The sequence below is a fragment of the Artibeus jamaicensis genome, unplaced genomic scaffold (genome assembly GCF_021234435.1).
Source record: "Artibeus jamaicensis isolate MK-2021 breed Jamaican fruit bat unplaced genomic scaffold, CSHL_Jam_final scaffold_916, whole genome shotgun sequence".
Lineage (NCBI taxonomy): Eukaryota > Metazoa > Chordata > Mammalia > Chiroptera > Phyllostomidae > Artibeus > Artibeus jamaicensis.
Window position 1 is genome coordinate 35,721,602 of NW_026522059.1, and position 72,089 is coordinate 35,793,690.

General features: G+C 40.9%; 1 protein-coding gene and 1 pseudogene across 1 annotated transcript; both read left to right on the forward strand.

The window, feature by feature from the left end:
* Nucleotides 1-357: 357 nt before the first annotated feature.
* TRAM1 (translocation associated membrane protein 1) lies at nucleotides 358-32,051 on the forward strand. Its single transcript, XM_037148921.2, has 11 exons — nucleotides 358-655; nucleotides 8,619-8,682; nucleotides 10,505-10,626; nucleotides 10,741-10,857; nucleotides 12,139-12,197; nucleotides 13,810-13,894; nucleotides 23,119-23,189; nucleotides 23,296-23,400; nucleotides 24,631-24,774; nucleotides 25,095-25,255; nucleotides 30,479-32,051. The coding sequence occupies exons 1-11, from the start codon at nucleotides 533-535 to the stop codon at nucleotides 30,550-30,552; spliced, it is 1,125 nt and encodes a 374-aa protein (XP_037004816.1). The 5' UTR covers nucleotides 358-532; the 3' UTR covers nucleotides 30,553-32,051.
* A 20,176-nt stretch (nucleotides 32,052-52,227) lies between these two features.
* On the forward strand, nucleotides 52,228-52,751 carry LOC119051981 (60S ribosomal protein L17-like; annotated as a pseudogene).
* The last annotated feature ends 19,338 nt before the right edge of the window (nucleotides 52,752-72,089 follow it).

Genomic DNA, 72,089 nt, shown 5'->3' on the forward strand with positions numbered 1-72,089 from the left:
ATGAAGAAGCAGGCACTAACACCTAAGCCCAGGATGGCCGGCAGGGCAGGTAAGCATGCTTGCGACCTCGGACACTGCAGCACGTGGCCGCCAACGGCCGGGACTCAGCTAGTTAGATTCGCACAGGAAGCTCGCGCCTCAGCCCTCTGCGGAGCGCGGAGCTGGACGAGCGTCACTCCGACTCCTTACTCTCTCTAGACCTGGGCCCACGGCCTCCGGTCCCCAGGCGGCGCTGTGGGCTCCTAGGGTTGGCCGCAGCCCAACTAAGCGCAGTCTCCCTGCTGCGCATGCTCGTGCCCGGTGTGGGCTCGCTGCTTTTTTTTTTTTTTTTCTTCTTCTTCTTTTTTTTTTTTTTTTCCGGGCGGCCCCGGCGACTGCGTACTGGCTGTGGGATGGGAAGTGAAGCCACAGCGAGCGGCAGCGGCCGGGCTGTAAGGAGCAGCCTGGGGGTGGCGGCAGCGGCTGGCCGGTGAGCTGCCGAGAAGAGACCAGCTAGGGCAGAGCACCTGCAGGCGCGGGCGGCGGCTTCACCATGGCGATTCGCAGGAAGAGCACCAAGAGCCCCCCGATCCTGAGCCATGAATTCATCGTGCAGAATCACGCGGACATCGTCTCCTGTGTGGCGATGGTCTTCCTGCTGGGGCTCATGTTCGAGGTGAGCCCGCTCCGCGCCCCAGTCGCCCGGGCGCCCCCTTCCCGGGCCACCGTCGGCCAGGGACCGCGCTGGCTTGGGCCAGAGGGAGGTGCCGGTCCCCTGAGGTTCGGGCCTGGGGACCTGGAGCCCAGCGGGCCTGGCCCAGGGTGGCCGTGTCGCCCCCTCTTCGGACGCACTCCCCTCTGGCCCTCGCCCCCTCCGGCCCGCCGCGCAGTTCCTGGTTTCCCGCGAAGGGTTACGTGGCAGCCGGCGAGGGGCCGGAGACGCGGGGGCGGCTCCTGCACTGCCGAGCTGGCTGCCGGCGGGTGGGCGGGTTTGGGGGAGGGAGGTGGCCGGCCTAGTCCCCGGGTGCATCTCCTGGGCGAGGTCTGGGACCCAGTGGAGGCCAGGCCTGGGGGGCTGTAGAACGAGCGGGCTTGGGGTACGGTTTGGGGGTCCCGATAAGCACCCATTTTGGGGTGAACGAGAAACAAACGGAGGCCGGCGTGTGCTGCCCACTGTAAGGGCGGTGTCCCTGGGGCAGCAAGGGATCGCGTGGGTTGGGCACGCGGAGGCACACCGATTGTTTAAATTCTTGTCTCCAAACTGGTAATATCGCCAGCCAGTTATCGAACTTTTTGCCCTGACGCTTGCTTTTTCCGTAAAGAAACAAGATCTGGTACAAAATCGAGGTTCTGAACCGCAGTGCCAAGGAGTCTAGTGATTGATTTTCTTTTTGTTTCTTGAAGTAGGAAAGGCTGAAAATGTCTGGCGTGCGTAAATTCTCTTCCCACCTATCTAGTATTTTGATGACTTAACAGCTGTTGAATGTGGGTATAAACTTTGCGAGGTGAACGCGTAGCATCCTATGGTCTCCCTTCTCACTCCCCAGTCAATGCACAGGCCTATTCCTTACCTTCTTTCCCTTTTTCATTTTTCTCAATAGCCTCCACGCCTCCTGGAATGTAACGGCAGACGTTTTGGGGTTCTACTAGTCTATATCCAGTGCCTGGGTGTAGGAGCTGCTTAAAAAATAACCTGTTGAATGCGTGACATTACGAATTCTTGAAAAAAAACTAGTGGAATGAGATTGCCAGTACCCGAGGAGTGGAATTTTTAAAATGTGGTTCATGTAGGTTTCTAAATGTTATTGTGTAACTATTTTTGCTTTTCTTCAGATTGGCTATTCTGAATCTAAATATAGATTTAAAAAATTACCGATAGGGTCATTTATGTCCACTTAGCCCATTGTGAAGGAGGGAGTGGTTGCAGTGAAAGGAAAGGTAGAAGGAAACTAACGTATGTTGCTTGCTTCACTTTAGGCTGAGCCTTGCTACTTAACTACTGCTCGGCCCAAGGCTAAGACTCAGTTTGGCTCTGTGTAAGGAAATAACATCACCTGTGCTATTCTCCTAGTGGGTGATACAAGGCTCAGACAGTATAGTGAGAAGGCACCATATGATTGCTGTATCAATGTATGATATTGTTAAAAATGCAATGCTCAACATTTGTACTCTCTGAATTTTCTATTTGTACTGGCTGCTTTGTTATTAGAAGTAATACTTTTGTATACATTTGCCATAACCCATCTCCATATGGTAAGAATTCCTGACTTTAAAAAATATAATTTAGGCCCTGGCTGGATGGCTAAGTTGATTGGAACACCAGAAGGGTTGAGGGTCCATTCCCTGGTCTGGTGGGTACAGGAGGCAACGGCTCCATGATTCTCTCCCACTGGTGATGTCAGTCTCTCCAATTCCCTCCCTGAAAAATCCAGTAAGCATATCCTTGAGTGAGGGTTTAAAATATAGAATATATATATATGTATATATATATATATCAAATTAACTGTAAGATATACAATGTTTGAATGTAGTGGAATATAAATCAGATATACTGGCACTTAGAAATGGTACAGCTTGCCCCGGCTGCGTGGCTTAGTTGGTGGAGCATCGCCTAGGACACCGAAAGGTTGCAGGTCTGATCCCTGGTTGGGACACATACAGGAGGCAACTGATTCATGCATGTCTCTCTGTCTGTCTGTCTGTCTGTCTGTGTGTGTCTCTCTCTCTCTCTGTCTCTCAAAATCTATAAAAATATCCTCATGTGTGGATTTTTTCAATTTATAAATTTTTTAAAAATAATAAAATAAAATAAATAGTATAACTTTGACCCCGCTGGGTGGCTCCGTTGGTTGGATCATCATCCTGACACCAAAAGGTTACTGGTTCCATCCCAGGCGGGGCAGGTGCAGGGGGCAACTGACCAATATTTCCTTCCCTCCCCTCCCCCCCTTCTCTTTTCTCTCTGCCCCTTTCTGTCTAAAAATCAGTAAACATATGCTTGGGTGAGGCTTTAAAAAAGAAGTAGTATAACTTTGCTTTTATATTAAGTATTTCACATTGTCTTATCATAGTTCTAGGGAAGTTCACCACCTGTGCCACATGGTAATGATTTTTTTTAGCAGTGAATGGATTTTTGCCCTTATGTAAATCTGTAAAAGTTGTAAAGCTAAATAGACAAATTGATCTAAAAAGTTTTTAGAGCCCGTTCAAAAGGGAATGTTAAAGTAGTTTACAGGAGAGGGAAGTTTGGACAAGTTGTATGATTTAGGATTTGAAAGCATGTTACTACATATAGGAAAAAATGAACTAGAATAGTCTTGCTATTTCACTTTTAAAATAGTTGCTGATAAATCTCAAAAGATAACATAATTACAGAATAACAGGAATTGTACTAGAATAATGGAGAAGATGTTTTGTTTTTACAGTAGAGCTGTGAAGCCTTTTGTTGTGAATATATTGAGGAAATGTCAGGTTTTATGGTGAAACTGACAAAGCAGTGACTTAAGGCATGTCATTTAACTTCTCAGAACTTGTTTCCTTTCCTGTAAAATGGGCTCATTGGCTTACTCTGAGAACAAAATTAGCCAATACATAATGCCTACCTAGTCGATCGGCGTAAAGGAAACATGCCATAAGCGGTATCTCTTATTATTCCTTCAGTATTTACCAAAGAAGGGAAATGCAAGACAGCAGTATTATGTGAGAGAAGGTTCCATCTATTAGCATCTTAAGAGATTTTAGAGGGTTGGCCAAAGTAGTTTTACATTAGTTTATATGGAAAATAACATAATTAATAAATAATGATACAAGAAGAAACTGTTTTGTGTACTCATAGGTGTAAACCTACTTTTGCCCCACCCTACATATATAGAAAAGATGGATAAAATAGTAGTCTGGGGGAAATGTATGAGTTTAATTTCCAGGAAACTTCGTGTTATCAAGAATTGCTTATGTGTTTTGAAATCATGTTTTTAATATAGTCAGCATCCTCCACATAGTGCATAATTCAAAATTAATGCCTTGGTATTTGAGTTAAGGAAGTTGAAAAATATAAGGATGCTTGGGAAGCTTTCCAAAACTGAGGCTGGAGAAGAGGAATTACAGGTTTCCAAGAGGAATGACTGTTTTCTTCTGGAAGCGGGAGTTACTTTCCAGGTATTCAGGAATCTCAGCTGTGTGGGCCATGCAGGTTGGGGAAACATTTACAGTTACAACCACCTCGTAATAGTTTTAGAGGTTTGTTTATTTTTAAACATGACTTATCTTAATGCCAACATTTTCTTTCTTTAAAAAATAGAGAAAGAAAAACAACTTAATTTTATATAAACCAGTGGGGGAGTAGAATTTGATATTCAGAAATTGTGCTTTTTATCTTTTAGGCACTCTGTCAATGTAGTAATCACACGCCAACCTTTAACAAGTGCAAAATAGTTAACATCTCTGTATAACAAATAAACAAACAAACAAAAAACTGGCCTCACTGGTGACTTAATTAAAAAATAAGATATACCAGATGTTGCATACAACATAAAATTAAACAGTTCATTAGAGTTCATGGTAACCTATTCAAGATGTATCAGGGGGTGGAGATGGGTGGGAGGTGGGGAGCACAGGGGGGCGTGGACTGGGATGGGAGTAAAACACAGAAAACTGTACTTGAACAACAATTAAATAAATTAATTTTTAAAGAAGATGTATCAGAATTAAGTCATTTTTTCTTGTAAATGGAGAAAAGTGCAATGAATGTCCAGAACTGTCATTATCACAGTAATTTCTACTTTTTAGTGTATTACATATAGCTGTAGTATAAAAAATTACAGGAAAAATTTTATTCCAAACTGGTTTGTCTTACTATTAATTGTAAAATTAATTTAACTAAGCCATTGCTGACAGTGGTGTATGGTTTAGGGGGCTTAGAAATGGCTAGGAATGTGATAACTGGTTTAATTTTTCTATAAACAACTTGGGGATATGTAATTTAGATATTTTTTCTCTTTTTATTTTACTTAATGTCATGTGCTAAACTGGCTGGAGGCCAGACTTTAAATTTAATTGGGAAGTGTAGCATAAAAGTATAATCTGTTTTTTGGGGGGGGAGGGAGTTTGGTTTTTTTGGTTTTACTTTTGGAATTTGATACTAAATTGTTCTTTAAAGAATTGCACTTGTTATTTGTAAGGGACTTTTAAAAAAGATTTTGCTTATTTATTTTTAGAGAGGGGGGAAGGGAGGAAGAGAGAGAAAAATACTGCTGTGAGAGAAACATAAATCCAGATGCACCCTGACCAGGGATGGAGCCCACACCCAGGCATGTGCCCTGACCAGAAATTGAACCAGCGACTTTCTGCTTTGCGGGATGATGTCCAGCCCACTGAGCCTCACCAATCAGGGCTGTAAGGGATTCTTAAAAAATTGCCATAACTATGTAGTGGGGACCTCATATTGTAAACTAGAAACAGGGATGTGTATATGTGTGTGTGTTTATGTGTTGATTATATATATGAAGTCTAAATAAAGAATAAAAAATAAAATTTGTTCAATTATCTTGATTAAAAATAATTTCACGAAAGCAGTGTTACCCAGGAAATTCATTCTATCGTTCTACTCCAATGCATCCGTAATTCAAATTGTAACAAGAAGCATTACTGGCCATTCACGTGACCTTTGTTTATCTACCGCAGTATAAGCAACTCAGTATAGTGTCACAGCCTGGGCTTTATCACACAGATCCGACTTGTTTCCAGATCCTGAAATCTAGTCTAGCAGAGGCTCAGCCATTAGTTACCTGCTGTTCACCTCTCATTCTGCTGCTCATATGCCTGCTCTCCAGCCATTTCAAGCTTCTATGGTCCCTTGCCCCCTCTCCTTTTCTCTAGTATATTAGCCCCTCATTGCTTTGCTTTTCCTGCCAACTTTACTTATCCATACTCCACGCCGTCAGTCAGCTTCCTGTCCCACTTGGTCCTTCTCCCCATTCACCCTGCAAATATCCATCCATCTTTTCAACCTGCCACCTACCTCTCTTGTGTCTCCCCATTCATGAATTACTAAAAGTTGCCCAAGAAAAGCATATGCTCATGTTGCCCCCACACAGCATCCTAAATCTTGACCTGGCATCTGTCACTAGGTACCACTTTTTTCCTCTTCTTCGGTTTGCTATGATGTGGCTTTCACTCTCCCTACTTTGTTGGAATTACTCAAGCCATGACCACTGATGACATCTTAAATTATCCAGTCCATTGCAGTCTTCTCTTGCCACATGTCTTTACTAACCACACCTTTTAAAAATGTTTCCCCCTTGGCTTTTGGGGCATCAAGCTCTCTTCATTCTCATTCTGCGTCTCTGGTTACTTCTACTTTGCCAGCAGCTTTTTCTCTGCCCGCTCCACAGTTTTACATCCTACTTGTCTGTGAATACTGTACCCTGTCCATAGGTGATTTATGTACTTCCACAGCTTCAAGTAAATACAACCTGTAAATAGAGATGCCCAAATCTTTAAGCCAGGGTCTCCCTGCCCAGTTCCAGGCTTAGGCTTTAGCTACCTACAGAAATTTAAGTTTATCTAGAACTTGGTTTCTTCTCTTTTCCCTCAAACCTGCTGTTCCTTCTGCATTCCGCATTTTTATTAATTACTCTTCATTTTATATAAGCATCAATACATAATTGTTGAATCTTGCTTACAAGCCTTATTCTGCCTCAAAAGTACCACCCCTGTCCCACTACTACTGCCTTAGTTTGGACTTTACTATCTTTCAAATGCTTTCTTGTAAAAATGTTATACTTGCATACTTAATCCAGTTTATATTTTATCTAATATTTATTCAGTAATGTTGATCCTTCACCCAAACTTGTGCCGGTCCGTATACTGCTGTCTAAGCATACACGGCGATGAGCAGAAACAGGAATAGTCCCAGCTCTCGGGGCTTACTTTCTAATGGGGGGGGACAGAAATTATTGAAGTAATCACACCGAGAGTGTGTGTTTTGAAAGGCAGGCAGTACTCTTAGATAATCTAACAAAGTGCATGGCCTGCTCTAAGAGACAGGGCAGGCTTCCTTGAAAAGGTATGGTTGAACTGGGACCTGAAGGGGAAGGTTCCCCAACACTTCAGGTAACGGTGCACAGCAGACCGTGTGGCAGGAGGAATGCGAGGAGCAAAGGAGCAGGAAGAAATGGCCAGAGATGAGGTGAGAGGCCCAGGTGAGGGGTCAGACCAGGTATTGTTTGTTGTACCGGCCACATTGGCGATTGTGTTTATCCTAGAAAGAACTGGATGTCAGTGAAGGATGTTTGGGTGGAGGGAGACCAGAGGAGAGGTGTTAACACAATCAAAAGATGATTCTGGTTGCAGTGTATAGATCTGAGGGGACCTGAGAGACCACTTACTAAGCCACAGTCAGCCAGCTTCCCAAAGAGCACGTATGAACTTCCCTCGCCTCAGAATTTTCCAGTCGTACTAAAATAAATAAAATCCAAACTACTTAGCTCACAAACAAGGCCCTTTCTAGCACTTGATAGCTTTTTCTAGGCTTCTACCACTTCTGATGTGTGCCCTTGGCAGGCCTTGGTTTATTGCTACTTGGCTTTTGCGCTTTCTATCTTTGCCACCTATGCTGCCCTCTTCATCCCCCTAGTCAACCTAACTTTTCCAGCGAGGCAGCTCCCTGACCCTCACCACATCCTCCGAGAAGCCTTTCCAGAACATGCCTCATTCCCCACCCAGGAAAACACCAAAAACCAAAAATGTGTTTATCTTGAATACCCACTGGCACTGATTCTACAGTATTATCATAATTTTGTCTTCCTGGCCCAAGTAAGCTCCTAGTCATCAGGGTTTATATCCTTCATCTTTATTATATTTTCTTGTCTAGCACAGTGCTGGTACCAATAAATATTAAGCAAGCATTCCATTTTTCTGTTCTGACCACTTTAGTTTTACCAGTAGTCAGCTCAGTTAAATATTTATTGACCACTTAGCTATGCCAGGTGTGTGGGAGAGTAACACACACACAGCACAGAGCCTACTTTTGTTTTGTTTTTTTAAGTATATTAACTTTATTAAATACAATGCAACCAGTACTGTGTACTGTCATGTTTTGAAGCAATATTTAGTTACATTGAAAAGTATGATATAATGTTAGGTGGAAAAAAACAAGGTATAAAACTGAATATGTGAACTTAATCCAAGTTTTATAAAATATTCATACATTCATTTTTAAAAGCCTGAAAGGATATGGAGTTGACTTTTTTCCCCAGACCCTGCCTTTGATCCATTTTTTGTCATGGCAACTGTGCTTTCATTTCTTTTATTAATTTACATTAATTTTTTTCTTGATAGGAACTGTGTGTTCATTGTACAAGTCTAGAGTAGAGAAACCACCTGTCAAATTACTGTTTAATGGAACTGCAGAGAATGTTTCTTTTGAAGTCTTAAAGTTAGGAGTGAATTATACAATCTCATCTAAATTGAAGATGCTCAGGTGAATTCTGCGAATTCCCACCCTCATTTCCTTGATGATCGCGAATTCTACTCGTGCATGTCAGCGTGCCCTTGGTTCTCAGATTTGGGGACAGAAGATGTAATATTTCCCCCGATCTACTGTTTGGGAGGTCCTAATTGATCTTTTTTCTTCTTTCTAGGTAACAGCAAAAGCTGCTATCATTTTTGTTACTCTCCAGTACAATGTTACCCTCCCTGCAACGGGTAGGTAGTTTCCTTGTAGAATTTTCTGCTTAAGTGGAGTTCACTTGGACAAACGGAAATGTCCGTGGTACACAAGGTTCTTCATTAACTTTCACAAATCTCATTCATGAGTAGACTGAACATTATTTTGGTGATTTTGTAAAGTAAGAGCTAATATATTTGGTTGGCTTCACCCTATATATTATATGGAAATCAGTTTTTTATGTGTTTAATGTTTGTTTTATATTTTTGTAAATAGGCCTAAAATTTCATCAAAGAACTTTTTTTGCCTTCTCTTTCCTCTGATATTTTCATAAGAAAATTCTAAGCATAGATACTTTATATTTGTTAAGTTTCAAAGTTCAATCAAGGATTCTGAAGGCACAATGTTTAGGTTCAGTTTTTTTGAACTAATGAGTTATGTTTTGGACCTATAATAACAATCCTTTAAAGCCTATTTTTTATTTTCAGTTTTCTGTTGTGCTCTACCTATAACATTATTTTAATTACAGAGGATGTCAGTAGGTTCTAGATGTTATTTGCACCAAAACTATACTTTTAGGTTGTATTTCAAAAGGCATTCTAAATTATGCTATGTGAAAAACAAGTTGTTACTAGAAGTTGATTGTAGTTGAATACAGTAATATAATAAACTGGCATGGGTATGGAATGGGGTATTCAGTTCACTCAGGTGGTAAACTTATGTAATATTGAGTTGGATTTTTGTCCCATTATATATTGTTGTAAATATTTGATTGAGTTAAGTATCAGATAACTGAAAGCCACAAAGTTGTTTTGAAATTTGAATGTGCCAGAGAAGAATGAAGCACTTCCACCAGTTCCCAGGCACAGTAGCAGTTGACTCTATCTCTATTATAATGGGTCGGCCAAAGTCTGTAGTTTTTTCTGTAAAATAAAAGACACGTTTTTCATTTTCATCAATAACTTTTTGATTTATGTATTTTGAGTATCTTGGTTATCTCCCACTGTTGACTTCTAGTGGGTAGAGGCCAGGGGTGCTGCTAAACACCACAGCAAAGGATTATTTGGCCAAAATGTCAATAGTACCAAGAAACTTCATGAACCACTTCTGACACATTCAGTCAATCACAGGACCTTCTCCATACATTGCACATTTTTTTTTGCATTTCCGTTGCATTTTTACCTTTCTTAATAAAGCATAATATGCCAAAAATGTTTTATATCGTCCATCTTCAGTATTAAAATGGCTGCACAAAAATTCACCAGTTTTGGTAAATTTTTTCAGTGCATGCCGATATGACAGCTGTCACAATACAATCCAACAAAATTGTTTCAGATGAAGTTAAAGACAACTAAGCACTACTAGAGCCATTGTATGGGAAAAAATTAAATGAACTTTTTAGACAGTCCAGTAGATCAAAGCAATCAAATACAGGTTAAATCACTTTTCCTTTGGAATCATAATGTAGTGTATAGTTGGAAAGTAGAGTTAGAAAGTAGAAAGTTTCAAAGTTCTTTAAAAATACAGGCAAATGGGCTGATCTCTATGCCTGGGATGTCAGTTTTCCAGTCTTCCCAAGTTGCTGAGTGTGGCCACCCCTCCCATGTTTTTTGGTTTTTAATGGCTGTGACTAACATGTGTCAAATCTTTGTAAGTAATTTCAGAAGCTTTTGATTTGTACATAGTCTCCTCAATTTTCATTGTTGCCATGACTCAAGATGTCCAAAAGTGAATTACCATAGTGTTTCTGTAGTACTTAGTAGATTAGTCATCTTTCGTTTGTTTCCATAACTATGTTGTACTTAGTGCTGTTTTTATAATCTCATGTATATTTTTGTGTATGTCCTTTTTGGCCTTCAGAAGAACAAGCTACTGAATCAGCGTCTTTTTATTACTATGGTATCAAAGATTTGGCTACAATTTTCTTCTACATGCTAGTGGCGATAATTATTCATGCCATAATTCAAGAGTATGTGTTGGATGTAAGTATACAATCTTAGAAATCTATACTTTGTAAAATACTAGCTCTCCATACTATGGTTGTCATATATTAAATGTATTTTATAATCTTAATCATTGATTGTTTTTATTTTTAGAAAATTAACAGGCGAATGCACTTCTCCAAAACAAAACACAGCAAGTTTAATGAATCTGGTCAGCTTAGTGCATTCTACCTATTTTCTTGTATTTGGGGCACATTCATTCTAGTATCTGTAAGTATGTTTAAACTTTTGTCTCTTAAATTATTTACATTATATACCCAGAACAGAAAATGATGTCCTATTTTTTAGTGTAAGCTAACTCTGAACCTTAGAAAATCTTTCTTGTTTTGTGATCTAAGATTAGAAATTCTACTAATGAGCTAATATAAAGCAAGTTTCATTGATAAATCTCTTTTAAGTTAGTTTTTGTACAGCAGAAATTCTAAACTGTGCTTCATGTTTCAGAAAGCCTTACTTATTTTTAGTTAATTGAATATTATTTTTATATCTTATAGTGATTTGCAGATATCTCTGTAGTAGCAAAAGGGTAAGATGTCAGTGATTCTTCTGCGAGGTTACTTGAATTGTAACATTTCCCCCTTTAAAAAAAGTTCAAATATTTTTCAAGCAACTTTAAATGTTTATTAACTTTGCAGGTAAGGCTTTCTAAATTTTAAGTGTATGGTTCTAACTAATGATGGGGGAAGGCTCTATCAACCTTAGTATTAGTATTAGTACTCCAGAGTTCATGTATTTTTAAGTTTGTTGGGGCACATAATTTTTTCAATCACCGTGTTAGAGATGAAAAATAGGCAAAGTAAATTTTCCAGGCTGCAACACTTAATGTTGGAGACAGGCTAAAATGCAGCCTGTCAATCCAGTGCTCATTCCACTTTGCTCAGCTGTTTTAATGATACTTACAGATATGTGTGTATTTCAGCTTAAAATCTATCTTATAAATTATTTTTAAAAAACGAAAGTGTTACATTTCATTGGGAAAATATTCTTATTAAAGATAGATCACTTGAAATTTTTTTTCTTACACAATAATTCTCACTGACTAGTTCTGGTTATCTAAGAAAAAGATTTGGTGAGTATGTGGACATAATCCTATAAAACTTGGCAGCACTTAGATCTTCTGTCTCCCGGCCCGGTGTTGCCTCTTTCCTGAAATCCTCTCTGATGACCCGAGATAAAATCTCTCGAAGCTGGTGTAGCTCTGTTATGTCCCATGTCTGTTTGGGTTGTTTCATGCTTGCTTGCATACATGTACTTTTTACCCCACTGGATTGAAAAAAGTTTGAAGGCCAAGAATTATGTCATATTTGACTTTGTACCTCTCATTGATTTTTCACTTTACTAAAGTAAACCATTCAGCTGAGTTGACAATAACTAAAAAGTTTGACCTCGGGGGCTCTTTGGAATTTGATGTGCAAGAAGTGAAAATACTGACTTATTTTCCAAGAAGTTTGCATTATACTAACAGACTGATTTTTATATGTTCTTTCTTAGGAAAACTACATCTCAGACCCAACTATCTTGTGGAGGGCTTATCCCCCTAACCTGATGACGTAAGTCATTTCTAGCAGGGTTTCTTAGTTAAGGACCACAATCATGTCATTTTCAAGCAGAATTTATTCTTACTCTTTTAGTACCTTAGGCAGATTCATACAATTGTATCTTTCGCAGACCTGCTGCCATTAAAAAGAAAAATTCCTGTATGCTTTTTTCAGAAATAGGATCTTTTCAACATGTTTGTTAGCTTGAGGAGACTGATTATAACAACAATCTCTAGTTTAGTACTCTGTGCTTTCTTTTCCCTCCTTTCTCCTCTTCACTGCTCCATTTTCTCCATAGGTTTGTTCTTTTTCTTTGCCTTCATCTCTTCACTCCTTCCATTTTTCATTCTCTTATACTCTAAGCTTGAGGGTGGGGACTATTTCGTTTTCATCTTCTAGCCCCTAAGGTTTTTGTACAGTGCCATAAGAAGCTTAGTGGTTATAAAGGCATTCAGATAAAGTACTCATTCTCCAAGGCCAGCTCTGGTACAGCTATTCCACATTGTTTCTGTACTTAGCCTGCATTATCTTTTCCTTGCCTGAGTTTGCCATTGTGGTGCCTGTTTTATATGGTATCCGTACATCCTTTTAGGTGGTCCATAATTGTGTCATTTATGTCTTAATTTTGTGCCCATGTCCACCGACACTGCCTTGACTGCAGTAGAAACTCTTTATTTTATGTCCTTCGTTGTGCCAGGCTGGAGGTGCTTATCACCACACATGATTCAGTAAATGCACTATGATGTGAGCATCAGAGGAAAGACGTAAAGGGAATACTATGACCACGTGTATGTTCATATCTTCAAGTCCAGCAGTTTTACAAGATGGGTTACAAACATCATATTTATGTGGGATTGTATTTCCCCCTAACTCTCCTGGAAAGTATTTTAAATTGGCTTCATATTTTCTGTTTTAAACTTCCAAAGGAGAAGGAGAAGGGAGAATAAAGAGAAGGCAGAAGGACTGGAGGGGTACAGTGTACGGGGGAGACTAGCGATTCCGGAGTGATTAGGATATGTCTGCCAGGGAATCCTTCACTGCCTTATTCCTCTCTTTAATCCTGGTTTGCCTCCATTTATTTGAACTCTCAGTGTTCTAACCAGGTAGAGTTATCATATCTCACTAAGGAAAAAGTCGGAGTATTAGAAATTGGGATTATCCTAGTTTCAGGTGACTTTTAATCCATGCGCCTTTGCTTTTGTGTCAGTCTTGTGCCTTTCCACTTCCCTTTTGATGAGACCTTACGGATCTGCGTTTAGATTCCCTCAGTCGTGTCCCTTGTGTGTTCGGAAGCTAACATGACACAAAAGTCATTATTAGTTAACTGATAGACAAGGGCCTCTGGTTCTTCCCAGCTAGCTTGCATGTTAACAGGTTTCTTCAGATGCTGTCTTTGCTTCTGCTGTTTAATCCAGACAGACTGACTAACGGTGGAACTCTCCCAGGGAGACAGGGGAGGTGGCCGAGGGAGAGGTGTTGAAAGGGAAACAGTATAAGGGCACCCAAAATGATAACACAAAGGTAACTGCTTAGTATACCCTCATGTTCAGTGTTTGTTTTTAACTTTATTTTTAAAAAATAATCAGGCTTTGAAATGTATTTTTTACTTTCTTGTGTTATACAGATTTCAGGTGAAGTTTTTCTACATATTACAGTTGGCTTACTGGTTTCATGCTTTTCCTGAGCTCTACTTCCAGAAAACTAAAAAAGTAAGCTGGGATTTTGTCATTTTAAATTTATCTTGTCATTTTTTCCTTTTCTCTCTCAAACCTCCCACTAACCTGAGCCCTTGCCCTCCTCTTCTCCCTGCTTCCATCTTTCCACAAAGACTAGGTATCCTTAGGTATTTGTTGGGTGGAAAAACCTTTAGTCACTATTTTAACTTGGGGGAGTCTTTTACATTTGACATGTCAGATGTTCATTTTAAAGTTATGGGCCGTCCTTGTTAGTATAGTGGTGACTATCCCTGCCTGTCACGCGGGAGACCGGGGTTCGATTTCCCAACAGGGAGGCAACATTAACCTTAGGAGACTTCCACCAAGATGGAGGTGTAGGTGGAAACACTGTCCCTTCTTGCACAACCAAGTTTAAAGACAACAAAATTTTTAGTAACAAAAAATGCAGCCGAAACACAGAAAATTGAACTATCCCAAAGTCTGACAACAACGGATCCTTCAGCCAGACCGGTAAGAGGGGCAGAGCCAGCGGCTGGCGGAGCAGGGTCTCGCAGGAAAGATCCACGGGACCGACCCAGGTGCCAGGTGGCGGTTGGCAGATCCCAGGTGTAGGATTGCCATGGGCAGACCCAGTGAGGGCACAAGGCGGCAGGCTGACCACAGTCACACATTCGAGCACAGATAAACCAGTGAAGGAGTGAGCGGTGAGACAGACTGTGCAGGCCCCAGTGGCGGGAAGCAACAGAGGGGACCGCCATTGTCCCTCTCTGACCCTGCTCCCACATACAGCATCACAAACTAGCGACCTGGGTGGCCCTGCCCTGGTGAACACCTAAGGCTCTGCTCCTCATACCTAACAGGCACAAACAGATCAAAACATGGCTCAAGAAGAACTCAGGACCCCAGAGCCCATAATTCTAAGCGACCAAGAAATAGCCAAACTCTCAGATGCACAGTTCAAAACACTGGTGATCAGGATCCTCACAGAACTGGTTGATTATAGTCACAAATTAGACAAACAAATGAAGGCTAAACTAATTGAAGGGAAATGCACAGGAAACCAATAGTGATGGAAAGGAAACTGGGACTCAAATCAAAGGAGTGGACCAGAAGGAGGAAAAAAATGACCAAACAGAAAAGTATGAAGAAACAAGAATTCAAAAAAAAATGAGGAGAGGCTTAGGAACCTCCAGGACATCTTTAAACGTTCCAACATCTGAATTATAGGGGTACCAGAAGGGGAAGAGGAACAGCCACGAGTGGAACATTTATTTGAACAAATAATAAAGGAGAACTTCCCCAATCTGGCAAAGGAAACAGACTTCCAGGAAATCCAGGAAGCTCAGAGAGTCCCAAAGAAGTTGGACCCAAGAAGGGACATACCAAGGCACATCATAATTACATTAGCCAAGGTTAAAATAAAGGAGAGAATCCTAGAAGCAGCAAGAGATAAGGGGACAGTCACTTACAAAGGCGTTCCCATCAAACTCAGCGGATTTCTCAAAAGAGACCTTACAGGCAAGAAGGGGTTGAAAAGAAGTATTCCCAGTCGTGAAATCCAAAGACCTACATCCAAGATTGCTCTATCCAGCAAAGTTTTCATTTAGAATGGAAGGACAGATAAAGTGCTTCTCAGATAAGATCAAATTCAAGGAGTTCATTCTCACCAAGCCCTTATTATATGAAATGTTAAAGGGACTTACCTAAGAAAAAGAAGATAAAAAATATGAACAGTGAATGGACAGCAAACTCACTTTAGGTGTAGTTATTAACAACCACACCTAAAACAAAAGCAAACTAAGAGGACAGTTAGATCAGGAGCAGAACCAGAGAAATGAAGATCACATGGAGGGTTAACAACAGGGGAATGGGAGGAGGAGAAGGGGGGAGAAGGTACAGAAAATAAGTAGCATAGACGGTAGCATACAGAAAATAATAGATAGGCGGGAGGGTAAGAATAGTAGGGGAAATAAAGAATCTAAAGAACTTGAGACACGTGGTCAGAAACTAAAGGGGGGAATGGTGGGGGAGGGGGTGCAGGGTAGAGGGGAATGAAGGGGGGAAATAGAACAACTATATTGGCATAATCAATACAATTAATTTAAAAAATAAAATAAGTTGTTATATTAGTAGTAATTTAAAATAAATTAAGTTTTGAAATGTAATGTTAATTTCATATTCTTGGTATAAGTATTAATCAGATTTGCTACAGCTAATGGTTCTGTGTGTAATTCCCAAAGAAAAACTTTGTATTGAAAAAAGTAAACCATAGTTAAATATTCACCGGTGAAGCTTTTCCTGAACTGGGTGGAGAGTGCCCTTTTTAGCATGTGGGAAAGGTGTTTGTCTTATTTGGACAAAGAAACTCCTGGAGCACTGCAGTGTTCTTTCTTCTAGCTTTACCCTCAGTACTTCTGAAGTCAGACTTCCGTGATCTCACAGCGCAACTTTATTTAACTCTTTCTCCTGTAAAATCTGTGCTAGCTCCCTGTTGCTTTAAACTAAACTAGAGTTGCCGGCCTGTGCTCGAGGGTCTCATCTGTGCCGCCTCCTCTGGCCCCTTTTCCTCTGCTCTCTCCTCTGTTTTATTCACATTAATATTCTCTAATTTTATAATGCTAACACATCAGTTTTTTCTCCTGGAATACCTTTTCCCTGTGATAAATTAGTGATGTACTTTTATTTAAGGGGGAAAGGTTATTTTAAAATTCCACTCTTTGAAATTATACATAAGTGGGAATGTGGATAAAGCAAGTTTGCTCATGAGTTAATGCCTCTCGAAGCTGGGTTGTGGGTGCATGGGGATTCATTTAACTCTGTTTGTGTATATTTTTCCACATTTAAAACATTTGTAATTACCTTATTTTAAGTTTTCCCAAGTAGAAGTGTTAACCACCCTTCCAATGACCAGTTTCTCTCTGCCTTCTCAAGTGCCACAATCACTTCTGTATGTGCTGCAAATAGTTAATTAATGAGTGTAGTTTCTTGACTTATTACTGTTTTGTATCATATATGTCTTTTCATTATTGATGTTGTCTGCTGCGATGGAAAAACAGCACCAGATTAAAGTTCATGTACTATGGCTTGAAAGTTCTTTTTATGTTGATGTCTTTTATAAAGTAGAATGTTTTTTTCTACTTTTAAGTTGATTGTAAGAATTAGGATAATGACACAAAACCTTTGATCTAGAACTGTCTTTTTTTTTTTTTTAGTTATTGCCCAAAGATATGTTTATTGATTTTAGAGAGAGGGGTGGGAAGAGAGAGAAACATTTATTGGTTGCCACCCATACCCACCCCAACTGGGGATCAAACCCACAATTGAGGTATGTGCCCTGACCAGAAATCGAATCTGCAACCTTTTGGTTTATGGGACGATGCTCCGGGTAACTAAGCCCCCCATCCAGGGCTGATGTAGAACTGTCTGAAGGTAAAATTCTTAGACTCAAAATGTCCAGTAGCCCTTCCATACTCCACTAAGCACCCAGTGGGAACCGTAGATGTCCTAGCGCTGCACTGTCTAAAACAGTAGCCACTAATCACATTTAAATAAATTAAAATTGAACAAAAACAAAACGGACTTTCTAGGTCACACTGGGCCTGTCTCAAGTTTCATTAGCAGCATGTGGCTATACTACCATTGTGGATAACAGAGAAGAAAATGTTCCCATCACTGCAAAAAATTCTTGGGACAGCACTGCTGAAAATATCAGTGTCTTGATGTCTTAGTACCATGGCTCAGATATTTAAAGCTTTCTCATCTACTTTTATACCCATGGACCAAAATACACCTTTGGGTTTCGCTATTAATTCATATGTCTATATTTTGTTCACTGACCATGTAAGTAGAGAGGAATCTTTCAGAGTAATTGTTCATTTAGTTCTCCAAGCTCTTTTCTTATCAGTTCCTGCCAGATGGCATTTCTCCAAAAATGCAATCTAATTTTTGTGGGATAATTTGCATAACTTAGAACTTAACTGAAACTATTTTTAACACCTACATATTACAGTCAAAAGTAACTGTTTCAAGTAATTAACATAGCTTGAAAGTAACAGCTGCATATGTGTTAAACAGTTTCTTAAAATTTACTTTGAAAATTATTTTCGGAAGAACTCTTTACTGAGAGAAACTAGTATAGTGATTGTTTTGAACCAGTCCTGCAGAGAAGTGAAGAAAGAAGGGGACACTGTTGGTACCAGTTCCACAGGTGTGTTAGTCACGAATAACTCAGTTGTTCTTAAGAATATTTTAATTACATATAGTATGTATGCTTCAATATAAACAATCCCCCATTTTGCCCATGAGAAGATTCAAAATGTAATTTCTTTAGCCACTTCCCCTCCACCCTGCATACCCCTCCCCCACCATTTCCCCCTTTAGTTCATGAACATGTGTCTCAATTTCTTTAGATTCTGTATTTCCCCTACTATTCTTACCCTCCCCCCTATGTATTTTCTATCTACTATCTATGCTACTTATTTTCTGTACCTTCTCCCCCCTTCCCCCTCCTCCCACTCCCCTATTGCTAACCCTCCCTGAGATCTTCATTTCTCTGGTTCTGCTCCTGATCTAGCTATCCTCTTAGTTTGCTTTTGTTTTAGGTGTGGTTCTTAATAACTGTGAGTTTGCTGTCCTTTCACTGTTCGTCTTTTTTATCTTCTTTTTCTTAGGTAAGTCCCTTTAACATTTCATATAATAAGGGTTTGGTGATGATGAACTCCTTGAATTTGGTCTTATCTGAGAAGCACTTTATCTGTCCTTCCATTCTAAATGAAAGTTTTGCTGGATAGAGCAATCTTGGATGTAGGTCTTTGGATTTCATAACTTGGAATACCTCTTTCCAGCCCCTTCTTGCCTGTAAGGTCTCTTTTGAGAAATCAGCTGACAGTCTGATGGGAACTCCTTTGTAGGTGACTGTCCCCTTAGCTCTTGCTGCTTCTAAGATTCTCTCCTTCATTTTAATCTTGGCTAATGTAATTATGATGTGCCTTGGTGTGTTCCTTCTTGAGTCCAACTTCTTTGGGACTCTCTGAGCTTCCTGGATTTCTCGGAAGTCTATTTCCTTTGCCATCTTGGGGAAATTCTCCTTTATTATTTGTTCAAATAATTTTTCAACTGGTGGTTGTGCCTTTCCCCCCTTCTGGTACCCCTATAATTCGGATGTTGGAACGTTTAAAGATGTCCTGGAGGTTCCTAATCTTCTCCTCATTTTTCTGAATTCTTATTTCTTCATTCCTTTCTGTTTGACCATTTTTTTCTTCCTTCTGGTTCTCTCCCTTGATTTGAGTCCCAATTTTCTTTCCATTACTATTGGAATCTTTTGTATCCCCATTCATTTCAATTAATTTAGCTTCCATATGTTTCTCTAATTTGTGGCTAAAGTCAACCAGTTCTGTAAGGATCTTTATAACCAGTGTTTTGAACTGTGCATCTGAAAGACTGGCTATTTCTTCATCGCTTAGATCTATCGGTTCTGGGGCTCTAAGTTGTCCTAGAGCCATTTTTGGTCTGTTCGCGCTGTTAAGTGAGCGGAGCGAAGCCTTAGTTGTTTACCAGGACGGGGCGACCCAGGTCGCTGGTTTGTGACGCTGTGTGTGGGGGGCGGGGTCAGAGAGGGAGCAATGGCGTTCCTCTCCGCTAGCCCAGCGTTTCCAGTCACTCTGCACGCATGGGGTTTATCCGATCGGTATTGCGCCGGCTTCCCTTCTCACTGGCTTCTCCGCACGTAAATGCGCGCGACTGAGCGACCCAACGCCCCCTTCTTTGTGCGCTCCGGCAGCCAGCTCGCTCGCAATCGCGCCCTCGGTTCCCTGCGCGAACCGCGCACCGCCCCGGGAATTTTTTCTTGCTAACCTGCTCTGCTGCTGGCCTGGCTCCTCGTACCGGTCCAGCCGAGTATCTAGTTGTCCTTTGGACTCCGTATTGTCGATTTTCCGTGTGGCTTGGTTGTGACTGCTGTTAAAAATAGCTGTTCTTAGATTTGGTTGTGCACAGAGGCGAGGTGGACCCTCCACCTACTTCTCCATCTTGGCGGAAGTCCCCAAAATGTAATTTCTTAGCCAAATCGAATATATGAAGTTTTGGGGAAGTGTGGATGAGGCATCCAAATGTTTTATTTCTGCTATTCAGTTCATTTAATTATACATACAAAAACTATATCATATAAAGGATAATAAATTAGAAATAATACCATTTTCCCCATTCATACTTTATGAAAATTATATTCATACTTTCCTTATGCAACCTTGTCACTATGTCATTTATCACTAGAGCATTTATCACTTTGGAATCCTCTAACTCCATTTTTCAAAGTACATTGTTTTCTTACCCCCCCACTGGACCTCTGTAAGCATTTAGAAATGATGCTGACTGAGATTTTGTAGATTACTGTCATGGGAGAGCTTTAAAATTCTTAAATATGAGATGGCTTCCTCTGTGGTTTGAGGGGGAATCTGTGCCTTAACATTTGGGCATGTATGTGGTGCTCAGTTTAAAGTAAAGTTTTTTAGTACAGTGTGCTCAAGAAAAGCTTTCTATAAGAAACATACAGAAGTTCACTGAAGTATGTGGTTGACCTATTAAATAAAAAGTTGGAATAACAACCAAAAATGTCACTTGAAATTATTTATAATTTTAGAATCTGGTTTGATTTAGTGTTCCATATTAGATTTTCCTTGGAAAGTGAAAATATCAGAATTTGATGTCATTTTTCCATGATTTCATTCTTCTGTGAACTACTTGAACATTAGCATTAAGAATATATCAGCGGCCCTGGCCAGTGTGGCTCAGTTGGTTGGAGCAGCGTCCTGTGGCCAAAGAGTTGCAGGTTTGCTCCCCAGTCTGAGCCCTGGTGGGAGGCAGCCAATAGTGTTTCTCTCGCACTTCAGTGTTTGTCCTGCCCCACCCCCCACTCCTCTAAAAGCAGCGAAGAAAAGTTCTTGTGTAAGGATTGAAAAAATAAAAAGAACATATAAGCAGTTGGCAAAGCTTTTCTAATGACTCATTTTCATTATATTTTTTTTTCATTTGAGTGTAAAAAAGTTCTTAATCTTTAAACAAACAAGCAAAACCTCATTTCTGGCTCCTGCTATGAAAAGTTTATTTACATAACAAAATCTTACATAGTGTATCATGCATCAAGCATGTATATACCATATTAAGTTACTTTTATTACACTACAACTAGCTGTTCTGAAATGATTATGAGAAAAGAGATGTTTCCCTTTCTTCTTTCGTAAGGAGAAGTATTTCGTCAGAAATTTGACAGTTATGTGGAGAGGATCTTAAGATAGAATGTTCAGAGAGACACTTCTCTCTCCAGTTGGAGAACCACTGTACACTTGGTGTTACGTCTCGGGAGTTTTCCCTGAGAGTCTCCAAACAGTTCCGTCTGTAGGACTATTCAACTGTCTTATGTTTTCTAACACTTGATCTTTGTACCCCTCTTACTAGAGGAGTGTTTTCCGTTTCCAGACTACACTTATAAAATACCTACTTTTTGGATTGAGCGCGGGCCTGTGAACCAGACAATCGCGGTTCGATTCCCAGTCAGGGCACATGCCGGGGTTGCAGGCAGGTTCCCTGCAGGCCATTTCCCAGCAGGGGATGCACGAAAGGCAACCATACATTGATGTTTCTCTCCCTCTCTCCTTCCCTTCCCCTCTAAAGATAAATAAATAAAATTTTTTAAAAAAATACCTACTTTTTCTCACAAGACTCAGTGAAGTAACTCTCTGCTGAAATGACAGAAAGCTACATACATACAGGTTCCCCCCACTGTACAAAAGTAGATTATTCCTATGAAACCTTTCATAAGAAGAAATGCCTTTAAAGCAAAGAAGCAGTTTGCCTTACTGATGGATGCACACCATAACTGAGATAAAGCACAGATGCTCACAGACACAGTTCAAAGCCCTGGTGGTCCAGTGCTGAGATCTGGGATGTAGTTCCTGGGGAAGGACCTGGTGGGCTCCCCGCTCTTCTCTAACGCCTCACTGCCAAACATGCCGAATGTGCTTCTCACTTGTTGCCTCTTCTTGAACCATCCTCTCTGGATTTCTTTCAGTTATAAAAACAGATACTAATGTAGTCTTGTAAAAGCAAAGTGGTACAGAATGACCTTTGGAAAAGCCAGGGGATACCTGTATGTGGAAAACTGCCAAAATTGGAGAGTGCAGACATGCGAAGTACAAGCATTTCATAAATCAACCAGTGTTTGTTGGGTTCAACACTATATTTTGCTAATATTCTTGACTGCAACCCAAGATGAAAACTAGATTTCACATCATAGTCCTATGTGTATATGAGTGTTTGTGTGTAAAATCTGGAGTAAAATTTTCCTGGAACAGTACAGTGGGCTAGCTGTACACTGTAGCATTTTCTATTCTATTTCACATTTTAAAAGAGGGTAGTGTGACCTCCTAAATTGATTTCATGATCCATTTAAAAAACACATTGCTTCTAGGATAACCAGATTACTAGGGACTATGGAAGAATAAAAGAAGCAAAACTAAAATGTGAGTACTTGACTTAAAGGGTTATTAAGAAGAGAATGAATATATAATTAGGTGGTATCCTAAATGAGAAGATAAAATTTTAACCTTTAATTTTAATAACTTTAACTGATAATGAAAGGGATTAAAGGCATGAGCTAAGTCTTAGCCAGGTAGCTCAGTTGGTTAGAGCATCATCCTGATAAGCCAGCATTGTGGGTTCGATCCCCCATTAGAGCACATACAAGAATCAACCAATGAATGCATAAGTAAGTAGAACAATAAATTGATGTCTGTATGTCTGTCTCTCCCTACGCCGCCCTCCCTTTCTCCCCCCTCTCTAAAATCAATAAATCTATAAATAAAAGCATAAGCTAAAAAATGTAAATACTGTTTTAGGTAAACAAAAGCACCTTGACTGCTAAGCAAAGCAATTTTGATGTTAGAAGGGCATTATCATAGTGTCATTTAATAAATGTTTATTATAAAAGGAACCATAGATCTTAGCACTGAAAGGGATTTTGAGTTCATCTAACTGAAGCAAACCCAAGTATTATTCCCGTGTTACAGGCAAGGTAGCTGCAGCCAAACGAGGTTAAATGACCAATTGAAGCCATACTATAGTTGGGATGAGCAGCTCGGGTAGAGTACAGCGGCAGATTAGCCTTCAGGTCTTCTATATAGTATGCTTTTCACCCTGGCACACTGTTCCTAAAGAACAAGTGTTTCAGCATGTTTCACCTGTAATGCAATTTTCTGTTTACAGGAGGATATTCCTCGGCAGCTTGTCTACATCGGTCTGTACCTCTTTCACATTGCTGGAGCTTATCTTTTGAAGTAAGTTGGGATTTTTCATGGGTGACTAGATGAACTGGGAAGATAGTATGATAAGCTGTCTTAACTAATAAGTAACTTTTACATTTTAAATTTGTTCCTTTAACAGCTTGAATCATCTAGGACTTGTTCTTTTGGTGCCGCATTATTTTGTTGAATTTCTTTTCCACATTTCTCGCCTGTTTTATTTCACCGATGAAAAGTACCAGAAAGGGTAAGTTGGTTAGCCGTCCTCTTCCTGTAATTAAAGCCAGTGCGGGTGTTGTTGAGGGGGTGCTATGGGCAATTATGTTGAACTTTGTAAGTTGTTACTAGCAACTTTAAACATGGTATTTATTTACTTTTTAGAGAGGAAGGGAGGAGAAAAAGAGGGAGAGAAACATCAGTGTGTGGGAGATACATTGATTGGTTGCCTCTTGCAAGCCCCCAACTGGGGTGTGGGGACCTGGCCCACAACCCGAGCATGTGCCCTGACTGGGAATGGAACTGGCAACCTTTTTTGCAGGCCAGTGCTCAGTCCACTGAGCCACACCAACCAGGGCATGTAGCAGCTTTAAATAATATGAAGCTAATAGCAATTCAGGTTGGTATTTTATTCCTTAAAATGGAACCTACCTTAGGCTAGAGAGAGATTACGTTGGAACTTACAATTCTGAAGGTTTTTGGGGTTTACTTTTCTAACTTTTCCTATCTTAATGCATGTTTTTCTTTTGGACAAGGAATAATAGGGAAGTGAACTTTGAGGAGAAAGTGAAACAATAGATTATATAACCTTAAAGATACTAAAATATTTTGGTGGGAAAATTGATCTGAAAACAGAATTGAAGCAGTACAACTGTAAAATCTTTAAAAGTAGAGCTAAGCCCTGGCCGGTGTATGTAGCTCAGTGGATTGAGTGCGGGCCTGCGAACCAGACAATCGCTGTTCAGTTCCCAGTCAGGGCACATACCAGGGTTGCAGGCTAGTTCCCTGCAGGGGACGCATGAAAGGCAACCATACATTGATGTTTCTCTCCCTCTCTCCTTCCCTTCCCCTCTAAAGATAAATAAATTTAAAAAAATAAAAAGTAGAACTAAGACTCTTAAATGATAATTGGCGTCCTTTTTCCAGCACAGTATTTATTGTGTTTCATCCAGCAGTTTTCAAAATTATTATATATACCAGTAATTCTGAGGATCATTAATAGTAGTTAAATTTAAAAAATGATAAGCTAAACAAAAAATTAAACATTACTGGACTTCTAGAACCTTAAATAAGCTGACGTGTTATCTGTGAGAGTGCTAAAACATAGCATCTTCCACACATTTTACTTACAGAATCCTTTTTGCAGAAGAATAAGAAATGCTGTTTTAGTATACATTTACTTAATAGAATCTGATTCCTAGTAGAATGTTTTCTTACTGTTGCAATTTTATGAATTTGACTTATGACATTTTTCTTCCAGATTTTCTCTGTGGGCAGTTCTGTTTGTTTTGGGAAGACTTCTGACTTTAATTCTCTCGGTACTCACTGTTGGCTTTGGCCTTGCAAGAGCAGAGAACCAGAAGCTGGATTTCAGTACTGGAAACTTCAATGTGTTGGCTGTAAGGTACGTCAGTTTAACGTTCTCTTGCCCTTTGTATAGCTGTATAGTGTGTAGTTTATTATATGAATTGCCTAAAAAATAGGGAGGTTGGGGAAAATGCTCATTTGACTTGATTTTATATCTGTTTTATACATCTGAATTTAAATATCTAAGCATTTATTAACTTCTGGGATTAATTATTAATGAGATAATTATTTGTTAACATAATCTTGGGAATTTAGCACTAAATACTATCAAAACAAGATAGACTATTCAATAGCACTGTTTTGATGCACCCTGATATTTCATTTGGTTTTTTTTTTTTAATATATATATATTCTCAGAATTGCTGTCCTGGCATCCATTTGCATTACCCAAGCATTCATGATGTGGAAGTTCATTAATTTTCAGCTTCGGAGGTGGAGGGAACATTCTACTGTTCAGGCACCAACTGCAAAGAAGAAACCAACAGTGACAAAAGGCAGATCTTCTAGAAAAGGAACAGGTTTGTGTTCAGTAAGCAATGAAAAATCTGGAGTAGAAAACATCTTTAAAAAATGTTTTGGGTCTTATTTATAATCTTACTAAGATTTAAAGTCCCATAAAGAAAGTTTTAGTCTAATTTTAAGCAAAAGTAGAGGCAAGGTAATCTCGTCCTCTTGTACAGTTTGGTGATTCCCTGAGTGTCAGTTATTTCTCTCACGAGCTGTCCACTCAGTGTCTCTCCTAAGCTTTCCCTGCTTGATTACTTTGAGCCACTAGAGACCAGAGTATGAAATCTGTCCAGAAGGTATCCAGCTATGTACTATGAAAAATAGAGACATTCACTGAAGAAGACACAAGAAAGATTGTACATAGGACAGTGGCGCCTCAGTCCCCTTCAAAGTAGGCACCTTGGGACCTCACACAGTTCTCCCAGTCACCATCAGCTGCTCCATCATATTTTCCTGAATCTCATCGATGGTCTGAAATCTCTTCCCTTTCAAAGGTGATTTTAGTTGTGGGGAAAACCCAGAAGTTGCAGGGCACCAAATCTGGGGTGTAGCATGGCCGAGTCACTTAGTGATTTGATGTTTCCCTAAAAACCTCTGCACTGAGACATGATACCTGAGCAGGCACATTGTCACGATGACGCTGCCAATCACCAGTTGCCCATAGCTGCGGCCTTCTGAATCATCTGAATAGTTTCCATGGAGGAATGTTCAAACATACTGCAAATTTGATGTAGATTTGTTGTTCTACTCGCTCAGTTATTTTGAATATGATGGTCACATGTACACAAGCTCACTCAGTGGCGTCTGCTCCCCCCATACAATGAAGTCATCGTTCAGGCATGCATATTCTAGTCCATTCTCATTATATTAACAACGGCTGGGTTTTTTCCAGACAGACCTTGTATATGGGGGCAGTTTTAATGAATAGCTGACCCAGAGAGTGATAGTTTGTGCTTGCAAGCATCTTACTTGTGTTTTAAAAAGAAAACTCTTTATATCTCTTGCCCATCTGCCCTTGAGTTCAAAGTGGAATCGTTTTTTTTGCTTTTGTTTTTTAAGAACACTTGATTGCTTGATTCTTTTCTAGACATTTTATATAAATGGAATCATGCAATATATGATCTTTTACAACTAACTGGTTTCTTTCAGTTAGTATGTTTTAAGGTTCATTCACATTTTAGCATGTACTGATAATTCATTCCTTATTTTGGCCAAATAATGGGTTGGCCAAAAAAGTTTGTTTAGTTGTTTCCATATGAGGCCTCTAGTACATCTTGGACTTCATTGGAAACGATTTTGTTAGATTGTATTGTGACAGCTGTCATATCAGCATGCATTTTAAAAAAACTTACCAAAATTGGTAAATTATTGTGCAGTCGTTTTAATATTAAAGATAAGAAAATGCACAACATTTTCAGCATATTGTGCTTTATTATTTCAAGAAAGGTAAAAATGCAACTAAAATGCAAAAAAAACATTTGTGCAGTATATGGAGAAGGTGCTGTGATTAATAGAACATGCAAAAGTGGTTTGCAAATTTTCTTGGTACTGTTGACATTTTGGCCAAATAATTATTTACCGTGGGACTGTCTTACACATTGGAAGATGTTTAACAGTACCCCTGACCTTTACCCACTAGAAGCCAATAGTGGGAGACAGCTGACATACTCAAAATATCCAAATCAAAAAGTTATTGGTGAAAATGAAAAAAAATGTGTCTTTTTTTTTTTTTACAGAAAAAACTAAACAGACTTTTTGGCCAACCCAGTAATATTCCATTGTATAGATATAGCATGGATATGGTATTTTGTTTATATAGTAGTTGATGAATATTTGAGTTCTCACTTTTTGGCTGTTATGTACGAATAATGCAGTAAACATTCATGCGCAGGTGTTTGTTTGATGGCCTGTTTTTCACTCTCTCGGGTACATACCTAGGAGTAGAATTGATGGGCCATATGGTAAATGTCTGTTTAACATTTGGGAGGAACTACTACGCTGTTTTCCAGACTGGCTGCACCGTTTTACAGTCATTGTTTCACATATTGATAGTATTTGTCCCTGCACCATTTGTTGAAAAGACCAATCTATTGAATCGTATGTCTGTTCCTATGCCAGTACCACACTGTCTTAATTACCATAACTTTCTAATAAGTTTTGAAATTAGGAAGTGTGAGTTATCTTTTTCATGTTATTCTGGGTTCTTAGAATTTCCATATGAATTTTAGGATCACCTTGTCACTTTCTGCAAGTCTAGGCTTTTGATGCGGATATAGGTTTCAGATGTACAATTCTATAATATATCTTCTATATATTGTATTCCGTGTTCACCGCCCCAAATCAGGTCCTCTTCCATCACCTAGAATGTTCTTTATAGGAAGGTTTCTAACAGCAGATTCACATTCTTTAATAGATAATAGGATTATTCAGATTTTCTATTACTGTCTCTCTTTTGGTAAGTTGTGTTTTTCAAGGAATTTGTTTATTTTGTCTGAATTTACAAATGTGTTGATGTAAAATTATTCATAATGTCCTCTTGTTACCTTATTACTGCCTGTAGGACAGCAGTGATTTCCATTTTCTCATGTTGTTAGTAAATTATGTCTTTTTCCATCAGACAAGAACCAACATCTGTCTTTCTTTGTGGATTTTTCTCGCTCATGTCATTTCTTTTTGTTCTTATTTTCCTTTTTTGGATTTCATTTGCTACTTTGTTATTGGGGCTTACCTTCCTGAGATGGATCTTTAGGTCTTTGATTTTCATCACTTTATGTAAATTACTTAACAGTTAAGGACAAACTTTCCCTTTCAGCACCACTTAGGTAGATTTCACAAGTTTTGATATGTCTTTTTCATTATTATTCAGTTTAAAATATTTTCTAATTCCAATTGTGATTTCTTTCTTTGACCCATCCGTGGCTTATGCATGACACAAGTGCATTGTCAAATTTACACATGTGCAAGCATTTTCTAGTTTCCTTTTCTTACTGATTTCTAGCCTAATTCTACTTAGGTTAAAAAACGTATTCAGAATGACTTTGTTGAGACTTTAGTTATGGCCCACCATGTATTTAGTTTTGTACTCAGAAGGGTGGGTAACCTGCATTCGTTGGATATTATGTTCTCTGGGTGTCGGGTCACATTTGTTCATTGTGTTGTTCAGTCTTATCTTTACCGATTTGGTGGGAGGAGCTCTGCTTGTTCAGCCAGTTACTGCAAGAGGCATTGACCATTTCTCCTTATAGCTTGTATTTTTACTTTAAATATTTTGAGGATGTGTTACAGTTTCATCAAAATTAGGGTTGTTATAAATTCCTATGGAATTTGTCCTTTTCTAGTTCGTCTGAATTTACTCGAACTACACCATCTGTCGTGTGGTAAACTATTCTCATAGTGTATCTTTTCATATATGTTTCTAGTTTAAACCTTTCTTAGCCTTTAAATATAAATTGTGTCTCTTATAAACAGTGTAGAGTTGGATTTTTTTTTTCACGCAGTCTGTTCATTACTGTCTTTGTTTTTGGCAGTTATCCTGTGGTGTACCTGGGTACGCCTTTGTTTTTATCCTGCTCTGTGTTGTGTCGGGCTTCCTGACTCTTGCCTTGGTTTCTTTTTTGATACTTGGGAAAATTCTCGACCGTTACGTCTTCAAACACTGCCTCGGCCTCGTTCTGCTTCTCCTGTCCTTCTCAGACTCCCGTGTATGCGTTAAATAACCTTCTGTGCCCTGTCTCTTGACTAATATCTTTTCATTGCTTTCTCTATTTCTCGTCCTTTTTTACCTGTTTTGATCTGAGTATTAATTAATCTAGTTCACTAATCTCTTCTCTTGTGCCTAATCTGCTATTAAACTCATTTATTAAATTTACATTCGGTTACTGTATTTCATAAGTTCTGGGATTAAAGATTGTAATTCTGTGAAATTCTCCATCCTTTTAATTTACTTTTATTAATCATTGTTCTTATTGGACAACTTCAGGCCTGAATCTCCTGAGGATCTATTTCTGATACTGTTTTTCTCATAGTTTTAGTCATTTGGTCTTGTTTTCTGGCATGCTCACTAATTTTTAATTTGTGTTAATAAGTTTTGTATAAAATATGTGGAAGCACAGGATAAATTTGGACAAGTTCTGGATTGAGCATGGCTAGATCATTCTATCTCACCAAAACTGATCTCTTTACAGTTTGTTCTCAATTCTAGGGCGTGAACTCTTTATAAGGGCTATTGTTCCTGATGGGCCCTGAATTCAGGTGTGTGTCTTCCTGTCATTGTGAGGCCCCCCCGATCTCCAGAGATTTGTATCTCTTAGGAGTTGCTTTCTGCTGATTTCTCTGAGTCTTACTCGGTGTGTGCACATGTAGTAGTTGGAAAATACCTTGAGAGAAAAATACACATAGCTGCCTTGGTTTTTTTTCAAGTACCTTTAAAGACCCTTTTTTGTATTCAACTTTAATAGGTATTTTTGGAGGGAGGGTTAGTGTGACATCAGTTATTCCATCAGAGTTTGAAAAAAGGGCCATGATACACTCTTAAGCATAAGAGTTAGCATCCTCAATGCCAAATTTTAGTTGTAATAAGGAAACATACTCCCTAGAACTTCGCTCTAATATGAAAGGTTCTTTATTTCTCCCCAAAACACTAGTCTAAAGACTGTTTTCAGATTCTTGTAATTGTTTCTGAGAGGTTTTTTTCTGATTTCCCTTTTTATTTTTTTGAGATCTAATGACATTATAGTTACTTTTCTTTTAATTTGCTGCTTGTAATTCGGTGTTTAAATCAGGTTTTTGATTGGTGAAATGCTAGTACTAGTACCCTGGCCGGTGTGGCGCAGCCGTGGTTGGAGTGTCGTTTCATAAACCGAAAGGTCACAGGGTTTGATTCCTGGTCTGAGCACCTGCCTAGGACGTGGGTTGGTCCCCAGTCAGGGATCATGCAAGAGGCAGTCGATGGATGTTTCCCTCTCACATTCACGTTTCACTCCCTCCCTCCCTCCCTCTCTCCTTCCCCTCTCTCTAACATCAATAAGCACGTCCTAGGGTGAGGATTAAAAAACAATAACTAAAAAAAGTTTTAACTATCTAAAAAAACGATTAAGCACTAGTGAATGAATTTTACCTGTAGGCTTAAAAGTAAATACTGGATTTAAAATGTTCTTTTCTGAAGGTACTTTACATATAAAGATATTTGTGTTTCTTCATGAAGGAGAGTAACACTGATTCTTTTTTCTTTTCAGAAAATGGTGTAAATGGAACATTAACTTCAAATGGAGCAGACTCTCCCCGTAATAGAAAAGAGAAATCTTCATAATGAATTACAATCTAATTGATTAATGTCCCCAAAGAAACCTGCTTTTTACTCTATCTTTCAACACTAGAGGTTTTCTTTTTCTGTTTTTAAGATGCAGTCTGTGCTCCTTGGTTCTTGCTATTGTACTGTTTCCTGCATTTTTTAAAGGGCAGTTGAGGGTGGATAATTACTATGAGTGAAAAAAATATTTGAGCTTCAACTAAGCTACTTGCCTTTAAAACAGTTTAGGGACCACCACCATATTTTACTTTGTTTCTTTTTATCTTTGAACATTTTTCTAATGATTTGGAAAGATAACTATTTACAAAAATTCTACATATCAATGATACGATTTCTTGCTCTCACTGATTTTTTTACATTACCACGATGGCCTCTTCCAGCTAGGTCATATTTTTTAAGTTATCTTTCAGGGTAAAATGGAAATAATACAAGGTTGGATGTCAAACTTTAATATGTTTTCAGTGTTCTCTAATTTTTAGGAATTTTTGTAGCCTTTGCACCAGGGAAAAAAAAGATTTGTAAATTCGCCAAAATAATAGTGTGCGTTAGTTTATAGGTAATGGTTGTTAGTGTTACATCCCATATTTTTAAGGGGGAGAAAACATACCATTGGTTACAATGTGGAGATTTATTGCCATATTTGTTGAATCAAAATGTACTTGTGAAGTAAAATCTTTCTTGTGCATTTGCAACACTTGTAAACAGGAAATCAGAAAATTAAATATTTAAAGAAAAAATCGAATGTAGCCCTTTTTGATATGTTTATTAATAATGATCCTTAATGGGGCTTATTGATAAATTCGATATGCACATCATCTTAGAAAAAACATTGTTTAACCTGCAAACCCTTTTTAAAAATAATGCCTACTTGATTTATATCTATAAAAAGAATGTCAGGTCATTATATTTGGAAACCATTTAATGCACTAACCTTAAAGAAATTGAAAATTCAGGTGGATAAATAGTCTTTAAAAAAAGACAGTGCTTTATGTTATAACTATAGCTTTGGTCCCGTCTTTAATTGAGAAACATTTATCTGTATAAAACATATTTTTGGATAAATATATATATATATTTGTATCTCTACAGAAAGGCTCTAAGAAACATTTGAGTAAAACATCTGGTTCTCTTTTCTATAATTATCCTTTAAAACCCTTATGGCTGTATTCGTTCTGTTGTTGTGGTTCTCTTTCCGGTGCACACGTTGCTCCTTTCGGTGTTCCCACCTTGTTCCTCACCTCTCACTCTGGTCACCAGCTCTTTTTGTGCTGTTCTGAGCATCAAAGGTGCAGGCCTATTGGGTTTGCAGTGTAAGAAGTCACCATGCTGCTAAAGTCGTGCTTTCTATTTCCAGCTGTGTACCTACATCCTGGAGAGAGCAGTGGCTCTCTGGAGCATCATGGAGTTCGGAACCAAATTTGTGCCATTAAAAACTGGCATTATATTGAACCATTCATTGAGAGATCAATAAAAATAAAAATTTTTACTTTTACAAGCTAGATCCTGGATATTTTCTTCATTGTTAGCAAGTTTTTGTGCTATTTGAGAATATTAACTTTTTTTAAATGTACCATGTTTACAGAATGCACTGTTGGTAAGCATTCAGACGAGCCTTTCCCAAAGAGTGTCTTCTATAAAACATTAGAAGGCCACTGTGGGGGAAATGGTTTCTAACCAAATGAATTCAGGGACTGTTTTGGGGTTAAACAAAAAGGTGTTTCTTTGCTACAGGACAGTTCGATCCTTTATATACGAATGTGTTTCCTGATGTACCAAGAATGTTGGCAATAGAGAGAGAGTACACACTTTTCCGCTTCATTTAATTGTGGAAACTTCTCTCTGCAGAATTACTCAACAGCACTTGTGCTCCATAGCATATGTTGTGGGTTTAGGGGAAGAAAAAGAAAAAGCCTTTGAATATGTACTTAAAACTTTATAAGACATTAAAACACGTAAGTGTAATTGTAAGTTGATAGGTCCTAGACTTCCTCCTCCCAAGTGCTGTGAGCAAAGTGTGTCTTTACCGGCCTCTGGAGCCCGCAGGGGCTGTCACTGGTGCCCAGCCTCAGGTCAGACATTAAAGCCTCACGGGAAGCATCAGAGTAGGACTATGATGGACAGCTGTCTTAGAGTCAGTGAGTGACCTTGAACTACTTGCTTTGCTGTTGTAGGGTTTAGTCTTCTCTCTCCAGAATGCCTTCTTGCCTGCACTTTAAAATACAGTTGTGAGTGGAACAAACAACCATGATCACTAAAATTAAGTAATCCTCCACAGTCCCTAAATTCAGAACTTATCATAGAGCAAAGCTTGTGTAGAGGAAAGGGGAGAGAAACATGTTGCACAGTTGTTAGCAATAGCCAACTACACCTGTACCTCTAAGGTGCTGCCAAATGTTTTCGCTGAAAACTAGTACTGCTGCTTGTCTACATGTGGACAATAACAGAAACTTCTTAAGAAATGACAGTGATGTTGATCACCTGTTTGTTTTTTTAAGCGTGGCTTTAAAAATAACCCTGGGGGAAATTCTAGGTAATACTTAAATTATTTTTCCCCAAAGTCCACCCTAGGTGTGATAGGTGATTACATTAAGGATCATCTATAAAACCAACACAGGACAGGTTTGTGAATTTCAATGTACATATAAGTGTTAGGAGGGAGAATTAAGACCAGTAGCTCTGGGCCTAAAGGGAGTCCTGGGGTTGGACTGAGTCTGGGTGCTTTAAAAGTCCTTGGATGTACAGTGCAGTCTGCTAGGATGAAATGATAGGCAAAGTCAGGCTCATAAAAAATGGGACTTTGTTAACCTGCTTACTGAACACTTTTTAAGAGCTATTAGTCATTTACAGAAGGTAACACATCTTCATGGCTCAGCTCTACCTAGTGAAGACAGCCGGGCCTTGGGTGAAAGGGCATACCCGTCCTGTGTTTACCTAAGCACAGTGTGCTCTACAGAAAGCTGCACTAGGTATCTGTCACACATCAACCAACTTCATCCAGTGCCATCAGGGGAAAGGCCAGCCCAGTTTGTCTGGCTAAACTGGTGTTAGTGGATAGACTGTTCATGTGTTTGCTTAAGGTTGAAATCAAACATTTGTGGTATCCTGAAAACAAAAATTCAGAGGCTTAGGTCTAGTTCACGGCTGGTATAACTTTATGTTGGCTGAAGGTGAAAAAAACTTCTATTTTGAAGACCCAGACTTCAGCCAATTCAAATAATAAGCAACTGTTGATTTCAATTAGTAAGTACATTGTAGTAACACTAGCAGACCAGTGTTCAAATCCTGACTCCTCCATTCATCAGCCCTGTGTAATCTAACGTCTGCCCTAATCCCACAAAGGAGTTCTGAGATTGGAGACAGTGCATCGAAGTTGTGCATAACTCCCTACAGTGCATAACTCACTGTCATAAGGTTGTGAAACAGCACAGGGAATAGCTATTGGTACGTATTAAGTCATTGTAGTTGCTACTTTTCTCCCTAAGACTCCATACAGAAGGTTCTCGAGCACTCAAGCTCTACCGTGCAAGCACGGTTCTGTGGTTACTACCCGGGAGCAGGTGGACCGATGAAGTGGCATGAGATGTTCAAGCCAACATTCCTGCCACTGAGTCACTGGGAGGCCGTCAGCATGCTTACCCAGCACAGAAGTTCACAAAGCAAACATCTACATCTGAACTGAATCATTTACACTCAGCAAAAGCAAATGGTATGGTTAGTTTCTAAGGAATGATAGTTTTAAAAATCCAATACCTGTGACTTATGAAACCATAGTTTCATTTAGGTGGTGTGTACAGCTAGAGAATTTTAGCTGCTTGCAGTTGCTTTAGCTTCCAGTGGGAAGAGTAAGACTCCATCAGGTGAGTAGAAATGTATAACAAGATAATGTTTATCAAGAAATTTGAACTGATCTCCTCAAGTGTCCTAGAAATTACAGTCCTGCAAGTGGACTGGATGGGACAGTGTGTGCAGCATGCACCTGAGTGTTGATCAGAGAGACTGGAATCTGAAGGCTGAGACTGCCACTCCTTTGTATGCTCGTTCACTTTTTCCTTCATCAAATATGAGAAACAAAGTTCCTTATGTGAACAGTTAGAAATTTTTCAAAAATGCCACTTTACCAAACTGATTTAGGTTACTAGTGATCTGACCAATTACAATGGCACTTTTCTATTTCTTCCTGATCTTACTCAAGACAAAACTAAGATTATTTGTAATTTAGTTCAGAAGGGGAAAATGTCTAGACTGTATATGCTAAGAATGTGAAAATTCAAGTGTGATGGTTAAAATGTGAATTCAGTTCTGTAGAATTAAGGTGTAGAAAACTACCAGGAATATGTTAGAAGCTTGGTAATTTATTTAAAGCTTAATAGACATAGAAAGCTTTGAACAATTTGGTTTTTTTTAATATGCAAGGCTGGGTTCAACTTTATCTTCAAAGAAAATTTCCATAACTGCCCAGATATTTTCAATGAATGGAAAACCCCAGATCAAACCCCCAGGTGGCTTCTCCGTTGATATCAGGGTGTGTCGGGTCAACTCTGTGTCAGTGCAGAGACGGTGGTACAGAGGAATAAGAGACAACCATTTAACAGAAAACAAATCTCTGAAGACAGACACTCGACAGTGATGTCCACTGAGATTATAAAACATCTCTATTTGCTGGTCATTAAACAGAAAGCTCAGGCTCATTCATTCATTATATAGCAGTCTTAACTGTGGATAGCTCGTGGTTCAGGGTTTTTTTTTTGTTTTTAATGGGTAGTCAAAGAATTTAAAAAGCAAAGCCGCCTCACGGAATGTAGCTTCAGGTTTAAGTAATCACTGCTCTGTCTCCGTGCTTTGGTGTACTTTGATGAGCGCCAACATTCCAACTGCAGTCCAGCATCTCTCGTTTGGCGGGCAGTGCCAGTCATCCCCCATTACAATATGTGGATGTGGTTTAAGTGCCCGTTAGGGGCTGCAGCAGTCACCACCCTAACTTCCCACACATGCTCCACCACGTCAGCACGCTAGTCTCCAGAATAGTGAGCAGCTGTATTCGCTGTGTCATTAACCCAGCCGCCCTTGACATTCGTTTCCTTTTTTTTTAACCTAACGTCACAAAATCTCTACTAAAGAAAACACTTTTGGCTTATAAGATTTTTTTTTTTGCATTGAAAATTTTAACTGTTTATGCAGGACCTGAACTTCCACCTAGAATAGTACTCCCACAAGTCGCACTGCACAATTACTACACTGTAGTGTGACAGAGCGGCAACAGGAGGGACCCGGTTGAACCTACGTCCAGAACTTCACTGATCTGAAAGTTTGGCTTTGAAGGTATTAGAAAGTCATTTCTTCTTGGTATTTTCCAAAATGCCCCTAAAACTGAAGTTATTTGTTATGTAGGATCGTTTGTACTTCATGATTCTGATTTCGGAGAAGCTTAGTATTGGTGGGGCCCTCCTCTGCCCCAACTCTCCTTAGGCTCTGCCAGTGTCTGCTCCTGAGATGATCGTTTACATTAATGACTTTCACCGTGACTTTGTCTCTCCCTGCGTGCAGCCAGTGTCTAGCATCTTGCATCTGAAGTGGAAGACACGGGGAAGGATATGTGCGTGTTTACATCCTGATACAGCAAAGGATAAACTCTCCTACCTCAGTCCCCCAGACACCTCTCACAGCCCATTCTTCATCCTCCACAATCTCTTTTTTCTGTAACACAATAATAACTGTATCGATTCTAAAATGTACTCCCCCATACCTTAGCATCTCTGAAAAAAAGAATGGGTCTTTTAATCTATGAAGTCATAAATGACAGTGTTTTTCTTACTGCACACAAAGGTTTAAAAAAATAAATTCTTCGATTGTATGAAATTCAGTAAAATTTCCTGCTATTTCTTGAAGACTAACTCAGTCCCAATCATTATTTTAAGGGCTTTTCTCCCTCATTTATTTTCTCCACGAGAGCCCTGTGGCTGGGTAGGAACCAAACTTAGCCCTGTTTTACACACACACACACACACACACACACACACGCACAAAACAATCTGAGGGATGAAGTGACTTAGAAAGTAGCAAAGCCAGGCTTTGAACACCAGTTGGCTGACGGGGCCGCTGGTCCTCACTCTGCTCCACCACACGCCTCCCCTCCCCCAAAGCCTGCGTGGAAGAGGACCTTTTGATTTGATCTTCAGTGTTCTTCCTCCCTATTAGTTTTGCAGAGACAAGTTTATCTCTAATTGTAAAATAGTAATCATAAACAGTAAAACAGTTCGTGAAACATTTTTATTTAATTAATAAACACTAACAGACTCTTGATATTATGGCGATGCGAAAATTACTAGAACACAGTCAAGTGCGAGAGGCAGATGTCCCAGACAATTAACAACAAGGATAGTTCTAGAGCAGGAGAAGTATCAGGTACCTTAAATTTAGGGTATCTCTGATAATGGGCTGAATTTGAGCTGAACTCTGAGAGCTGAGAGAAGGTTTCCCCGAGGACATGACTTTGACTCTTGACTGTTGAATCATTAGCATTGGCTTTGGGGTTTCATGCACAGTTCCAAACGTTGACTGCATGAGTGACTTGGTCCGTCAACCAGTGAAAGAAGGAATGGGCTATGGCTTCCGAGAGACTGAGCCTGTAACTCAGGGACAACTGTGTGTAAGGAGCAGTCAAGGAATGACAAAACTTTGAGGGGGCCTTAGAAAGGAGTGGGAGGAGAAGAGACACTGGAGGTCATGGAAACCAAGCAAAAGTCCTTCAAGGAGGAAGCGGTCAGAACTGCCAGACGTTGCAAAGAAGCAAATACAAAGGCAAAGAGTTCATCACATTTGTCTCTTAGGAGGGCTTTGAAGCCCTCCAAGCTTAGAAGAGTGGTGAGCCCTGGCTGGCCTGACTCAGTGGACTGAGTGCCGTCCGGCAAACCAAAAGGCTGTGGCTCGTGTCCCGGTCAGGGCACACGCCTGGGTTGCGGGCCCCCACTTGGAGGTGTGGGAGAGGCAACTGATGGATGGTTCTCTCTCACGTGGGTGTTTCTCTCCCTCTCTTCCCCTCTCTCTAAAAATAAATAAATACATAATTTTAAAAATTTATTAAGAAAAAAAGCAGTGGGTGTCACCAAGGGGGTCCCTATGCCTCGCTTTTGCTTCGGGACCTAAGACCTGGAAGGACTGGTGGGTGTTTCTCTTGGATCCTCTCAGGCCTCAACTCCACCTCCCACGTGGCCAGCAGGTACTGGACCCCTCCCCGCACGAGGAACAGACTGAGCACAGTTTTGTGGGCACTAACCACCCCCAAACCCAGCCTGGAAAAGTACATGTGAGGTGGCGAGGTGCCGGGACAGTGCCACCAGCCCTCCCCTCACTGAGAGCCTCCAGGGGGTGGCCCCGCACAGAGGACGGCGGCCCAGGGTGCTGACGGCCTGCCTTGTAGAGCCTGGGCCAACATCAGCCACTTTCATCACACCTCGGGCTACAGCATTAACTGCTAATATTAGTTCTTATACCACAGATGACTATTTATGACCTGTGTCCATGGACAGGGATATAAGGGGCCCCTAGAGTACATTGAAGTGACAATGAAACAAATAAAAGTAAGTTGCTTCATGATTCCACCCTATCAAACCCAATTCACTGAATAAAAAGGTCACAAGCAAAAACCAGCGGAGAAAAAAGTGGTTACACACGGTGTGGTCATGGCCAGGCTGCCACTAGTGCCCTGGTTCCAAACAGAATATACAGGGAGGGACAGACAGGATCCCACCCGCGTTAGACTTAAAGTGTGAAGACAGGTAACATATACAAAAATCTGACTGTTACAAGTATAATCAAGAGGGAAGTGTTTATGGGAGAGAAGGATGGGCGGAGAGGAGCCAAGTCCTCCGCGAGACATTTACACATAAACTGAGAAGCTCAGGATGAGTAGCTCTAGGCCAAAGGGTGAGGGAGGGTTGTTAGAACAGCCTACCCAGGACAAAGGGCCATGGGAGGGACGTGGAGGGGTGGCAGGCAGGGCAGGGTCTCCAGGACATTTGTGCCGGGCCTGGGGATTCCAAGTCCAGCTTGCTTTCCTTGGCATCAGAATATCTCCTATCTTCCTCACCTGGTGGTTTCCATGGAGAAGTGTGGGCTGCAGGTGCATACGGGGCCAGGTGTACTGAAGGAGCGTATCCACCTTTTTCCCCCACTCTGGTTTTCCCAGCAAATCTTTCTGCTATGAAGACTCTGGCTAAAGTCCAATTTCCCAGGACACTCTCGGCAATATTTATAAATCCGATGGGTAAAGTGCCTGCTTACTTTCTAGTGCATGTAATTAGTATTATTTTATTCCCCTTCCCTGCATTTATCGAGCACTGTTGAACGAGACCTGCAGATTAGTAAGAGGTATGACAACCCACTGGATAGTTTTCTGTAAGTGGGCACAACAGCTTGCATCTCAGCTGAGAGGCAGAGAGAGACAGCAAGTGGCTTCGAAGGGAGAAACATTGTTGCTTTCGAGTTTTCAAGCCCTGATTTAACTCAGAACAGAGAGCTACATGGGATCGATCGAGGGGGTCTTCTCTCTTGGTTCTCCAACCGTTAGTTGAAAGCCTCCTGCTTGGGAAGAAACAGTTCACAGCCCCATCATCTTTTAAGTCAGTGCTGCTCGAACTGGGATCAGGGGCCAGTTTCTGTTCATTTCTGCAGATTGTTTGTAATCCAATCTGCAATGAGATAAGTACAGAAACAGAGCAAGCATTCAGAACTGTTATGGCAACTTGACACAATAGTTTTATGTCTGTTGAATCTAAAAAAAATGAGTGTGTGTTTTGTTTGTCATTGGAGAGTTTTTATGACAACTCACAGAATGGGAGAATATACTTGCCAATACCTCTGAGAAGGGGTTAATATCCAAAATTTATAAAGAAATTACAAAATTCAAAACCAAAAAACCCCCACACAACCCAATTTTAAAAATGAACCAAGGACCTGAATGGGCAAAAGACATACAGACGGCCAATGCATGCACAAAAAGATGTTTAACGTCACTAATCGTCAGAGAAATGCAAATTAAAACCACTATGACATATCACCTCACACTTGTCAGAATGGCTATCTATCATCCATAAATCAACAAACAAGAACCGGCAAGGATGTGCAGAAAAGGCAGCGGAGTTTGCACTGTTGGTGGGAATGCAGACTGGTGCAGCCACTGTGGAAAGTGGTATGGAGTTACCTCAAAAAATGAAAAATGGGCCTGGCTGGTGTGGCTCAGTGAATTGAGTGCCAGCCTGCAAACCAAAGTGTCGCAGGTTGGACACCCAGTCAGGGCACATGCCTGGGTTGCAGGCCAGCTCCCCCGTAGGAGGCATGTGAGAAGCAGCCACACATTGATGTTTCTCTCCCTTTCCTTCTTCCTCTCGTTCCATCTGTCTAAAAAAATAAAATAAAACCTTTAAAAGAAATTAAAAAATGGATCTGCCTTTTGACTCAGCAATCCCACTTCCGGGAATACATCTCAAGAAACCCGAAACACTACGTTCATTGCAGCGTTATTTACAATCGCCAAGATATGGGAGCAGCCTAAGTGTCCATCAGTAGATGAGTGGGTCAAACAGCTATGGGACATTTACACAGTGAAATACCGCCACCACTCAGCCTTAAAAAAGAAGAAAATACCCTTATTTTCTTCTTAAAAGAAAGAAGGAAGATTTCTTCTTCTTAAAATACCCTTTACCCTTTGCAACAGCATGAATGGACCTGCAGAAAGCTATGCTAAGTGAAATAAGCCAGTCAGAGAAAGACAAATACCATATGATTTCACTTATATGTGGATTCTAAAGAACAAACTGAACTCACAAAATAGAGACAGACTCATAGACAGAGAGCAGGATGACAGCTAAGGTGGGGGTGGGAGGAGGTGAGGGGGTGGAGGGATCGAGAAAAAAGGAAAAAGAACTCACAGATGTAGACAACAGTGTGGGGATGGCAGGGGTGTAGGGGAGAGGGTATAGGGAACTAAATGTTAACAGAAAAAATACAATAAAAATGAAAGCAAAAGAATTTACAAAGAAAGTATTTCTTCTAGTAGTTTATCTTATTTTTTAATATATTGGTACACAATGTCCCTGACCCATATGGCTCAGTTGGTTGGGTGCTGTCCTGCAGACTGAAAGGTTCTGGTCTGATGCCTGGTCAGGGCACATGCCTGGGTTGCAGGTTCAGTCCCCAGCTGGGGCATGCAGAGAGGCAACTGACTGATGTTTCTCTGTCACATGGACGTTTCTCTCCCTCCCTTCCCCATTCTCTAAAATAAATAAATAAAATCTTTAAAAATATCAGTCCATGATGGATTTAAGATAAAAATTGGTCCCTCTCTGCAGGTATTTTGAGACACATTGTTCTGAGCACAAAGGGGGGCTTACAAGGCTCTTTGTTCAAAAGCACGGGCAGCAAAACCCAACAGTCCGCGAAAGGCTCAGAAACATCGGCCACAAGTCAGAAGGGAACTCGGAACCACCCTGCAGACTTTCAGATTCAAAACAGGTTCTTGGCCAGATTCTTGGCCAGCTTTCCAGATTTCTGCCAGCAGGAAGTACAGTTAAGGAGGCTCCTGGAAAGTAGAATCCACAGGTTTGTCTGGAGTGGATCTTCACTTCGCGTGAAGTTCACACGAGCTGATCAGATGGGGGCGCAGGGAGCCCGGGAGTTAGCAGCGGTGCCTGCAGGGCCAAGCGTCACATCTGCTTCTTCTAACTTCAAGTCGAGAGAAGAGTCCCAAGCCGAGATAGTCACCAAGCCCACGGCATAAATCACCTTGCAGCCACCATTGCATTGTTAGATAAAATCAGGTATTCGGGGCAGGAAACCAGCCCTTCAAAGTCACCACAGTTACCTATGGTTACTCTTGCAGTGACTAGGAGGGTGAGGTCTGCTGCTGGACTGAATTTGACGGGGAGAGGCCATGCCCTCCCCACGAGGCTGTTTCAGGGGCACCCTCACCGAGCCAGACCTTCAGCACTCATGGGCAGTGGAAGCTCCTGTGTCCTTAGTGGACGTCGCCAGGGCCCCATTATTTGTATTCTTAGCCGTGCTCCTATGCCTCTAGTTGGTGTCTTCCAGTCAAGTAAAATGGGTTGAATTTTTGCTAGCAGAAAAAAAAAAATCTTCCCATATCTTTTGCAATCTTCTCACATCTATTACATTCTGTACCCAGTGGGTTCTGAGTAAATGTTGACTAACCCATTAATAAAGTGATGTAAATCAAACAGGAGGTTCCTTTTCTTTTTTTTTCACTTTCGAAGTGCTTTTATTTTCTTCACTGGTGCAATGCTTTACTCAAAGCTCCATGAATTTGATTCAAAACTTTGAAAAACTAAGAAACATGGAAAAAACTACAAAACTTAGGTCATTTGGATCCCGTGTGCTCAGGGTTCCCGCCTAAAGAACTTGAAAAATATGTGTTAATATCTGATTCGCTTGGGCCAAATCTGTCTGCTCACCATTTGAGGAAGTCTCAACTGATAAGATTTCTCGAAGGGGAATTAAGAAACAAGACCCACTACACTTGTTTTCCATTCCCTCTTCTCTTGAATTTCTTGAAAATGGCACAGAAAGGATCAAATGGAAGCTGGAGTGCTCTTTCTTACAGCATTGAAACGCAGCCTCAGCATCCAGTGAACGAGGCGCCAGCTACGAGGGAGCCAGGAGGGAGTGAGGGGGGCAAGATTGAGGAAGGGAGAGGCCACGGGTGTACGGCCCAGTCTGGGGGGGCCAACCTTGGGCCACCACAGTAGACACAAGCTCCATTTGGTGAACTGGCAGCACCTAGGACATAGAAGCTTCAACCAGACTTCCACCAAGATGCAGGCATAGGTGGAAGCACTGTGCCTTTTCACACAACCAAGTTTAAAAACAACTAAGTTTTAGCAACAAAAATGCAGCCAAACCACAGAAAATTGAACTATATGGAGACCTGACAACAACGAACCCTTCAGCCAAACCGGTAAGAGGGGCAGAGCCAGCAGCAGAGGGGGGTCGGGCAGGAAAGATCCCCCTGACCAACCCAGGCACGCAGGCAGCTGTGGGGGATCCCAGGTGTGGAGTAACGGGCGGACCCACTGAGGACGCAAGGCGGTGGACTCACTGAGGGCTGACCACGGTCATACATTTGCACGCAGTCTGGGGGGGCCAACCTTGGGCCACCACAGTAGACACAAGCTCCATTTGGTGAACTGGCAGCACCTAGGACATAGATAAACCGGTGAAGGAGCGAGTGGTGAGATAGATCGTGCAGGCCCCAGTGGTGGGAAGCAGCAGAGGGGACCACCACTGTCCCTCTCTGACCCCGCCTCCACATACAGCATCACAAACCAGCAACCTGGGTGGCCCCACCCTGGTGAACCCTTAAGGCTCCCCTCCTCATACCTAACAGGCACAAACAGATCAAAACATGGCTCAAGAACAACTCAAAGCCCCAGAGCCAATAAATCTAAGTGTTCAAGAAATAGCCAAACTTTCAGATGCACAGTTCAAAACACTGGTGATCAGTATGCTCACAGAACTGGTTGATTTTAGTCACAAATTAGAGGAACATATGAAGGCTAAACTAATTGAAAGAAATGGAAATGCACAGGAAACCAATAGTAATGGAAAGGAAACTGGGACTCAAATCAAGGGAGTGGACCAGAAAGAAGGAAAAAATGACCAAACAGAAAAATATGAAGAAACAAGAATTCAAAAAGATGAGGAGAGGCTAAGTTAAGGAACATCCAGGAAATCTTCAAACGTTCCAACATCCGAATTATAGGGGTACCAGAAGGGGAAGAGGAACAGCCACGAGTGGAACACTTATTTGAACAAATAATAAAGGAGAACTTCCCCAATCTGGCAAAGGAAATAGACTTCCAGGAAATCCAGGAAGCTTAGAGAGTCCCAAAGAAGTTGGACCCAAGAAGGAACACACCAACGCACATCATCATTACATTAGCCAAGATTAAAATGAAGGAGAGAATTCTAGAAGCAGCAAGAGATAAGGGACAGTCACCTACAAAGGAGCTCCCATCAGACTGTCAGCTGATTTCTCAAAAGAGACCTTACAGGCAAGAAGGGGCTGGAAAGAAGTATTCCAAGTCATGAAATCCAAAGACCTCCATCCAAGAATGATCTATCCAGCAAAGCTTTCATTTAGAATGGAAGGACAGATAAAGTGCTTCTCAGATAAGACCAAATTCAAGGAGTTCATCCTCACCAAGCCCTTATTATATGAAATGTTAAAGGGACTTACCTAAGAAAAAGAAGATAAAAAAGATGAACAGTGAAAAGACAGCAAACTCACAGTTATTAACAACCACACCTAAAACAAAAGCTAACTAAGAGGACAGCTAGATCAGGAGCAGAACCATAGAAATGAAGATCACATGAGGGTTAACAACAGGGGAGTGGGAGGAGGAGAAGGGGGGAGAAGGTACAGAAAATAAGTAGCATAGATGGTAGGTAGAAAATAGGGGGGAGGGCAAGAATAGTATGGGAGATATAGAATCTAAAGAACTTGAGACACATGGTCATAAACTAAAGGGGGTAATGGTGGGGACGGGAAGTAGGGTGGAGGGGAATGGAGGGGGAAATAGAACAATTGTAATGGCATAATCAATAAAATATATTTAAAAAAAGAGCTTCAACCATTTCTCCCACATCATCCTTTTGTCTCCTCTCCTACACCCACACACCCCACTCCCATCTTTGCTTAGCCAATCTCCCTTCCCTTCTCATAAAGAAAAGGGGGGGAAGTGTTTGGCTGGGGGTGGGCCACGACCCACACCATGTTTTCAATGAGGATTCCGTTTTTGCTCATTATCCCACTATCTCTGTGACTGCCTTAAAACCTGGCAATGGATCCAACGGTTTCTTTCAGGAAAACTCCAAATTCTTTAAATAGAGGACGGCTCAACCTCCCCAAGCAACGCTGCATGGACGAAACCCTGGGAGAATTACAAGCTGTGTTTCAGAATCTTGTCACAAGCTGTTCCAGAAAAAACATAGTTGGTATGCCACTGTAATGCCATTTGGTTACATTCTTGTTCATATAATAAGTGAGCACAAGCTATAATAAAGAAGGTAAAGAGGGAAGAGGGAGCCACAAAATATATAATCCACTAAGCTGAGGCCCAAGTCTCCAGAATCTTGCCCTCTTTCAAGTGACCTTGTGAAAGCTGAGAATTAGGGAACAGGGAGGAAAAGAATTTTGCTTATTCTTTCCCATTTCCTTTGTTTAGTTTTCTGACAAATAACTTTGGTATATTTACTATTGGCAGAAGCTTGTAAAATAATTCCATATTAGTGTACATGATTTTATTCAATAATTTATTCTGCAGTCAGAATGCCATGGCCTGTAGAATCACAGAGGCTATATTAGGATGTTTTCTAGGACATCAGAAAAAGGACTGAGGAAGAGAGAGAGAGAGAGAGAGAGAGACTAGAAAAAAATCAAGAGCTAACTCTGAAAGTGAACAAACTGTTTAATCCCTGCTAAAGTGAGGCCCACTCACATGTACAGTGACATGTTTCCTGTTTGTAGGTGTTTGTAGGGGTACCGAGGATGTCCAGGAAACTACAGGATGCTATCTATCCTAAGCCTTTTGTAAATTTCCCCCATTCACACCCACAACCCCACACTCCTAGCCCTCTCTGACCATTCGGAGAACAAAGGCAATCCAACGACAGAGACTACAATAGGTCTGGATGGCCCCTGATGCTAGCCTTGCCCTCTGTCCAGAGCAGACTGTCTCTTTTCTTGGAAAAGGCTGCTGGTAGCCAACATCTTAGACACGGTGCACCCAACTCATTCACACTTGGGGATTCAGAGGCAGACCCAAAGTGGAAGGGGTTGTAACAAGATTCTAAAATACATTTTGTACTTATGTCTCAATGCCAGTGGTCAGTGTGGATGCAATCTTTTTGGAGTGATGAGGGCTAACCGCATTTGGAGGTTTTGCTCTTCCTTAAAGACCATGTTGGGCTTCATTCACTAGGTTCATGGGGATGGGGGTGGTAATGATAAACAGGGAACCCAATTCAAAGTCTGCTGTGTGCCATTCCTTGGCCCCAACCAAACTCACCCTGATCCCCCCCCCCACTCTCCCACGGCCCCTTGGGCAAATTACCTCCAATCTGACCTTGAACTGAAGTGCCAGTGCCCTTCAAGGCCACACACACACACACACACACACACCCATCAAACTCCACAGCAGAGCTGAGGAAGCCAGAAAGCTCTCCAGGGACCTCAGTGTCCAGAGGTTGTTTAGAATCTAGTTCTGGCTCGCAGAGCCCAATTCTTTCAATTCAGACGGTAGCAGTGTGTTGCCATTCATTCTTTTACTGGTCGCCACAAACAAACCAAAGTATTTGCTGGGCCCCACGGGCAGGCTCTGACTCCCTTTCTTTCCAAGTCACGTGCACCTTTGCCCTCTGTCTTCCACATGGAACTCAGGCCAAGAGCCAATGATTTTCATATAAAGGAGTTTCATTCTCAGAGTTCTTGTAAACTAAAGTGACCTTTGGGGCTGGAAGTCCTGTTCCCAAAGCAATCGTTTGGGCAAATGGGCTGAGAGCAGTTCGAGTCTTACCGCTGAGCCACAGGCCCCGCAGCGACCACAGAGAAGGGCAGCGCAGAGCTCGGAGGAGAGGAAAAGCTGGCTGCGTGCTCGGGACAAATCCTCCACCCGAGCAGGACCCTGGCGTGGCGAGATTCAGTGGGGAGGGAAGTTACACCACCCGGAAGCCACTGATGCCTCCTGTTTTGTCTTCACTGCTCAGAGAAGTTGGCCTTGGGTGCATACTTGTATTTCGTTCATTGACTCAACGAACACTTCCCACGTATCTTCTCTGCACCATAAACTATTCTAAGCACTGGGAATATACATCAGTGAACAAAAGAACTCCCAGGAATTAGTGTGAAAAATACAGACAACCCAGTGGCAAAATGGACCAGACTTCGCAAAAATGTTACCAAATGGCCAATAAGTACAGTACATACACAATATAGATGCTTTACCTCCTTAATCATTAGAGAAATGCACATTAAAATCCCAGTGTTACACGATTGCAATCTCGTCAAAATGGCTACAGTGTAAAGACTAACAAAACGAATGTAAGAAAGGATCTTAGCAACTGGAACTCTCGTGCGTGGCAGGCGGGGTGATAACTTAGTACAAGCGCTGTGGGATTGTTTGGCATTATCTATTAAAGCTGAAGAAATACATCTATGTGCTGTGACTCAGCAGTTCCACCCAAACAGAAGTGTGTGCCCAGAGGAGAGGCGCAAGGATGTGCGTAGAGCGACAGCAAAAAGCCGGAAACCCGGAATGCCCACCACCAGGACAATATCGCACCAGGTGCAATATTTATATACTACAGGGCACAATTATGAATAAACTCCTGCTACACCCAACAACAAAGAGAAGCCTCAGGAACACAATGTTGAGCAAAGAGGCTGGACACAAAAGAATATACAATGTGTGATTAAATTGAGGGTATAAATTGAGAAAGGGCAAGGCAAGTGAGAGTCTGGGTAAGGGACTGATGACAATATCCAACCATGGAATTTCGTTTGGGTAAGAAGAGAGGACCAGAGGGCAGTGAGGGGCAGTGAGGAGGGCAGACCAGGGTTACCAGCAAAAAGGAAACTCAGAGACAGAGGGGGTGCAGTGCCGGGACTGGAGGTTATGGAGGGCTTGCTGTGATCGTGACAGGGTCCAGAGAGTGACCACTGAGGTTAGTGGGCGAAGTAGGGGAGGTGACCAGCGGGGTGGTCAAGGCGCTGAGAGGCCTGGTATCAGAGCGATGATCAATGTGTGTGTCAAAATGAAGAATTAAGACAGGGGTGGTGCTGGAGAGACTTACAGTGAGCCAGAAATCGTAATTACTGAGATGTGCAGGGAGCAATCCTGGGTCAGATGATGATGCTCTGGTAAGGTTTTGTAGAAAGTGGATGAGGTGGTTTGATGATGTGAGATGCAAGCTGAGTGAACTTGGGCAGGATGGTTGGGAATGTGCTGGGATCGCTGAAGAGGGGGGCGGAGGGCACCCCCAGGCCCAGTGGTCCCAGGGGCAGGGAGTTGGGAAGAGGACAACAGAGGGAACTGTGACCCCAAGAGAGATCCACGTTTTGTTTCGAGCAGGAAGCTGAGAACATTCAGGAATGCCCGAGGAAGGCAGATGCCCGAGGGCTGGACGGGAGGGGTTCCCGGGTTGGAGAGAATGGGAGCAGCAGACAGAATGAAGAAGTGAGATTAGGAAGCAGGGCAGGAGGAGTGACCTGGGGCCAGGAGTGCGACGTGGAGTGACTGACGGGACTCGGACGAAGGACGAAGGACGAAGGGACGATCGGATTAGTACTGACGGACTCGGTAGAGGTTGGCGGGGAGGCTGTCAGTGGTTTCTTATTAGCAGTGCAATTAACTCCTATTTAGTTTGTTGATTTCCTCAATCGTCCTTTTCTTCATGTGCTTTTGAATTTTGTTTGTAGCCTTTGTTTTGTTTGTTTTGTTGTGGTGGGTGTGTGGTTTGCCTTGTTATCTCTTTCTGAGCTCACTCCCCTGCTGCGGTTTTGTGGCCAGAAGGCTGGAGTGCAGGACCAGGTGGTTTCGAACTGAGCAGAGGTGAGGCGGGAGAGCAGGGCACCGGGCCGCTCCCAGGTGGTCCTGATGCTGCTCTCGGCTGCGTCCTGGCGGCACGGGCACCACCTGCAGACCAGCTGGAGACGGCCGCAGTGGCCCCAGCTGTCCGACACCCTGTTCAGGCGTGGGGAAGCCCACCTCTGGCCCAGGTTCACCCCGCACCAACATACTCCTTGCACTGACTGGGATGAATTCCAAGTGAAACAGAGATCTAAAGGTAAAAAAAATTGAACCTAATTTTTAAGAAATGGTCGGCACTGGGGAAGGTCTTCAGAAGAAATATATTTTAAGATAAATTTACACATAATGAATTAAGAACTCTTACAAGCCCTTTAAAAAAGATTTTCCTAATTTGTTTTTTTAGAGAGAGGGGAAGGGAGGGAGAAAGAGGGAGAGAAACATTGATGTGAGGGACAGATATGGATCGGTTGTCTGGGGACCAAAATCACAATCTTGGCACATTCCCAGACTAGGAATTGAATCAGAGATCTTTTGGCTTGTGGGATGACGCCCAACCAACTGAGCCACACTGGTCAGGGTACAAGCCATTCTTTAAAAATTGAGGTATAATTGATGTATGACATTATACTAGTTTCAGGTGTATAGCATAATGATTTGGTAATTGTACATACTGTAAAATAATCATCACAATAAGTGTAGTTAACATCCATCACTATACGTAGTTAAAAGGTTATTTTCCTTGTGGTGAAAACTTATAAGACTTACTCTTAGCAACTTTCAAATATACAGTATAGTATTACTTAACTGTAGTCACCATGCTGAACATTACATCCCGAGGACTCAGTCATCACCTCACCTCCACCAGGAAGCCTATCTTGTTTATCATCACGACCACCCTAATCTGATTAACCTGTCTCTCTTCTGGGTTCTGTGCAATATTTAAAATTTTTTTAATCATCTTCTGTCTTCTTGATTGACTTGTTGCATTTCTCAATACCGTGTGAGAGCACCAAGTCTAATTTGATTTTTGCGTTCCCAAGGCCTGGCTCATTGGAAGCACTCAAAGATTCTTTGTTGGATACATGAATGAAGAACTTGTTACCTCGCTATACATAGCTGGTTTAGCGACGCCGATTCTGTCCGGAGCACAGTCCACTGGGGGGCAGTGTTGTGCAGTGAAAAGCTCAGCTTTGTGAAACAGAAAGTCGGGGTTTCCATATCATTTCAGCCACCTTCTACCTGCCTGTCCCCGGGCCATGCAATCTCCTTCAGACAGCAAAATAGGAAGAACAAGAAGAATTTTCCTACAGAATTTTTGTGAGGATTAAAGACAATTTACATAGATTTAGGTAAAGTAACCAGCATATTGTAGGTGTATTTATCATAAGGTAGCTTCTGATTACTGGCTTATGTAATAAGAAGCACAATTACAGGTAAAGACCTAGTTCGAAGAAGTAAGTGTTCTTCACAGTCAGGCTGCAAATAATCCTCACTCAAAAAGCTCAGCCCACTTCTCACTCCCCACAGCTGGTGGAGGGTGGATGCCCGGAGTTCAGAGGCTCTCGTGGCTCCATGGGACTGACTCAGGCAAGCCACGGGCTTGAGGGACTGTTACTGCCAGGCCCTGGTTCAGCTGCATATGCATTAAATAGATTTTTGTGCACTGGCCTGGGAAACAAGCCACCATCTATAATTCTGTTTCTATGGGGAAAGGCTTTCTGTGTTCCAAACAACCAACTTAATAATGAACGCCTGGAGTACAACCCATTTGTCGACAGGGACCAGCTGACTGAGTTTACATGGCTCAGCCAGCCACCCAAATGACTGCACAGTGTTGATCTAATTACGATGAATTCTCCACAGTGACTAATCTAGCTGTGGTCTCCACAATTGAAGAGGAATTTTGAAAAATTGGAGAGGGTTCTACAAAGAACCGCAAGGATGATTAAAGGACAGAAGGAAAATCTAGCCTGGTTCCTATAGTTTTCAGAGGCCATAGAAACTACCCATGTGATAATTACTCTCAAGTGAAAAGGGGTTTGATTCTGTGTTGAGTCAAGTGCATTCACTGCTTGCTAATGGACTATGAATTCCCTGAGAAGGGACCCAAGTCCAATGCACCCCAGGTCTGGGGACCAGACACTTTGTGGGCTGTTACACACAATACTTAGATTTGTCCTCAGAGCTACCCTGCCAGATGGACATCAGTGTGTCTGTTTTACAGATGAAGAAACAGATTTAGAGAAATTCATTTGTCAAAAATCTTATAGCTAATAATACAGAACATAGATTCAAATCTAGGCCAGGTTAATTTCAAAGCCCCTGTAACTTATTGCCTACAATGCGGCAGAGTGATCAGTCTGAAATATAAACCTGATACGCTCTATCTCTGTAGAAAAACAGTTCCACAGCCCCACTGTGCTCCCAGAATCTAACTCAAGCTTCTTAACCTGCCTGATGGGACCCAAGGGTCCTTCCCCACACATCCCAGCCTTGTCTCTTTCCCTCCTCTGTTCATCTCGACCCCAGGGCTGCATTCAAATGTCTCCCCATTTCTCTGTTCCTCTGTGGGCATTCCCAGCCCCCATGCCTGCACACATGCTGCGTCTGCTTCTCTCTGGCCTTCCGCTTCCGCTGGCCAACTTTCTTCTACTCACCTTGTGGATCTCAGCTTGCATGTGCCTTCCCTGAGCCTCCAAGTTGGGCTCATCCACTCTCTCCCTGGTCTCACAGCCTATCACATGCCCACATAATGGCATTTATCACACTGACTTGTAACTGCATGCTGATTTAGCTTCTGACTCTTCCCAATACACTCGCACACACCCCTCACTCGATAATTACACGTCAGTTAAAAGTCGAATGATCATATCACAAGCTATTTTTACAAACAACAGCCAAAACATTGACATCTACAAAACATTTACCTTGTTTGTAAAAGAAGATTTGAGGGTATGCCAGTTTGATCTTAGCCCTTCTTTGCTGGTCCCTCATTTTCTGATATGTTTGCTTGAGAGGAAGAAAAGGCATACAGCCGCCAGAAGGATGCTGGGAGTTGCACAAAATGTGAGCATGTGCACAGAGTGTGCCCCAGAGTGGACACCATCCACCACCCAGGTCAGGGCAGAAAGGAGACTGAGGTTCAGGAAGGACCCAGTGAATTCATTACTATTAAAGGAACACTGATCTTTGTGACGTCCTCCAGAGAGAAATCTCCAACCCTAGCCGGTGTCAATAAACCTTCAGGGTAGGGAAATTCTTTCTTTTGTTTAACTCTAATAAGTCCGTTCTTTTGGTGCTCTTAGCAACAGAGAAAATGCAGCCATCATCCTCCAAGAAGTGCCTCCTCTGAAGTTTACATCCAAAGCTGATGCTTCTTAAATCATCCTGAAGCCTTTCCCTTCTTGGGTGAATCATCTCAAGTCCCTTAGCCCTTCTTTGCTGGTCAGTGAATGACTGACTATTCAGCTTCTGCTCTGAACTCTCCACATTCTCTGAATCCCATTGAACTATGGAGACCAGAGCCTGCCCCAGCTCTCTGTTTCAGCTCTGATCAGTGCAGAGCAGCGTAGCAATTACCTCATGATACAGTCATGCTTTTCATTTGCTAGTTCTCTGCTTGCATTTTTTTTTTTTTTTAATCAACAGAACTGCAGGGTTGTGGCAACTCCTCCCGGTCAACTGGCTATCCACTAAAGCTATACTTTCAATTTTCCAGCCAACTGCCTTTGAGTGGTTGGCATCTTGCCTTTGAATATGTTCACTTTTCGACTCCAAGTGCATAACCCTGACATTTTCTTTGCTGATCTCCATCTAGTCTAGGTCCTATTATTCCAGTTGACCTGAATGCCTTCTCTGACTCCTCTAGCCTGCCGAGATCTTTCCCTTTAGTGACACCTCAGGGTCTGTGTAATTAGATGCTTGCTTTCTGTGCATATTTCCTATTGATCAGTCCATTAGTCAGATGAAGCTAAATTATGCTGCTGTAAATAAATCACCTCCAATCTGAGTGGCTTAAAACAATGGTTTTGGGTTTTCTGCTCTTCCCATAAGTGGCCTGAGGCGACTTCTGAAAATGGTTTGCTATTCATTTGAACCAGAAAAACCCACAAAATCATGCAAATCAAGAGGTTCAAATGTTCATGTTCACTTTGAGAACACACAGCAACTACCCAGGCCATTAAGGGTATGCACATTCGAAAAGCCACCAAGTATCTGAAGGATGTCCCTTTACAGAAGCGACATGTGCCATTCATGGTTACGATGGTGGAGTTGGTAGGTGTGCCCCAGCCTAACAGTGGGGCTGGGCATGCAGTCGGTGGCCCAAAAACAGTGCTGAATTTTTACTGCACATGCTTAAAAATGCAGAGAGTAATGCTGCACTTAAGGGTGTAGAGGTAGATTCTCTGGTCATTGAGCACATCCAGGTGAACAGAGCTCCCAAGATGAGCAGATTAATGCATCCAGGAGCTCTCTGTACCACGCCGAGTTGATCGTGCTGGGAAAGAGCCGATTGTCCCCAAACCTGAAGAGGAGGTCACACAGAAGAAAAGGATATCCCTGAGAAAACAGGAAATGAAAATTATGACCTGGAAGTAAATTCAGCATAAACTAAATGCTAATAAAAGTAAAAACAGAATGTTGGTTATCTTTGTTAGTAAATATACCTTAAATGTCCTTGCAAGATGGACAAACGAGTTTTCTTCTGATTAGGATTAAAAACAGATTATTCTGAGCGGGGAAAACAGTGATTTTGGGTGTTCTTATTTGCATGACATTTTCTACACTGATCAGCAGAGGAGTTCTGGGCACAAGAGTCACTCCACGCCCAGGTTGGCAGAAGTCCTCCCATCTTGTGGCACCCCCATCTCGACACAAAGCTTCAGGGTTTGTGGGGTCAGGGGCACGAAGCATGAATGGTGGAGAAGTTTCACTTGTTAACTCCATCTACAAGGGACACAGGTCGCTCAGGCTAACGTTTCTTTGGTTAAAGCAAATCACATGATTGCTACTAATTCCAAGGGGTACGACGTGCTCTGAAGGAGAGAAGTGTTCATTAGTACAACCTCCCACAGTCAATTTTCCCAAAGATCTCAATTTTCCTAAACACAGCGTTCTTTTATTTTATGTCAACCATAAATTGTTGTAAGAAAACCTGTAGATTCTGGGCCTATTTTTTTCCCTTTGAATATCTCCCACAAAATTAGAGGAAGTTTTTTTTTCTTTTTTAAACAAATATTTTATTGTTATTCAATTACAGTTGTCCCCATTTCCCCCACTTTACTCTCCTTTGCCCGGCTCCTTCTTCATCGTCATTCCCCACCCTGTTGTCCATGTCCATGGTCATTCATCCATGTTCCTGACTAGTCCCTTCCCTTTCTTTCCACCCTCTTTTCCTTTGTCTCTCCCTTCTGGTTGCTGTCAGTCTGTTCCTTGTTTACATGCCTTTAGTTCTATTTTGGTTTTGCTGATTATGTTCCTCTTGTAAGTGAGATCATATGGTATTTGTCTTTCACGGCCTGGCTTATTTCACTTAGCACAATACTCTCCAGGTCCATCCATGCTGTCACAAAAGGTAGTAGTTCCTTCTTTCTTTCTGCTGCATAGTATTCCATTGTGTATGTGTACCACAGTTTTTTGATCCATCCATTTACTAATGGGCACTTAGGCTGTTTCCAGCATTTGGCTATTGTAAATAGTACTGCTATGAACATTGGGATGCATACATTCTTTCGAATTGGTGATTTGGGATTCTTAGTGTATAATCCAAGCAGTTGAATCACTGGATCCAAAGGCAGTTCCATTTTTAGTTTTTTGAGGAAATTCCATACTGTTTTCCACAGTGGCTGCACCAGTCTGCATTCCCACCAACAGTGCACTAGGGTTCCCTTTGCCCCACATCCTCACCAGCACTTGTTTGTTGATTTATCAATGGGAGCCAGTCTGGTAGGTGTGAGGTGATATCTCATTGTGGTTTTAATTTGCACCTCTCTGATGGCTAGTGATGTTGAATATCCTTTCCTACGTCATAGGCCCTCTGTATGTCCTCTTTGGAGGAGTGTCTGTTCAGGTTCCTTGCCCATTTTTTAAAAAGATTTTATTTATTTATCTTTAGAGGGGAAGGGGAAGAGAGAGGGAGAGCAATATCAGTGTATGGTTGCCTCACGTGCATTTCTGCTTGGAACTGGCCTGCAGCCCAAGCACGTGCCCTGACTGGGAATCAAACCAGTGACCCTTAGGTTCGCAGTTTGGCACTCAATCCACTGAGCCACAGCAGCCAGGGTGAAAAAAGTAATTTATTTTCTATTGTATTTTTTCCATTACCATGTATTCCCCTTCTACCCTCTTCTACTTCTAACCCCACCCACGGCAGTTACCACACTGTTGTCTGTGTCCAAAAGTTTTTTTTTTTCTCTCAATTCTCCCACCACCCCCAATCCCCTCCCCCACCAAGTTAACAAACTGAACTAACAAGCAAAATAGAGGCAGACTCATAGATAGAGAGCAGGCAGGCCAGCTACACTATTATAAGTGATTGCATGTTATAAACAGGGGAAAGAAGTACAGACCATTCCCAGTGGTTTTAAGATCTCAGTAAGACAAAGGAATCTGGTGAAGTTGAGTGCAGCAGAGGAAAAAGAACAGTGGATTGGGAGTCTGAGCCTCACTCAGCCTCCGAGAAGCTCTGTGACCTTGGGAAGGTCATTCTGCCCACCCTAGGCCCACTTTGGACCTTGGGCTTCAGGAATGCCTTGGAATAGGGTGGGTCTGGCTGTGTGATTCTCAACTCCAGTGGCTTATCTGAATCCCCTAAGGAGGTTTTTAAAGACAGGCTTTCTAAATAAGCCAGGGTGGGACCTAAAATCTGTTTATGGTTGAGGAGATAATCTTTAGTGATATATATTTTAATATTTTTATTTATTTATTTTCAGAGAGAGGGGAAAGGAGGGAGAGAAACAGCCATGTGAGAGAGAAACATCAATCAGTCGGTTAGGGGTGTGCAACCCAGGCATATGCCCTGACAGGAAGTAGAACCAGTGACCTTTTAGTTTGCAGGCTGGTGCTCAGTCCACTGAGGCACACCACTCAGGGCTCTAATGATACCCTTAAATGTGTGCACTAACCCCACAACTCTGTCCTTGACCTTCACTTCTCAGACTCCTTCCACTTCAGTTGCCATCCCTTATCTCCATTTCAAACCTAAACACAACTGAGCTCATCATTTCATTCAGCCCTAAAATGCTCCTTCTGTATATATATGCAGATTTCCTACTGTGAAGGGTACTACCATCCATCCAATCAAAAAAAGCCAGAAAAGCCTTGTTATATTTTAGATTTCTCTGTCTCACCACCCAGTTAATCTTTCAGATCTAAACATCTCTCCTCTTTATGCCCAGAGTCACTGACCTGGCTCAGAACTTCACTACCTTTCTAGATTTCTTTCACTTGAATCTCACTGATTCTTCCTCCTTTCCCATTCATACCCCTAAGTTCCAGAGTGATCATTCCAACATGAGATGTCCACTAAACAGTCTTCAATGATTTTTTTCATTGTCACTAAGTTTAAAATCTAAACTGCCTTCCAAGGCATTTCATGTCTTTCAAGATGTTTTCCCACCCTTTCAAAGCCATTGGCTGTGGCTTCTCTGCTCATAATATCTCTACAGCAATACTCAGCTACTGGCGGTCCATCAGCTTCTCCATGTCTTTGTACATGCTGTTCTCCAATGGAAGAGTCATTCCTATACCTATGTTCTGAGGTCTGATCTGCCCACTTGCCAGCTTTGGAAAGACTCCAAAGTCTTCTCCCCAGCAGGGTAACAACCTACTTCTACACCTCCCTCGTACTCTGCTAACACTTCCATTGTAGAATTTATTCAGCTGGGTTATAATGGCTTCTCTGCATGTCAATCTCCCTCAAAAATCTTGAATGGAAAGTACTAAGGGCCTGGAGCAATTCCTGACACAAAGCACAAATATGTGAAGAATATATGAATGAATGAATGAGTGAATGAATGAATGACCTTGTCAGCGCTAATCATCCTATACTCTATGAACACTTCAGAACAAAATGTGAAGTACCATAATATATTCTATGATTAAATTAACACCTGAGCAGTGACTTGCTGAAAGGTAGGGATGAACAGAGGTTTGAGCAGGAGAAGTTCACAGTGGGCAGCTGTCTAGAGCAAGAGCAGAGTGTGCTTTTTGAACACTTTAAATAATCCAATATGGAGTCACTGTCAGACATGACAGTTATGTCAAGTGCTATTTGAAGACTGAGGAAAGGGGGTATAATAGGATGCTCTTGGGAAGAGCCTGGAATGCCCCAAAGGACAAGTCTAGACACTTGGATGATTCCATCTGAACACTGATATAAGTGGGACCTCCAACCCTTGTGGGCTATGGAAACTCACAGCTCCAAGCACCCAATGCTGGAGCTTGACTGTACCACAGGTTCTGCTGGACTTCTAGTTCACTAGACATGTGCCACCACTGTGGCTGCCTGGCTTGATACCAACACCCATGCCTTCATCCAGGGACACTGCCAGTGACTGGGTACTTCAGGCCAGATGATCACTTTCTACCACGTAAGCTCCCCTTCTCTGTGTGTAACCTATGTGTAACCTGTATGTGACTCTCTTGGCTTATTGGAGAGGTCTGCCCAAGTAAAAAAGGGTACTGTGGAAAGACACAAACATGTGTGAGTGGCTCCTTTTTAGGATAGCAGCTACGATGGGGGAAAGGAAGACTGTCAAGATCATGGGTGTGCAACGCAGAAAAATAACACCCTGGCCCCAACTCTGCCCAGCGCAATCCTTCATGCTGAAGCTCTTTTATGAGATTTTTTTAAAAGATTTTATTTATTTATCTTCAGAGGGGAAGGGAAAGAAACATCAATGTATGGTTGCCTCTTGTGCACCCTCTGCTAGGAACTGGCAACCCAAGCATGTGCCCTGACTGGGAATTGAATCACGATTCTTTGGTTTGCAGGCCCGCACTCAATCCACTAAGCTACAAGATTTCGATAGAAGCCAAGTGGCTAGAAAATTAAGATGAACCTGATTGAAAGTCACTGAATAGCACGATGTCACAGAACTGTTTGAGTCCTTAAAGCAAATTATTTTCACTTCCAGCAGCTTTTTTCTTACTCTCTCCTCAAGTACTGACATGTGATAAGCCTGGAAAGGCTGGAGCTATCCATAGAAAAGCAAAAAGACGCAGAACTTCCAAACTGAGGAAATCATCCCATTGACTGCTCCCTGGAAGAGGGCTTCCTGACAGACTCCTTATTGCGCCTACAATGACCAGAACCCAACCATGTGACTTCTGTGGTCAAGGCCATCATCACTTGAAAAATGTCCCTCTTTTAATACATTTCTTATTTAAACAAACCTTAGGGAACTGTTTGGTGCTAGATTCTGAGAACTGGTGGTACAATGATTTTTTTTTCTTGAATATTTATGCTGCCCAGCCTGTAGAATTTAACTTAACAAAGAACATTTAGTGCAAGGTAACTACGTGGATGAATAGTTTTTTGTGTGTGCTTACTAAAAATGGGGGCTCCAAAGAAAAATCCAATACCCATTGGAATAATTCTGCTTTACCCAATGATGGTCAGAAACCATGTGAGGAAAAGGGGGGAAATTATAAAAGACCCTATTCTGAAGAAGCAACAGAGTCAAATGTCAAAGTTTAATGAAAACCAGCCCAACCAATGGCTGCTTGGCTATAGGAATGAGCCTCCAGAGCCAGCTGCCTGCTTCTCTCTCTCTCTCTCTCTCTCTCTCTCTCTCTCTCTGTCCCTCCAGAAATGGAATTCCTTTCATTAGAACTGTGTTAGGGCAAGGACCCTCTTCTGGCCTGACTCTTAAGGTTTCCAGTGGTTACAGGGATGACATTGTTAGGCAGTGGAGAACAACAAGCAGTGTTAAGAATATCCTCTGTCAAGTAACAGATAAATGCCTCACTTTAAAAGGCAGCAGGTAAGGTTTTAACATGTGTCATGTGATGGTTTTAGGCAATCTCTCCTTTTGGTATAGAAAGACATGAACAGGTAAACCCTACCTCCATCCTTCACTCTATGCCCACCATGGTCTATATCCACAGCAATTATTAAAAACAAAGTCCAAAGAACAACGTTGTGGAAATTCTTTTGCAAATCAGCTTCAGCCTGCAGCCTCTGTAAGGGGAAGAGAAATGAACTGGATGGGGTCAGCAGGAGGAAAACCCTCCTTTGACCACACCCTGTGGCATTCTCCTTCCTCAGAGATGAGTGGGGCTTTGGCTGGGGGTGGGGGCCTGTCCTTGGGTTGGCGCCAGCCACAGCTCCATCCCGTAAGAGGAAGAGAGGAATATGTGGGCTCGACAGCAGTTGATGTCCTTGCTACTATTCCCTTACTTTACTACGAACTCATAGGTTTCTTTTTCAAGATTGCTTATTATGCTAAAATATAGTCTCTTTGGAAAAGGGTCACTTTGTGAACTTCAAGTAAGCCAACAGCAGAGCAGCACCTGGGCGGTGTTAAGACGTCCTGCTGAGCAGATGCCCACGCACGCCCAGCCCATGTCTTCGTGCTCACAGAGCCACCGTGGTCATCTCCTACCCACTCACACTCCCATCTGCTCCTCTCTCACGCAGCCTCACACCCGCCGTAGTAATCTGCTCAGGCTGCCATAATAGAATACCATGGAGTGAACGGCTTATAAACAATAGAAATGTATTTCTCCCAGTTCTGGCAGCTGTGGAGTCTTCAATCAAAGTACCATAAAGTAGGTTTTATTCTGAAGCCTCTCCTTTTGGCTTCTGGATGGTGACCTTCTCCCTGTGTGCTCATAGAACCTCTTCTTTGCGTGTGCATTGGGTGGGAGGGTGGGATGAAGGGGAAGAGAAAGCAAGAGAGAGAGAGAGGGACAGAGAGAGAACTCTCTGGCCTCTCCTCCTCCTTCGATAAGAACACTAATTGTACTGGATCAGAGCCCCACTCACAACTTCATTTAACCTTTATTACCTTCTCATAGGCCTTGTCTCCAAATACAATCACACTGGGGCTTGAGTTTTGAACATATGAATTTGAGCAGGACATAGTTCAGCCCATAGCCCCTTTGGTTCCCTCCTCCCAGCTAGCTTCCTGCTTGACTTTGTGTCTAGGGACCAAGTGGCCATAACAGAAATAGATGTGTCAGAAAAAAAACTGGGAACATTGGGATCAGCAAAAAAAAAAAAAGGCATTTAGAGATAAGTAATGGGTTAACTGAAGGAAATAATGCCTCCCTTTATTTAGTTTTGTGAAGGTAAAGCCCAACAGTAATTTTTGACCCCTCTGGTATTAGTTAGCTATTGCTAAGTAAAAAACAACACCAAATTTTCATTAATTTACTATCGTTTATATATCTGGAAGTCAGCTGTGTTTTGGCTGATCTGGACGGGCCTCAGTTTCACACTGAAGCAGTAGCAGGTGCTCTGCATCTTGCTGGAGGCTTGTGGGCTGTCTCTGCTCTGCATGTCTCTCACCTGGTAGGCCAGTCCAGGCACGTTCCTTTCACAATGGTGGCTGAGCCCTGGTGGCTGAGTTCAGAAGCAAGGCAGAAGCACACCAGGCCTTCCAAATCATGAACTTGACATGACGTACTGATGTTTCTGTTTATGTCATTCGCTGAAGCAAGGCGTGTAGCCAAGTCCAAAGTCTACCCACAGGGAGGCCCTGGCAACAGCATGAGGGCAGGGAGGGGTGAAATATTCAGTACACCGCATCTTCCTCTTCTTTACTTCCCATAGCTGATACGTGACACTGGCTTATTGATGTTACCACCCAAATCTCCAGAATATGTCTACTTCTTATCTTCTCCATCATTCTCTTAGCCTGTGCTATTATGTTCCACCTGGACACAGCAATAGCCTCCTGACTGAGCCAGTTTTGAACTTACGCTTAAAAAGCCTTGCATGTTTCTGTTGTTAAACTTCTGCTATGTCACAAGAACGAGCCCAGGCTGGCCTCCTGGAAGATGAGAGGTTATGTGGAGCAATGTCAAGTTGTCACAGTCAAGTCCATTTTAGATCAGCCCCCTGCTGACCTCTAAGCCAAGACTGCCTCAGATCTGCAGAACTGCTCAAACTAAAGATTCCTGAGCTGAATATCCAATGAATGCTTATTGTTTAAGTTCGGCAAGAACTAACTGAGACAATGTTTAAGGTGATGTTACTAGGTTTCTAAAAAAAATACTACTACCACCCCCTCACCCCTTCTGCGCTTGCCCCCCAAAGCATAGAACTTTCAGATGGGCAGTTCTGGATTTAAATCTTCTCTAAAACATTAACCAGATAACTTTAATTAGTAGTTCCAAGGCCCATATTCATCACCTATAAAATTGAGTTAATAATACTGTGGCAGAAAAGGTATCTAGTTATCCCCAAACACCTTATATTCCTTTCTGCATGTTTTAGAACCCCAGATTTTTAGCTGGTTACAGGGTCATCCACCCAGGTGTGATTATGTGACTAAATTCTGGACAGTGAGCTCTAAGTCAAATATCATGTAGTAGAAATCTTCCTAAGGGAGCTGGTACATTTCCTCTGCCCCTTTTTTCTTCATCCCTTTTCTCTCTGTTGGCATTGCAGCCAGTGGCCAATTATGAGGGAGAAGGAGCTCAGGTCCCTGAGCACTTTGTGAGGCACAACTGTGAAACTCGCTGCAGACGGCCTACTTCTGGACTTTTATGCAAGAGAAATAGAATTCTCTCTTGCTTCAACCATTGTCATTTTAGGTTTCTATTATTCACAATTGAAACTAATCCCAATATAAATGCTTCCTTGCTGGTTTGTTGTGAGTTAGTGATAATACAAGTGCCTGGAGTCATGCCTAGGACACAGTCGGTGAGAAAAAAAAAATGAATGTAGCTCTCATTATTTTTTATTGATAACAATAATACAGACAATACCAACACACCTCCCTGGCTAATCTGGGGATAAAATTGCCCATGCTGCCACTCTTGTTGAAGTCAGCTAAAGTTATGGCTGTAGTCCCAAAATTTACATTTACATGATATATAGACCTGTGTGTTTGTTGATCATTTCATCTTAGAGAGTTTTCTTCTTAACTCATCAGTCACTAACACAGAAGTTTTGTCTCAGTGAAATTCAGGAAACAGATGTCCATGAGCAGCAGCGGCACCACATTCACATTGTCACAAACTGGAACTCACCCTGGTAGCACCATCGACACAGAGCACCAGAGAAGGCTGTGAGCTGGTTCTATGGAATTCCTTTTCCCTTGTGAACATTCCAAAACTATACTAAGAAAATGCGATCTTTTTGTGTATTTGAAAGGCAATATTGCATATAAAGTACTATATTTACTAAGCAATGCGGTTCCTTAAAAAATTATACCTCAGCTTGACAATATTGAAAAACTTCATTTTAGATATTAGGATGAATGCTTTTTAGAAAACTATTACCGTTATAACTCTGCCATGAGATTCTTTGCTATTCCCCACTGTGAAGATCATTATTTTGAGATGTGGAAAGTCAGTGAAAAGGCATGCAGAACCTCCCCCAGTACTGAATCAATTTTTTAAGACAAATTTTCCTCAGAAATATGGTGAAACACAGAGAACTCATTCATAATGTGTTCCTCAAGCAAAATTCTTTTAAATGATTGTGACATTAAAAAAAGAACTCGCAGAGAAATACTGTTCACAGTGGATTCCACATGGCATTTGATAGTTATGTGTCATTACCAAAGAAACTAACAGGTTCCAATTTAAGTGGAATGACGCTTTTCCCATTAAGGGAGCTGTCTTTTAAAATTAATTAATTACAGAAGCCTATTATGAAGATTTTTTAATAAGTCCTCTACTGTGGAGATCAATAGATATAAAATGAATGGCTATTAGGGGAAGCTGGTTGGAAAATTGCAAGAGAACCCAAACTAATCGAACAGGAGAATCAGGAAAAGGTTTCTAGGTACAGGTAGACTTGAGACGTCTTAGGGCGGGGTGGCAGTCTGACTAGTGAGATACAAAAGTACCCGAGAAGCATCAGGCAAGGCAAAAGCGGGATAACCTGTGGACAAGTGGCCGTTAGTAGGGGCCCGTGGGATACTAGTTGGGGACAGTAGAACACAAGACTGGGAATGCTGACTATGATATGGTGGAGGGCACAGTATTCAATACTGTGTCTAAGTCATTAGTAATTAGTAATCACTAAAAGGTTTTTAATGGAAAGGTTTTTAAAAAATCAATGCTAACTTCACTAGGTGAATCCTACCAAATAGTTACAGGAGAGTTAATACCAATTATTCATGAATTCTTTCAAAAATTCCCAACTTCCCAATTCATTCTATGAGGCCAGTATCACCCTGATACCAAAACCTGGCAAAGACATCACAAGAAAATTATGGACTACCCTGGCCAGGTAGCTTGGTTGGTTAGAGCGTTGTCCCGATTCGCCAAGGTTGTGGGTCCGATCTCTGGTCAGGGCACATCAAGAAGCAACCAATGGATGTATAAATAAGTGAAACAACAAATTAGTGTTTCCCTCTCTCAAATCAATAAAAAAAATGAAAAACATTATAGACCAATATCCCCTATCATTATAGATGCAAAAATCTTCAGCAGAGGATCAGGGAACAAAATCCAGCATTATATAAAAAGATTATCCTCCAAGACAGATGGGACTTATGCCAGGAATGCAAGGTTGGTTGAACATTACAAAATCAAGTAATGTCACCAGATCAATAAAATAAAAAATTAGAATGCAGAATTTAACATAAACCTTGACATTTGCAGTCAATTGCTTTTTACAAGGTTGTCAAACCAATTCAACAGAAAGAATAATTTTTCAACAAATGGTACTTGGACAAACTGAATATCTGCATGCAAAAGAATGAAGATGGACCTCCACCTTACACCATATATGAAAATTAACTCAAAATGGATCAAAGACTTAAAGATAGGAACACAAACTATCGAAACTTAGAAGAGCATATAGTGGTAAATCTTATTTTGGATCTGTCAATGGTTTCTTAGATATGACACAAAAAGCACATTAATCAAAGACAAAGTTGATAAATTAAACTTCCTCATAATTAAAAACTTGGTTTTTTTAAAGGACAACATCAAAAAAGTGAATAGACAGACCACAGAATGGAAGAAAGTATTTGCAGATTATATATATATATGATAAGGGACTTATATCTAGACAATATTTTAAAAATCCAATTTAGCTCTGGTTGGTGTGGCTAAATGGATTGAGCACTGGTCTGTGAACTGAAAGGTCACTGGTTCAATTCCTGGTCAGGGCACAGGCCTTGGCTGTGTCCAGGTCCCCCTTTAGGGATGTATGTGAGGCAACCAATCAATGTTTCTCTCACACATTGATGTTTCTCTCCCTCTCTTCCTACCTTCTCCTCTCTCTAAAAATAAAAATATATAGAATCTTTAAAACAACCTAAAAAATCCAAATTAAAAATGGGCAGTGGATCTAAATAGACATATATCTAAAGAAGATCTACAGATGGCCAATAAGCACATGAAAGCTCAGCCTAGTCATAAGAAAAATAAAAATCAAAACCACGAGTGATACCTCTTTACACCAATTAGTTTGGCTATAATAGGGGAAAAAAACAAAACAGTGAATAACAAGTGTTGGTGAGAAATTGGAATCTCCACAGACTGCAAGTAAGAATGGAAAAGTGTGCAGAATCACAGTGTGGCAATGCCTCAAAAAGTTAAACATACAATTGCCACGTGACCATAAATTCTACTCCTAAGTACACACCTAAGAGAAATGAAAACCTCTATCCACACAAAAACCTTTAAATGAATGTGCTTACAGCAATATTCATAATAGTCATAAGGTAGAAATAATCCAGATGTCCATCAATTGACGAGTGGATAAACAACGTGTGGTGTATCTGTGTGCTCCAGCAGGAAGGACCGCGAACACTGTGCTAAGGGAAAGAGACCCATCACAAAAGATTACATAGTATCACTATGAGAATCACTATGATTCTCTTTTTATGAAATACCCAGCACAGGGAGATTCATAGAGACAGAAAGGAGATTAGTGGCTGCCCAATGCCGGATGGAGAGATGGGAGGACCGGAAGGTGATACTTAAGGGTTATGGTTTTTTGAGGGGAATGGAAAAAATGTTCTAAAATTAACTGTGATGATAATTGTACAACTCTCTGAACGTACTAAAAATTATTGACTTTTTAAAAACTTATGGTACTATGTTAGAGGAAGATTAAAGGGAATAGAGAGAAACAGAAAGCACAGAGACCAATTAGGAGGTTATTACTCTTATAATCTAGACTCCTAGTGAGAAGACATCTCATCCACTCCTCTCCACATGCCCATTCCTATTCCCATCAAATATAATTGGAACATACTTAGCTATCACATCTGTACTTGATAAATTGATAAATATGCAACAGAGTAGGACTGGGGAATAAATCATAAAAGAAGCTCCCAAGTCTCTAGTGATCATTTTCATTACTTAAGTAACCAAGGGAAAATACCCATTTCTTTTTTAAAATATATTTTATTGATTATACCATTACAGTTGTTCTTTCCCCCCTTCATTCCCCTCCACCCTGCACACCCCCTCCCTCACCATCCCCCCTTTAGTTTATATCCACGTGTCTCACGTTCTTTAGATTCTATATTTCCCATACTATTCTTGCCCTCCCCCCATCTATTTTCTATCTACCATCTATGCTACTTATTTTCTGTACCTTCTCCCCCCTTCTCCTTCTCCCACTCCCCTGTTGCTAACACTCCACGTGATCTTCATTTCTATGGTTCTGCTCCTGATCTAGCTATCCTCTTAGTTTGCTTTTTTTTAGGTGTGGTTGTTCATAACTGTAAGTTTGCTGTCCTTTACTGTTCATATTTTTTGTCTTCTTTTTCTTAGATAAGTCCCTTTAACATTTCATATACTAAGGGCTTGGTGATGATGAACTCCTTGAATTTGATCTTATCTGAGAAGCACTTTATCTGTCCTTCCATTCTAAATGAAAGCTTTGCTGGATAGAATAATCTTGGTTGTAGGTCTCTGGATTTCATGACTTGGAATACCTCTTTCCAGCCCCTTCTTGCCTGTAAGATCTCTTTTGAGAAATCCACTGACAGTCTGATGGGAACTCCTTTGTAGGTGACAGTCCCCTTAGCTCTTGCTGCTTCTAGGATTCTCTCTTTCATTTTAATCTTGGCTAATGTAATGATGATGTGCCTTGGTGTGTTTCTTCTTGGGTCCAACTTCTTTGGGACTCTCTGAGCTTGCTGGATATCCTGGAAGTCTATTTCCTTTGCCAGATTGGGGAAATTCTCCTTTATTATTTGTTCAAATAAGTTTTCTACTTGTTGCTCTTCCTCTTCTCCTTCTGGTACCCCTGTAATTCAGATGTTGGAACATTTAAAGATGTCCTGAAGGTTCCTAAGCCTCTCCTCATTTTTCAAATTCTTGTTTCTTCATCCTTTCTGTTTGCTCATTTTTTTCCTCTTTCTGGTCCACTCCTTTGAGTCCCAGTTTCCTTTCCATCACTATTGGTTTCCTGTGCATTTCCCTTCATTTCAATTAGTTTAGCCTTCATATGTTCCTGTAATTTGTGACTATAATCAACCAGTTCTGTGAGCATACTGATCACCAGTGTTTTGAACTGTGCATCTGAAAGTTTAGCTATTTCTTCCTTGCTTAGATTTATCGGCTCTAGGGCTCTGAGTTGATTTTGAGCCACGTTTTGGTCTGTTTGTGCCTGTTACGTACGAGGAGGTGTTCACCAAGGTGGGACCACCCAGGTGGCTGGTTTGTGACGCCGAATGTGGGGATGGGATCAGAGAGGGACAATGGGGGTCCCCTCTGCCATTTTCCGCCACTGAGGCCTGCACGGTCTGTCTCACCACTTTGCTCCTTCACTGGTTTATATGCACGGAAATGTGTAACCGTGGTCAGCCCTCACTGAGTTCACCACCTTGTGCCCTCAGTGGGTCCGTCCGCTTCTCCACACCTGGGATCCGCCCACGGCTGCTGGTGCACCTGGGTTGCGCACCCTGGTCGGTCTGGGGGATCTTTCCTGCCCGACCCCGCTCTGCTGCTGGCTCTGCCCCTCTTACCGGTTTGGCTGAAGGGTTCGTTGTTGTCAGACTTCTGTGTAGTTCAATTTTCTGTTGTTTGGCTGCGTTTTTGTTGCTAAAACTTAGTTATTTTTAAACTTGGTTGTGTGAGAAGGTGTAGTGCTTCCACCTATGCCTCCGTCTTGGCGGAAGTCTTTAAAGGTCAAGATTTTAAACTTTGATTCTGGGCAAGAGACATTTAGCTGATGTAGAACTCTGGACTAAACAGGAAATGAGCTTCTGTTCTGTGTCTGACATGTAGTAGTCCTCAACAATATTTAAAATTTTTAAGTGAATGAATTTTAAGAATAAAGATAGAGTTTATAGCCCTGGCTGGTGTATTTTGGTGGATTAAGTGCTGGCCTGAGAACTAGAAGGTCACTGATTCAATTTCCAGTCAGGGCACATGCCTGGGTTGCCTACCAGGTCCCCAGTTGAGGGCATGTGAGAGGCAACTGATTGATGTTTCATACATCGATGTGTCTTTCCCTCTCTTTCTCCCTCCCTTCCCCTGTCTCTACAAGTAAATAAATAAAAGCTTTTAAAAATTGACTTTATAAGTGGCTAAGGTAGACATTGTAAGATGAAAAAAGAACACATAATTACAAATCAGTGATGGTGAAAAAATTAAGAATGATGAGATGCCCTGGCTAGGTGGCTCAGCTGGTTAGAGTGTCATCCTATACAGCGAAAGGTTGCAGCTTGGATTCTTGGTCACGGTACTTTCCTGGGTTGCAGGTTCCATCCATGGCCAGGGTACATAGGGAGACAACCAATCAATGTTTCTTTCTCAGGACAATGTGTCCCTCTCAAATTGATGTTTTTCTCTCTTGCTTCCCTTCTCTTTAAAATTAATAAACACACCTTGGGTGCAGACTTAAAAAAGAAAGGAATGGAGAGAAAGAAATATTCAATTATTTAGACAAGATCGGGCGCATTCAGGGTGGTATGGCCGTAGACAGAATATTCAATTATTTAAAAAGACAGCAAGCCTCTGAAATGTGTCATGAGTTTCTTCCATCTCTTTCAGGGAAAAAAATTAGAAAACAAAGAAAGAAGTTGCAAAGTTATAAGAATATTGCTCTTCAAGAATGCAAAAAAGACAAAAATCAATCAGGGTAACTGATCATGTCAACACTCCAAAGAAGAAAAGTCATATGATCATATTGATAGATGCAGGAAAATCATCAGACCAAATTCAATGCCCATGCACAGCATGAGCCCTCAACAAACTATGAACACAGCTGAATTTCCTCAACTGTGAAAGAATTAAAAAAAAAAGAAAGGTATACAAGCTAGAAACCAAAGCTTTATAAGGTTGCAGGGAGAAAAATATAAGTTATTACTCATGCAAAAATTTGCTCAGGTAGAAAGACAGGAAAAAGGAGATTAAGGAAAAGAATAAGGGAGTAAAAGAAAACAAAGGAAAAATAAGGAAGTAAAACAAAACTAAGGAGCTGTCTTCAGTACCCCCCAAATTGAAAATAATGGTCAGTCATCAGAAACATTCTCTGAGCACTTGTCCTGTTCCCCCAACCGGTTCTAGCCAGAGAGATCTAGCTTCTTATATTTAGAGAGCTTCTGTTCTTTGTCCTAGGGAATAATTAGGAAGTTGATAAGAAATAAACCAATATTCAGGGTTTATTAACTGCCATCTCATAAGAATGATGATTAAAATATCGTGATTAAGAATCAAGGAGCTTTAGCCCCTTTGAGTGCTGATTACAAAGTGATTAGTAGGGATTACTGTGAGATTAACAATGTGTGCAGGGAAGATGATTTGATTCATTCCAGGCGTGGGGGACAGAGGCGGCAGATGGTTTAGTTATACCAAGAGAAACTGTAAAACACACAGAGTAAAAGGCAGTTGGATTTTTATTTAAAAAAGAAAAAATAGCTTTTGATGAGTGAGGACATGCTACTTAAAGTTGTCCAGGCTTATATCGTACCTTTCAATGTGTGAAGAGTGCTAAACTGTGTGATTAGTTTCTGTCTGGGAGAAGTGAAGGGATCCAGATAATGAAAACATTAAGGCCATGGTGCCCATTTTGTCTTTTATGAATTAATTAAAAGCCCTTTGATGAGAATTTATGATGTGAACTAACTTGCTTGGTTTACTCTTTAGACAGGTGTGGAAGGAAATAGAATAGTTTAGATGTTTAAACTAGAACTTGCATATGCAGATGAAATGTTAATGATTTTATCAACTGATGAGTCGGTAAAAACCATCCCTTGAAATTTTGAAGCATATGTTTAAAGCAGCTGGTTCCAAAATAAGTTTTAAGAGCTGCTATTTGCTAGATGGGGCTGACAAAGACAAACAGGTGATTGTCTTGGAAGAGGCCATTATTTAAAAATGAACCAGTTGGGAGTTTAGGAGAATTTTTGGAGTCAAAACAATAAAAAAATCAAACAGAAAATAGATATAGCAGATAAGTTAGTATCTCTCTAGCAGATTTGGAAGTTATTTTATTGTACTGAATGTGTTGTTAATCAAAATAATTTCTCATTGCCTTGAGCCATATGGAAGTGATTTGCCATGTTTTTCTTGCTCTCCATTTGCAAAGTTATGTTTGAGGGAGCTGGCAAAGTGCCTTTTATAAAAACACTGTCTTTACAAAGTTACCTTAATGAGCTGATTGAAGACAAGATTCTTTGCATGGCAATCATGAGTAAAGTGGTTGTCTTAACTTGTACGAAGGGCCTAAGAAAATCTTCACCAAAAAAATCCTTCTCAAATAATTCTATTTTTCTGAGACATACTTAAGGCAGCATGCACGCTAAATACATTGACCACTGCCCTGGCTGGTTAGAGTGGTGTCCCAATATGCCAAGGTTGAAGGTTTGATCCCTGGTCAGGGCTCATACAAGAATCAACCAATAAATGCATAAATAAGTGGAACAACAAACTGATGTTTCTCTCTCTCTTACTCTTGCTGTGCCTTCCTCTCTCTATATATAACATATTATTAAAGTATAAGCAGTTAATTTTTTTTTTGTATTGTTAAGTCATTCCAACCGCAGAGTAGTTTGGGTGTATTCTAAACTAAGAAAGGAGGAGATAGATAGAAATTTTTCTTCTGTACACATTCATGATGAAAAAGCTTAGCAAACTAGAAACAGAGGTGTATGTTCTTAATTTGATTAAAATTGATTAAAAACACATAACAAATATTATACTTAATGGTAAAATATTGAAAAGTTTTTTTTCCTAAAATCAAGAATGAGACATGGATGCTTATTATCATTATGTTGATTACCATTGAACAACAGCTCTTAGCTAATGCAATGTGGTAAGAAAAAAAGTTATAAAAATGTCAAAGGAAAAGGAAAAAATTAAAAAACTGTCATTATTCACTGATGACATGATTTTATACACAGAATATATAAAAGAATCTGCAGTAAATGTAGCAAGGTCACTGGACACAAGGTCAACATAAAAGAAATAAATAAATGTTATCCTGGCTGGTGTGGCTCAGTGAATATAGCCCTGACTTGAGAACCACAAAGTCACCACTTCAATTCCCAGTCAGGACACATCCCTGGGTTGTGGGCCAGGTCCCCAGCTGGGAGTGTCTCTCTTTCTCCCTCCCTTCCCCTCTCTCTAAAAGTGAACACATAGAATCTTTAAAAAATAAAATAAAAAAAAAAACAATGTTATTTCCATGTAACAATTAGAAAATAAAAAATTTAAAATAATATTACTTGCAAATAATACTGAATATAAAGCATAATTTTTAAATTTTTTGATTGAAACAAAGTAAAAACAATATCACTTAAAAATAAGTGTTGGTGAGAATGTAGAGAAAAGAAAATCCTTGTGCATTGTTGGTGGGAATGTAAATTGGTGCATCTTCTGTGGCAGGTAATGTGAAGGTGTCTCAAAAAATTAGACATAGGCCCTGGCCAGTGTGGCTGAGTTGGCTGAAGCATCATCCCATATACCAAAAAGGTGCTATTTGATTTTCCGTCAGGGAACATACCAAGGATGCAAGTTCCGTCCCCATTCGGGGTGTGTATGGGAGGCAACCGATCAATGTTTGTCTCTCACATCAGTATCTCTCTCTTTCTCCCAGAGCCTGCTTTTCTCTCTAAAAGCAATGAAAAAATGTTCTCGAGTGAGGATAAAATAGATGATAGATAGATAGATAGATAGATAGATAGATAGATAGATAGATAAAATTATAATAAGAACTACCATGTGTTCCAGTGATCCCACTTCTAAATATTTATCCAAAGGGAAAAAAAGCACTAATTCAAAAAAGATATAGGTACCCCTATGTTCACCACAGCCTTATTTGTGATAACCAAGACATGGAAACAACATAAATGTCTATCAGTGAACGAATAAAGAAAATGTAATATATACAATTAATAATATATATTTATTTATATATAAATAATATATAATTAATGAACATATATCATATATATAATTCAGCCCCCAAAAAGAATAAAATTCTTCCTTTATAAAAACATGGATACACTTTGAAGCATTATGCTAAGTAAAGTAAGGCAGACAGAAAAAGATAAATACCATATGATCTCACTTATATGTGGAATCTAAAAAAACCCAAAACAAAACAAACAAAATACCAACAACAATAACAAGAAAACTGAGCTCATGAATATAAAGAACAGATTGGGGGTAGCCTAAGGCAGGAGAGGGGGATGGGCAAAGTATGAAATGAGTCAAAGGAGGTGGTCAAAAGGTAAGAATTTCCAGTTTAAAATTAAGTAAAATGATGCAACGTACAGCATGGTGACTATAGTTCATCATACTGTATTCCATACTTGAAAATAAGTAAGAAAGTAGACCTTGAAAGTTCTCATCACTGTTTTCAAGGAGAAAAAAATTATAACTGTGGTGAGCTGTGATGCAAGTATACCAAAGTTCATTGATCTTAAGACATATTTTTCCCATTTTTGTATTTCTGACATTAGAATATATCTTACAGTTGGTGGCATCTTGAAGTTATAATTGTCAGCATTTTAAATTTCTCAGTAGTACATAAGATAATAATGCATTTTATGACTAATCCTGCCTTAGAACCAATCAGGAATGGTATTTATAAGTGAAACTGTTCCCTTGAATGCCAGATAATTCTTCTGGGATCAATTATTTAACTATGTCTTTTGACAGACATGTTATAGATTAAAAGAGATTTAAAGATATACTAGCCAAATTCTACTTATGAATTTTAGTTAAATCCTGATTTGAACAAATCAGTGTAAAGGACATTTTGGGGGACAATCAGAAAAACTGGAACACTAACTGGGTGTTAGATGATATTAAGAAATTACCGTTAAGTTTTAAAAAATGTAATATGGTATTATGATTTTTAGAAAGTTTGCTTATCTTTTAGAGATACATAGTGAAATATATGGATGAAATAGTATAATGTCTGGAGTTTAAAATAATCCAAGGAAGGGGTGGGGGAGTAGAGGGTGGAGATAAGAAAATGAGGGGGGGGAGGAGACTGCCCATATGTTAATAATTGCTGAAGTGAGGTGATGGATTCATTATTTCCTTCTGTCTACTTCTGTATATGCTTGAAAATTTCCACAATGGAATTTAAAAAAATAATGTCCTAAATTCTAAGTGATCAGATTTTGTTTTAATATATTAATATTTCCATCAAGACACTCATACATCCATTAAATTATTTAAGGAATAGATTTTGTCCTGGCTGGTGTGACTCAGTAGATTGAGTGCCGGACTATGAACCAAGGATTCCTTGGTTCAATTCCCAGTCAGGGCATATGGCTGGGTTGCAAGCCAGGTCCCCAGTAGGGGGTGCACAAGAGGCAACCACACATT

What these genes read in the sequence shown, in the direction of transcription:
- TRAM1 (XM_037148921.2), top strand. Translation starts at nt 533, where the DNA reads ATGGCGATTCGCAGGAAGAGCACCAAGAGCCCCCCGATCCTGAGCCAT. An exon ending in TGTTACCCTCCCTGCAACGG is followed by an intron (nt 8,683 to 10,504) that starts GTAGGTAGTTTC and finishes TTTGGCCTTCAG; the next exon opens with AAGAACAAGCTACTGAATCA. An exon ending in GCACATTCATTCTAGTATCT is followed by an intron (nt 10,858 to 12,138) that starts GTAAGTATGTTT and finishes GTTCTTTCTTAG; the next exon opens with GAAAACTACATCTCAGACCC.